We start from the raw sequence: 71388 nt of genomic DNA on the forward strand, positions 1-71388 counted from the left end.
TGCCATGAATTGGGAGTCAAAGAACGCACGCCATTAGTTATGGCTAGAAAATCGCAAACTGTGTTGATGTGATCGTTCCATTTATCAATCACATGGTATAGCTGATCTACCAACAGAAAACATTGTTTCAGGTAGCAGTTTATGCTTTTCTGTTGTCTGAGTGACTGCGTGGACTTTGTCTACATTATAAAAGAACATAATAACCAATAAGTATTCTATGGAGTTCATTTTTATTTTTACTAACCCCTGGTTTCCCGCTAGTTTTGCAGAACTATATCTTCCACTAATGTACTGCCGTCAGATATACGTCCACTGCCGGTTTTACAAGAAACAATGGATTATCTTTTGCATTTACTGGATTCTTCAGAGCATCCATTTGAGACAATACATGATTTCATCTTTGATAGGACAAGATCTATAAGACAAGACTTAAGTATGCAGAATATGGTGAATGATCAAGCAGTTCAAATATATGAGGACGTGGTATATTCCTATCTTGTGAACTCTCTTTATTGCATGAACATGTTTTATGATCCTAGATTGTTCTGTTCTTCTTGAAACTTCAGCTTTGTTGAATCAAACTTTCAATAGAGTTTAGTCTGATGACCCTTGAAGCTAAGTTTGGTCTGATCAGATGGAAGTTTTTCTTGATTCAAAATCCATCTTTTTAAGTTAGATTTTCTGTACTCTACAGAACAGTCTTCATTTTCGTTTTTCTCCTTGAAGCAATGTTGCAGTATTTTTAATAATGTTGGCGGCTGATCACTCTATGCATATGATATCTGGTAGTGTAACTAGATATTCTCAAATCTTTCTTTAGGCTCTCTTTTGTTCCAATTTGGGAGGGAAATTATGTTTCTTTCTGAACTACTGTTTTATTAGTGCTAGTTTCTGTCATGCATTTTAGCCATCAGTTTTTATCCATTAGGTGGTCCTTTATTTGTTTGGCACTGTTACTTTTTATTATGTTGCTGGCATACTTTTTTCCTGCTGCTAAATATCATTGCTTCAAGTGTAAACTTATATTAAAATAATCTTCTTTAAGCTTTATCTAATACCAGCAGCCTACTTCCCAGGTAACATTTCATATCAGGTCCCATCAAAGACTTTCCAGGTCTTGCCAGGATTCAGATGCATCTTCCCTGTGTTACCTAAACATGGAGCAGCTAACAAAATGCCTGCTTTCTCTGTATGATATGTATCATGTACTTCATAAGCGTGATTCACACAGCAAAAAGGAGGCCGAGTATTATTCCTTCTATGTGCTTCTACATTTGGGCTGCAAAATACACAAAATGGTAATTTGTTTTTGCTTTCCCACTGCTTCCATGTTCAAATTTGTTTTATTCCTATTCAAGAGCTTTATACTTTATCTTACAGCTTGTATTCATAGCTAACTTTCTATTTATCTTCAGATAGATTCACTCTCTTTGTGGTATGGTCAATTGGCTAGTCCAGTCAGACGGTCGAAGGAAATGATATTTGCTAGAACTTTGTTAAGGTAATATCTAGACGAATTGCTTGCCAATGTAAACCTTCATTCTTTATGCTTTTTCATTTTCTCTGTGCCTGACCACTTGTATGATTTGGTCATAAGTACTTATTGTTGATTCATAGTTGGCTACTTCCATGCTGCGCCATGTTTTTTTTTAATCTTAGATAATTGTATATATCTTCTGTAGATGCTATCGCCTAGGAAACTTCAAGCGTTTCTTTTGCATGGTAGCAGCTGAAGCAACCGATCTTCAGTTGCACCTTGTAGAACCTTTTCTCAACGAGGTGAGTCCATGATGGCAAGTTCGGCATTTTCAGTTGAAGGCATAACATTTTTCTTCTATATTGGGTTTTTAGCCTATTCTTCTTACAAGCACGATTGCTATTTAAAAGTTAAAACAATCCTTGAAATGAGTTTGAAGCCTAAATGATACTGAACAGATGATCTCTTCCGTGGCAAAAGGAATAAAAGATTTGAAGTTAGTTTCATTCCCAATTATCCCTTTGGTTGTGTTTTGATCCCTGCAGATAAAAAACTACTACCTGAAGTTTCTGGTGCTAATGACATTTGCTCAGTTGTTCTATATCAAAACCTGCACCATTTTGTTAGGGGACAAATAAACAAAATACTGTTCTTGCCTTGTGCACAAGCTAAACTGTCACTGATCATTTGTATTGGCATCAACTTTAACTCCTCCCATTTCTCTGCTGAAGGTCCGAGCTAGGGCCTTAATGTACTTCAACCATAGTGGCTACAAACTCCAACACCACCCTTTGGAACATCTATCAGGAATCCTGATGATCGAGGTAATCTTACTGTAAACTAGAACCATTCGATCCACTACTGATGAGCATTTGGGAAGTTGCTGTTTCTGAATCTCAAGGTTCAAAACTGACTATCTGAAGCTTATTGGCAAACGCTTAGGAATCGGAACTGGAATCTCTGTGTGGAATATGCGGACTTGAAATCAGCAAGAGCGAAGGTATGAAAGCTTTTGTGCCTAAACAAACAAGCTTCACCCTGCCGACATTCATGCCCCAAAGTAATGGCATTTACATCTCAAGGGAGGTTGAAAGATGAAAACAGCACTGTAATTAGGTTTTCAATGGATTGTTGAATGTATCAGAAAAGAGCTTGTCACGCATGTATGTGTAAAACATTTCTCAAAGTGCCATACACGAATACTTATTGTTACAAGAAAAAATCTGAATATCTCGATGTGCTTTTACATACTGCTTTGCATTTCAGTTTGGTTTAACATACTGGAATATCGGCTCTTTGTGCTGCACCGCATTTGCACCTGTACTTTTTCCACGGGCTGGTAAATCATAAAATAGATAGGAACGAGCAGTGTTTTAAGCTTGTCAGGATCCCGATTTGGATCCTAGAATCTTACGTTATAAACATATAATTCTACCAAACTAAAACGATAATGATCTCAACATGAACCTTAGATTCTAAACAAGCATCTCATAATATTGGCAATATCTTACATAGAACCTTTGGTCCTATCATCCTACATAATAATGATAAAATATCATTTAAAGTTAAGGTGGATAAAAATTGTCAATGAATCTACTTAATAATTTAATAAAAGAGTCAATTAAATTAATTAGAAACCAATATTATATGCTTTAATCTTTACAACTTATTACAAACCTTACAAGTATATATTTCGTCCAATCCGAAAGAATTCCACTACTATTCTTAAATTCTATGATCCGATATTGTCATTTTAAAAACGGTCCTACCTAAAATCCCAATTCTAACAATCTTGACGTGATTCTTCAAAAAGATTAGCACCTCTATCAGTCTTGCAATAAACATCCTCTGTCAGTCTTGCAATAAACATTAAGGGTTTCACATAACTATCTTTTCCACGAATGTGGCATCAGAAATACATCCTCTGCCAATCTTGCAATAAACATCGGATCATCTTATTACATTTACTAGATTTATAGGATCATCCGAAACGATCAGATCTGTAACTGTAAGACAGGAGTCAGTATATATGCAGAACATAGTGATTGATTGAGAAATTTAAGAGTTTAATCTGATGCTCCTAGAAGCTAAATTTTGGGTGTTAAGATGAAGCTTGCTTTTGCTCTGAATATAAGTGTGTTTCAATTTAAACTAGAAAGCAGGATTCTCAAGCATGTAACTTACATCTCAGTGGAGACAGAAAGACGATATGAGCTCAGTGCTTTAGGAGTTCAGGTTCAGTGGACTGTAAATATGTATAAAAAACTTGTGTTAGGTGTAGGACATCTTCCTATGCACTCAACACAAAGGCTGTAAATGATATTGTGATGTAGCACTATACTCCGTTTGCCGTTTAGCTTCGTGCGTGTATATATAGAACATTAAAAATGAGTTAATACTTGTTTCTTTTGGCACGGCTCGTCGCTGTTGACTGTGGGATGTGTCTATAACCGTCCCTATTGGGGCTCTTGCTGTTTTTGAGATACATGGATGGTTGAATGCTGGGTCTGATTTCGTTTCAGTTCGTTGCTTGCTACGTATTTCAGTGTGATATATACTCCCTCCATCCCAACGTCTTATAATTTGAAATGGAGAGAGTATAAAATAGTCGTTGGTCATGGATAAGCCATGTTGGAACTTGGAAGGCATCATCTGTTTCACAGTTCAATGCTACCCTACCTACAGCCTATCCCCTAATCATGTATGGTGAGCATGACACAGTGGGAAGATGCCTTCCAATCTCAGTTTTCGCACTCAATAACAATCGAACACCAAACTAGGCTGCTGTTTGGTTATGCTGTTTTGCACTCATACGCAGTCACTAGAGTTCACTAGCCTATCCAACAACCAAAAAAATACAAGCAGGCTAGAGACGATAGGAAAACTTCATAGTTGAGTTGGATTGCATCAAACGCCTCATGAACTAGAAGCTAGTGTTTATCTCTGTTTTCAACAAATACTCTCGGATTCATACGCCATACAACAAATAACTTGGCTACTCGTCATCCTCAGCCTTGGCCTTCTTCTTCTTCTTCTTCTTCTTCCCCTCAGTGGCCGTCTTAGGTTCAGCTTCTTCCGAAACTTCACGGCTCTTCTTTTTCTTCTTGGGAGTCTCCGTCGCTTCAGCATCGCCATTAGCATGTGCTGCACCGTTCTCCTCCTGTGCCTCCTCTAGCTTATGCTTCTTTTTTTTCTTCTTCTTTTCAGTTCCAGGCTCAGCTTCTCCATCAGCAACGTTGGAGGGCTTATCCACATCCATTGCATCACCATCAGCCTCGGCCTTGGTCTTCTTTTTCTTGCTTTTCTTGGCAGATGCATCAGTCTTCTGGTTATCTGCACACGTTGAAGAACAGGGAAATATTACTCAACCATAAATGCATTGAATAATGCATTGTCCTACAGGCAATTAAAATTAAAACAGTTTGCATTTCTAGGAGATGGAATTAGCCTACGCTTACCATCATCATCCATTGAGGTGCCATTGACCATACTGTCAATAGCGGCTTTCATCACATCAAGGTTTTTACGAGGAGCGACACCCTTGTCATAGAATTCCAGTCTCTCCTCGACTTGCTCGCGCAACTTTTGCCCAAAGACAGAGGTACTAGCCTCTGGAGTCAAATATACCGTATAAAACAATCAATATGATGCTTTTGGAATGAGCAAACTTAGCAAACGTAAGAGTCGGTAACAGAGCTTCCTAGAACTAACCTGAGTAGCAGTCAATGCGTGAAGCAATCGAGCATTTGTTTGCCAGGTAACGAGCCATTCTGCCCTTGTTCTTGGTTGAAGCACGGCCAATAAAAGAGGAGTGGAATATAAGCCCATACTTCGGTGTGTTCCCTCGAGTTTTCAGTGCTCTGGTGGACAAAGGAGAAGTGTAAGAGACATCTTCCTAGTAGCAAAATTTACTCAAATACGACCATATTATAACCACAAATTACAGAGTTAACTCAAATTTACTGAAACAGTGGGAAACCATAAGATGTTTTAAGAATTTACCAACCTGAATAGGGCCTTCTCAGCACCAAGAATTTGAAGGGTGGAGGCAGCACACTTAGCAAGGTTTGAAAGACTGCCAGCATGAGAGATTAGGCGAGCTCCAACTACTTCACCAATCAACGATGTCAGGTTGGGTGCAATATCATTCATCTTAGTCACAAGATATTCATAAAGGTTTTTACGATACTCGGACAGATTCATAACCCTTTGGGCAAATTGCTGGACATTGATCAAATCAACTGGTGACAGATCCTGGCCTGAAAACAAACAAGAGAAAACAAAACATAAGAGCATTTACTACAATCAGCATAGTCAAACTAAATTGACTGCATCATATCCCATTACCCATTGAAGCCTTTGCTGCTTCAACAATTTCTTTAGCCTTGTCCTCGTCACCAACTATATCAGCCAAAGCCGGAATATCTTTTTCCGCCAAATCAGATTTGTTCACGATAAACTTAGCAAGCTTGGCATATAGGTAATTGTCATTCACAATCTTGACAAGCTCAGGGAAGTGCCATGAGAACCATTCCCTGCAGTGTTTTATTGAGAAAGCAATAAATAATCATACTAAGGGCATATTGGCATATTCATGTTCTCGGAGTTTCTTACCAGAGCAGACTGTATAAATACGGCCTATTACACCTCTCAGAAAGTTAACAATAAACAGTTATAGGAGAACAAGGAACAGACCTGACTCTCATGGAGAAGGAATTGATGTCCTTGTCAAGTGTATCCAACAGAAAGATTGCCTGGATCACCATGTTGTCAACACGATTCACATTGAACTTCACCTTGGCCCTGCTGTAGCTATGCCCAAGGCCAAGCTGGGCCTTCTCCAAGTCAGAATCCTACAATCACCATCGGAAACACAAATTAAGCAACAGGCATCCAACTTCACAACAAATTTAGATATATGATACACTATGCATAAGCCCAGCAGGCAAAGCTTCGCAAGCATATTCACACAATTTTGAGACAATCAACATCCGAAAACCAAATTACACACCACCCATCCAGCTTTACCAAAAAAGAAGGCCTATGATATGCTAAACACAAATCGAGCAGGCAAAGCTTCACAATCATATTCACGCAACTTTGAGCCACACGGGAAACTAACAATGCAGAATCTGAGCCTCTGAACATAGGATGGGGAAAAGGCGATACCTTGAGCTCGTTGATGAAACGATCGAAGTGGAGGCGGACACCGCGGAGCAGCTCCTGGACGAACTCATTGCTCTGGCAGGGGATGCCGGTGACCTCGGAGATGTGGGAGCCGACCTTGGGCTCGACGACGCCGAGGCTGTATTTGGCCTTCTTCCCCTCCTTAGGCTTCGGCAGGTTCAGCTCCAGGAAGCTCCTCAGTTCATCGGTCATGATCCCTGACCAAAGGAAAGGCCAAAGCCCGGGTCAAAACAAAAGCATCTCGCAGCGAGGCTGCGTGCTTAGGTGGGGAGGAGAGAACCTTCGGAGATAGCGTTGCACTGGTTGAGCGCGTCGACGGCAGAGGAGAAAGGGTTGAAGGCGGTGAGCTTGACGGCCTTGCCGAAGCGGTCGAGGTCCAGCACAGAGGAGCGCACGGCCTCCACGCTCTGCCCGATCTCATCGATGCCGTATGCGTGGAATAGGCCGTAGCCGGAGGCCGACTCGAACAGCAGGTACAGCGCCATCTCGCCGGCGGATGGCGGCGGCAGCTGCTGGTTGGAGGCCGAGGGGCGGCGGAGGGGTTAGGGTTTTAGGAGGACACAAGAGTGATGGTGGGTTGGTGCGGGGCGGAGGGGAGAAGATTTATGGGCTCAGGCTGGGCTCTTGTGGGCCGTCGGATTTACCCTTTTTTTTTCTTCACACCCTCCTTTAATTTCTTATTTGTATATATATCGATTCAGGGATTAGTTTAGTATAAATTGGCGTCTTGGCCAATGAAGTATCTCTCTTTTTGACCTCTACTGTACACATAACACAAACGACTTCATAAACGGCATAATAGGCATCTTCTTATATCGAACAAAAAACTTTTGAAATCCATGTCCTCATGCTGGCTTGTACTGTTGGCCCACAATTCACATCGAGGAGGCAGCAAGAGCAAGATGTTGCCACTCCTCTTCTTCTCAGACCGATGGAGCTCTAGCATCGGATAACAACATATAGATTACTCAAAGGGCGACACGGAGTTGTCTTCAATATTAGCATGACACCCGCTGCTGTTATTATATATGAGAGCTCGAACAACTACAACATACTCAGTTTTTTTGGCTGGAACAATAGCTCTCGCATTGGCATCTTGAGATTCGGAGAAGTAATCCATGGGTGTGGGTTCGGTGCCCAAGCAGCTCTTCCCGGCCATCGATTTTCAATCACCTTGTGGCTGAGATTGCGAACCAAATAAGCCTACATCTCCAACAATGATGTCTTGGTGAAGATGATCACCAACCCGCAACATGCTACTACAGAGAACTGGATTCTTAAACCTCTGTTGATAGATTTTGCTAATAACAACACAAAAGTATGTCATTGAATTTACAAGATCCGTAGAACTCAGAATCTCATGGCACATTCTCTTCGTAGGCCAGATCTTCTAGTTGCAAATTACCTTACGCCTACTATCTTTGTCCCAAAAGGATGTAATTAATTCTCACTTCTAAAAAAAGTCAAATAGTTTTAGATTAACCAAATCTATTAAAAATATTAATATTTATAATATCGAATAAGTATCATTATATTATATTAATCATGTAATATATTTTTATAGTGGATCTATGTCGAGTTATGAATATTAGTAATGTTTTTATACATCTAATCAAACTTCAAAGAATTTTCACCCAATTCAAACCTGGGATTGATTTTTTTTAGGACGGAGGTAGTAATATTAATTAATAATCAAGTAACTTAGTAGTAGCAGCAACAACAACAGTAGCAGCAGTAGTATTATAGTAATAATAAAAAAGGAAAAACTTAGGTATATTAAATGAGATGTTTACCTATATGGCCCTCGAAATAATGTGTCTTCCTTCCATGAATTGCTTTTTTTCGAACTTACCTGCAAGGCCCGAAAATAAAAATGTGTTACCTGTATGGCCCTCCGTCTGTTTCTAGCACTTAACGATGTCAAGTCAAGGGTAAAATGACCATTTTACGCCTGTCGATCAAAATAAATTGTAGAGTTTGGCTTCTCTATTTTAGATTTGGAGTAATATTGTGCAAATAAGGTCACACATAATTGTACATAATAGGACACATAATCAGATACACAAATACATTGCAATATTACTCCACTAAACTCTACAATTTATTTTTTTCGGTAGCGATAAAATGGTTATTTTACCGTTAAGTGCTAGAAACAGACGGAAGGACTTACAGTTAAGTTCGGGAAAAAAAACGGACTGGAAGACGCATTATTTTGATGGCTTAAATATCTCATGTTAAATCTACTTGTCCGTTAAGGACTTATTACGGTAAGACGCCATCGCATGAGTAGTGGGCCAAAAATTTGCGGACCCTTACATTCGGCAAAGCCCAGCCCACAAAAGGCTCACATGCCTGACGCGCACGTGCGAGTCACGCCGCCCGCTCCACCGCTCCCATCCGTCTCCTCTCAAAACCCTAGGTTGCCAACATCGTCGCCTCCTCTCTTCCACCGCCTCCTTCGACTCTTCACCCTCTCCCCTCCTCTCCCTCGCGAACTCACGAGACTACCAAACTCACGAGCGAGAAGGAGATGGCGAAGAAGAAGGAGAAGGCGGTGAACGTGTCGGGCAAGCCGCGGCACTCGAACGACGTCAACCGCCCCAATGACAAGAAGGGCGCGGGTGGCGGCGCCGGCGGCGGGAGCCGGTCCGCGGCCACCGTGCGGCGGCTCAAGATGTACAAGACGCGGCCCAAGAGGGACCGCTCCGGGAAGGTGCTCAGGAACGACTTCCAGTCTAAAGAGCTCCCCAACACCCGCATCGAGCCCGACCGCCGGTGGTTTGGTGAGTCCGATCGCCACCGCCTAGCTTCGTGTCTAATTGTATTGTTCAAACGGCTTTATTCGGATAAGATGCGCTTAGTCGGTGCTTCAATTGTGCGATTGAATGCTTCACTGTGGCTCCAGGATTGATTGCTGCTATGTGGCAATAGTTATCTACTTGGATGGTTCCACCGCTTAAATTTCATCGACGGATGCTGATTGCTTGTACCTTTCTCGTGTTGATCCAGCTCTTGGTATTTGCAGGCAATACTCGCGTTGTGGGCCAGCCACAGCTTGATATGTTTCGGGAGGAACTCCAGAGTCGGCTTTCCGACAACTTCAGTGTCATCCTGAAAGAACGGAAGCTGCCACTATCGCTCCTGCAAGATCATCAAAAGGTTCTACTCTTGTGTCTTGATTATCATCTGCCATTGTGGTCATCACCCTGTTGAAAATATAAGGACGGGGGCAAGTGTAACATTGCGACCTTTTTAGTTTGAAGCAACTACTGTCAATGTTGTTCCCCTGTTTAGCTGGTTAAGTGGTGTGTTGACTGTTGAGTTGGCTGGATATTAATACTTTTTATCCCACCACTGTATGGTATGCAAAAAGTTATTCTTATGTGTATTTGCTTGTTTTGATGCAGCAAGCGAGGGCACATCTTCTTGATGTTGAACCTTTTGAGCATGCTTTTGGGCCAAAGGGCAAGAGGAAACGCCCGAAACTAACTGCTCTTGACTATGAATCTTTGCTGAAGAGAGCTGATGATTCCCAAGGTGAGTCATGGACATTGATAGTTATTACACTTTGATAAACTATCCAAAGTAGTGGATGCCATTTTAGAAGACAGCAATTTGATCGGTTCTATTGATCTTTTAAAGTTAACTCCACAATTGTTGGTTTAAAATGTTTTGAATCATTGATGTTCATGTTCTAGTGAACTTGCAATTTGAAGCCCATTGGATGGTTAAACTTTAAAATGGTCATCTGGCACCTCCTTGTTTGGTGTACTGCTGTTTTATTTTCGTGAACATGTATGTTGTTTTATCTTCTTCAGATGCATTTGAGCAAAAGTATGCTTCATCAAAGTTGCCAAGGGAGGTAGAAGACGACGGCTTGCGGGATCTAGTGAGGCATACAATGTTTGAGAAGGGACAGAGCAAAAGAATCTGGGGTGAACTATACAAAGTTATTGACTCTTCGGACGTTGTTGTGCAGGTTAGCGCCAGTGCGCCACAACTCTTTTGTCCATGTGAAGATTTCTCTGTGAACTCAACCAATGGTATGCTTAATCTTTATAGATTTTATTCTGCAGGTGTTGGATGCTAGGGATCCAATGGGCACTCGATGCTACCATCTAGAGAAACATCTAAAAGAGAATTGCAAACACAAACACTTGGTTTTCTTACTAAATAAGGTATCAACTACTCTGCAGCATATTCCTGTACAAAATCTTAATCACCTTCCTGTTGTTATGTCTAGTGGCGTATTGATTGTTTGTTTCATTTTTCGTTTAGTGTGATCTAATTCCTGCTTGGGCTACAAAAGGATGGTTAAGGACCCTTTCGAAGGACTATCCCACCTTAGCATTCCATGCAAGCATCAACAAGTCTTTTGGCAAAGTAAGTTTGCTTTTGCATCATCTTTTTCGGTGTATCATCTCATATCTCTTCTATCTGATTAAGCCCTAACCTTTTTGAAAATGTACAGGGATCTCTTCTGTCAGTATTGAGGCAGTTTGCTCGTTTGAAGAATGACAAACAAGCTATTTCTGTCGGGTTTGTTGGGTACCCCAATGTTGGAAAGTCATCAGTTATTAACACACTACGGTCAAAGAGTGTAATTCTCTCATCATCATGCTTTAAAGGTAGCACTTTCTAATTGTCTTTCAGGTTATTCTGATGATTAGGTTATGCCTTCAGGTTTGCAAGGTTGCTCCAATTCCTGGAGAGACAAAAGTGTGGCAGTACATCACTCTCACTAAAAAGATATTTTTGATTGATTGTCCTGGTGTTGTATATCAGAATAATGATTCAGAAACTGATATAGTTCTGAAGGGTGTGGTATGTATCTTCTTCAGCTGTGCATTTTGCATATGTTTTTTTTTTACCTGGGATTGGCAAAAATAATTATTTCAAGCATGTAGTGCCCCCTCCCTTCCCCAGTTGCTATTGCCCCTTGAACAAATATCAGGAAGTATTTTAGTTCAACATGAGGTTTATTCCTGGGACACGTGTAAAACAATGTTTAGCTCATACATTTTTCTATGGGGAGTTGATGACGTGTCCTGTTCCATATTAAATATATTTTATGCAACTACTCAACTATCTTAGAAACAATATTTTTCTTAGTCGTTCCTTTATCAATACATGTATGCTTTCTAATTTATGTACTTGTCACAAGGTGCGAGTGACAAATTTGGAGGATGCTGCTGAGCACATTGGTGAAGTTCTTAGGCGTGTTAAAAAGGAGCATCTTCAAAGAGCGTACAAAATTCAAGAATGGTATGTCATTTAGAACAACGTTATTGTTTAGTATTACTATGATTGCACCTTTCATATTGTTAGGAATACATCAATCAATTGTTTATATAAAGTGTGCTCCAAGATGAATAAATATATTTGTTTTCAGCATGCTCCTATGATGGCATGGTCTGATTCTGGATTTATCTTTTCTCTGCAGGTCTGATGATAACGATTTTCTTGTCCAGCTGTGCAGGACTACTGGAAAACTTCTCAAGGTATTGCATGTGTTCTTAATATCTGATGATATCTTTTGCTATATTTCTACCTAGTATTTCTCCCAAGCTAAGAAAAATGGATATTTAACTAGATTATTACAAAATTCTATATTACTCCTGTGTTAGAAAGACACGGTATGATTTATTGTTCATTCACGTGGTAATGGTATTCTTTCCCATAATATAATAATTACACTTTTGGTTCTCAGGGTGGGGAGCCTGATCTGACAACAGCAGCCAAGATGATACTTCATGACTGGCAGAGGGGTAAAATTCCCTTTTTTGTACCCCCTCCGCACCAAAGTGAGGATGGTGCATCTAAAAGTGCTGAACCTGTTGGGAAAACCGAAGAGGACGGAGTAAGCAGCAACAGGACTGCCGCTGCCATGAAAGCCATTGCAGGAATAATTTCATCACAGCAGAACATGAATGTACCCTGCCACAAGGAACACAATGCAGACAACGAAGACACTGAGAGTGCAGATAACGAAGACATTGAGAGTGCAGATAACGAAGACATTGAGAGTGCAGACAACGACGAGCATGCAGAGCAATCTGAGTGATCTTTTGGTACAGATGTGGATTAGAGCTGATATGTCAAGGCTAATGAGTTTGTCAGTCCAGGTATTGTGAAGCTACTTAACCATATCACTGGTGTGCCAGAAAAAAAAGTTTCATGTTGATTTGCGGAGCAACTGGGTTCTTTTTTTGTAACTGTCGTACCTGAATCTTTGTAATAGGGCAAGTAGTGCAGTTTTGCTAGGTACCTGGTTGTATCAGGATGTTTATCTGTACTGTCTACTACAAATACAGTTACAACAATTTTACTTAAATCAAGTCAAGTTGTCCCTAATTTTGGTAACGCTGCACACTGCAATTTTGCGGCTTCATGAATTCCTACATACCTTACATATGTCACTCCTAGCCTATGAATCCTATCTTTTCGATTGTGCCACGTAGTATAAGCTAAAAGTCACCCTAGCGATAGTATAAGCTAAAAGTCACCGTAGAGATTTAGAGGTGTCTTTATTGAACAACAATTGTTTGGCCTAATAAGGGATGAATAATTGTTTCGCGTTCATATTTTATTTGTTACTGAAAAATGACCGTCAATGGAACTAACATGTTTGTCAATAAGATGATTTAGTAAGGGCCTGTTTGGCAGGGCTCTGGCTCCTCTGAAAATGGCTCTGGCTCTGGCTTCTCTGGAGGAGCAGCTCCTCTGGGGGAGCTGAAGCCGTTCTGGAAAACGTTTGGCAAAACGGCTCCTTCGCACTAGACGACGTGAACCACAACAAGGAGCCGCGCGAAGCTCGTTTTTTAGGCTTCTCCTTCGCAGGCAAAAAAAAAATGGCTCCGGCTCTTGACCGGCTCCCCATGCGAAGCCCTTTTCAAAACAGGCGTTTGGCACAGCTCCTGCAGGAGCCGGAGCTGAAGCCCCTGCAGGAGCCCTGCCAAAGAGGCTTAAGTCTTATTATGGATGTAATACAAGAGAAGCTTATAAAGACAAAGATTGGATTGAACTGGAAAAATCACTGAAGAATGTACACAAGATTGGATTGAATTGGAAAAAAATTGGTAGCAAACTAAACACACATGCCATAATTTTGCTTGAGACATGCAATTTTTTTTTATCTATTTTTATCAACTTTTGCTTGACAAATTTTGGCATGGGAAAATTTGGTAGCAAACTAAACACACATGCCATAATTTTCTATTTAGATCATTGATATGTTATTATACTCTATCTTACTCGTCTGATTCACCTGACTTACAAATCTCAACTTAAAACACCAAGCGAATTTGAGTTCATTCATGATGCTACTATGAACATTACAATAACATGATGAAGGCTCTAAAGGAGAACAATCATTCATGGCCCTCAGCTAATGCTAGAGGTATGGTTCTTTCTTTTCCAATTCCCTTCCATCCCTTGATCTGTACTTGTACTATAGAAATAAGAATGTCGTGGTTCTGTATGGCTCTAACTGTTTGCAACATTAAAGAATGCGGAGAAGTTGGTGTGTTGCGCATTTAGGGCATTCTTGAGATGGGGCAACCATGGATTCACGCAGGGGCAGAGATAGCTCTCCAGATAGGGAAGGCAATGGCCCCCTGATCCCTGATTCTCCATGAGGAATTCCCTGGGGACAGGGATGGGGTCAATTTAGACCCCACGAGAATGAAATGGGGGAGAAAAGGCCCCCGTTAGGTTTCACAAAGACGAGGATGAAAAAATGATCCTGGTGATGCTCGGGGGTTAGGGACAGCTCCCCATTGGGATCAAAATCTAACCCTAGCACAATCAAACTATGCCAAACTTAAAAAAGATGCAAGAACTAACTAAAAATTTGTAAGTCAACTTTTCCTATCGACAATTCTCTGGTTGTGCTGGTTTCCTATAAGAATTGACAATAGAAACAAAAAATCCACCGGAGCGAGTGGAAGACAATAAAAAGTAACACTCTAATGTTGACTCTTAGATGACTAATGGACAATCAAGATCAATCAGCTTCAAAATTAGTCAAAATTAGGCTATGATTATATTAACATATCTATAATTTTGGTTTGACCATAGCAATGCACAGACACATATCTATTTTATCAAAAATTATATACTACCTCCCATGGTTTTAAAGGCGTCGCCTAGGCGTCCAGGCGTACCCAGCTCGCCTTGGGAAATAGTGGCAACCATGGATTCGCGCAGGGGCAGAGATAGTTCTCCAGATAGGGATGTCAATGCCCCCCCCCTGATCCCTCCCTGATTCTCCATGAGGAATTCCCTGGGGACAGGGATGGGGTCAATTTAGACCCCACGAGAATGAAATGGGGGAGAAAAAAACCCTGTTAGGTTTCACAAAGACGAGGATGAAAAAATAATCCTGGTGATGCTCGGGGGTTAGGGACAACTCCCCATTGGGATCGAAATCTAACCCCAGCACAATCAAACTATGCCAAACTTAAAAAAGATGCAAGAACTAACTTAAAATTTGTAAGTCAACTTTTCCTATCGACAATTCTCTGGTTGTGCTGGTTTCCTATAAGAATTGACAATAGAAACCAAAAATCCACCGGAGCGAGTGGAAGACAATAAAAAGTAACACTCTAATGTTGACTCTTAGATGACTAATGGACAATCAAGATCAATCAGCTTCAAAATTAGTCAAAATTAGGCTATGATTATATTAACATATCTATAATTTTGGTTTGACCATAGCAATGCACAGACACAGATCTATTTTATCAAAAATTATATACTACCTCTCATGGTTTTAAAGGCGTCGCCTAGGCGTCCAGGCGTACCCAGCTCGCCTTGGAAACAGTGGCGCCTTGTCGCCGAGGCGCCGCCTAGGTGTCCAGGCGTACCAAGCACTCGTCTAGACGCCTAGCCGCCTTTAAAACATGGCTATCTCCGTCCCAAATTATAAGTCGCTCAAACTTTCTTCGAGTCAAAGCATCTCGAGTTTGACCAAAATTATAGAAAAAATTACAAAGATTTATGACATCAAATAGATATATTATAAAAATATAATTAATAAAGAATCTAATAATACTTATTTGGTATTATAAAAGTTAATATTTTATTTTATCTTATTATATAAATTTGGTTAAATTTGAGATGCTTTGACTAAAAAATAAGTAATATAATGACTAAGAACCCTAACTCGTATATAACAAAGAAGAGAAGAAAACAAAGGCCGTGCTCCAAAATAATCTGGAATGGAGGGAGTAATAACAAACTCGTATAGCTTGCATCCGTGTCCTGATAAGTTTGAAAATCACCGATGCAAAGAATTCGTCTTTGCCCAGAAGGGGACAAAAAGAAGAGAAGAAAACAAAGGCCGTGCTCCAAAATCCAAGAGCTGTCTAGTGGGCGCACGTACGTCGAGCGGAGCGGAAAACCCAGTCCCCTTCCGGTTTCGCTTTCTCTGCTCCCCTCTCTTCTCTCTCCCCTCCGCGGCCAAGCCAAAGCCATGCCTCGTTCTACTACTTCCCCCACCCCGTCACAACAGGGCCTCCACACCACCCCCACCGCCTCCCTCCACCTCCGCGTCCTTCCCCATCCCCTTCCGCTTCCGCCCACGAACCCTAACCCTAATCCCGTCGCCGCAGACGCCGCGGCACCGACCCCGCCGACGCCCGCACCGCGCCTTCGGCGCCATATTCGGCCCCTGCGTTCTCCCTCCCCGGCTCCCCACCTCGCGCGGCGAGCCGGGGCGCTAGGGTTTTCTACATGGATCCGCGCCGCGCGCCTCCGCGGGGCGGGGGCGCCAACGGCGGCGGCGGGCTCTCTTACTCCACGCTGTTCAACCTCGAGGTAGCCGCTATTCTTGCTGTTTAGTTCTGCTCTCTCTCGCGTGAAGAGGGTTTCTCTGCGCGCTAGGGGCTGTGTTGGATTGGGCGCTGCGTGGTGGATGCAATTGTTGAGTTACCGAGCTAGTTATTGCTCGGTTTTGGGTTAATTCTTTTCCCCGGGGGTACATACTTTGTGCCCTTCTTTTTTTTTGGGTGCAATCTGGTGGCCATTTTGGGTTGGGGTCCCCTTTTCAGTTCGGTTGTTAGTGGTTGCCTAGTGGTGGTGCTCTATTGTGTATGATGGCCGATACTCGTTACTCAACGCTACTGTTTAATTGGTTTGGACTACCATTTAATTGCTGCATTGTGTTTTGCCAGGCCTAAGTTACTGGGTTCCCTTATTGCTCTATTTTAGTCTAAGTATGATTCTTAGTGTGTTGAAAAGGTGTTCTTATTGTCTTGTTTAACTTATATCAGCTGTGCTGTTTCTGCGTAATCATTTTTTGTCAAAATTTATAGTATTTCATGCATGACCGCGAATTTGTTTTGGCACAATTGCTTGAATACGTTGTTGGTCTTAATGTAGTTATTCAATGTTTTGAGTTACATAGATCGCTTATTAGTTGCTGGGATCTATCTAGGCTCTTATGTTGTGCATTGTGTGGTTGTGGTCTGCTTAGTTTGCAGTGTGTCAATTGTCACTATTGCTATTCTTGTATTCTCTAAACTCACACAGACTAGTTTTGCTTGGTGTTTCATTCTTCTAAGCATGCGCACTCATGCATCGTAAACAGTTCCTTGTCATGCTATATTTTACATAGTTTTCATCAGCAAAATGCATAGTTGTGTTTTGATTTTATGCAGTTTGCTAATCTTATGATTTGTGCCTGCTAAGGGAAATTTCGGTTGATCATGCCAGTGTTGTTTATTTGTTTGCATCTTTGAGCTATTGGTCCATCATTTTATTACTCGTGTTGTTTTGATTGTTGCTTATCTATCAATTTGGACTGTGTAGGATCTTTAAACCTTGTAGTCTCAGGTAGTGTAGAAATGGGTAGAGTAACATTCATGTTCTCTTGTTTTTTGAACTTTGTGAAGAAGATAAGTTTATCTACTCTTATGTCTCTCTGCCTTCTTATTCCTATTGGTATGCCATTCTGATGATGGGGGGTACTGGAAATACTGTTGCAGCCTTTGCTGAACTTCAGGGTTCCTGTACCAGAAGATCTTGCCTGCTATGGTAATAGCAGCTCAAATGGGAGTCCAAGCAGTGAAGGTCGGCCACCTTTATCTCTTTGACCTTTATTCTGACGTTTTCTGTTTAAGAGTTATCTTTTGAACAGTAGTTTGTTTTCAAAACCCATCTTGCAGCTTGAGCAACTCTGTTACCGTTTGTTATGTTTCTATATGAATCATTTGTCTTATTCAGCTTCTCCTTTTTAGGTCAAGGATCCTTGTTGGATCAGTACAATGGTGTAAATGATGCTTCCCATGGCCTGCATCGGAAGCGAAAAAGGCATCTTAATGGTGCCAGCGATGATGATGAGGCAGACGCCTATAGTAACAAAATAACAGAGGAGCACTACCGTGCTATGCTCAGTGAACATGTCCAGAAGTACCGGAGGTCAAAGTTCAAGGAGGGTGCTTTTAGTTCTGATCCTCCTCGTGTGGCAACCCCCCAAATAAAACACAAAAATGGTGGTAAAAAAACTATGAAGCACGCAAGTGATTTCAGGGATGTTGCGACATTAGATGGGGTAGAAGCCTCACATGAGTATAATGGGATAGAATGTGTTAAAACTCATGGTGGTTTTAACAAGCTTGTAGCATCCCTTGATTCAACCTATTTAGATATGGGGGATAATATACGCTACTTAGTTCCAGAGGGTTATGATAAGTTAGCATCATCCCTTAATCTCCCTGTTTCTTCTGATATACGTGTCGAGGAACACTTCTTGAAGGGCATGCTAGATTTACGCACCCTAGCAGCAATGCTTGGTACTGACCAAAAGTTTGAAGCTTCCAATCGTGGTGGATTATCTGAACCCCTGCCACAATTTGAATCTCTCAAGGAAAGGGTAAAGGTGCAGAAATTTTCTCTGCAAGTTACCGAGGACCCCTTTGCAATTCCGGAAGGAGCAGCTGGGAGGATACAAAGGTCTATTATATCAGAAGCTGGCAATTTGCAGGTTCATTATGTCAAAGTCTTGGAAAAAGGAGATACATATGAGGTTGGTATTAGCTGATATAACTGTAGTTGCACTTTTTTATATTCATTGTATTTAGCAACCATGTGATATCATTAATGCAGATTATCGAGCGTAGCTTACCAAAGAAGCAAATAGTAAAGAAGGAACCTTCTGTAATTGTGAAAGAAGAGTCTGAAAAGACTTACAAACTATGGCAGTCTCTTGCTACCAAAAGCATCCCAAAGCATCACAGGAATTTTACTGCTTTGATGAAGAAACAACAAGTAGATGCGAAGCGCTTCTCTGATAGTTGTCAACGAGAGGTATTGTGCCCATTTATATTGTTGGCCTTTACCGTACAATTCTCATGTGCTCTTGTTTACAGTCTTAATGTTTGTCTGAAATATCCAGGTAAAGCTCAAAGTAAGCAGGTCACTGAAACTGATGAGGTGTGCGGCAATACGTACAAGGAAGTTGGCTAGGGATATGCTGATATTTTGGAAACGTGTAGACAAAGAGCAGGTTTTCTTTTTGCCCTTACGCTCTGCTGAGGCTTATTTTAAATTTATACCTTTTTTGATTTCTCAGTCCTTTTATTTATCTGCACTGAGTTCAACATATATTCTCTCTTCCACTCCTCTTGCATATATCTCATTTGTTTGGTTCAGTTTAGCACATGCTTTCCCTTTAGTTGTCTTCAAAACAAGACACATAAGATTATGACACTCAATTCTTTTCCTGTCTGCATCAGTATGAGTTGAGGAAAAAAGAGGAAAGAGAAGCTGCTGAAGCTTTGAAACGTGAGGAGGAGCTACGTGAAGCCAAAAGACAGCAACAGAGGCTAAACTTTCTGCTGTCACAAACAGAGCTTTACAGTCATTTCATGCAGAACAAGGCTGGTGGCTCAGCACCTCCTGATGAGGAAGATGTCCCTGATGAAGATGAGGAAGAAGATCCTGAGGAAGCTCAATTGAAAAGAGAGGCCTTGAGAGCAGCACAGCATGCCGTCTCTCAACAAAAGATGAAGACAAATGCATTTGATAGTGAAATTGTGAGGCTTCGTCAAACTTCTGAATCTGTTCTTCCAACTGATGATTCATCTAGCATGGACCCTAGCAAGATTGATCTATTACACCCGTAAGTTCTGCTTGAAAATTTGTTTATTATTTACAACATTATAAATGAGCTCTCTAGACCTGATTGCTTTGGTACTATCTTATTTTTAGCTCAACAATGCCTGAGAAGTCATCTGTGCAGACACCGGAGTTGTTTAAGGGTGTATTGAAAGAATATCAGTTAAAGGGCTTACAGTGGCTGGTTAATTGTTATGAACAGGTAAATTGTTAATGTTAAAAGCATATACATTTTTACCATTTAGTATGAGCACTACTCTTTGATTCACTTTAAACTTTGGAATTGCAGGGGTTGAATGGCATTCTTGCTGATGAGATGGGTCTTGGCAAAACTGTTCAGGCTATGGCATTCCTGTCTCATTTGGCTGAGGTTGGTTAATTTATCTTTTAACATAATTTTTTTTCCACTAGTCCAGTGCTTGATTATTATTTCGTACCATGATGTGTTTGGGGTTTGTGATCAATCTCCTGTTATTTTTAACTCATTTTTTTATTCTTTCATCCAGTTAACGTATCTATATATATTTTAGAATAAAGTACTCCCTCCATTCCAAATTGTAAGTTATTTTTGGCTTTTCTAGATACATAATTTTTACCAAGTATCTAGACATAGCGGTGCATAGCAAAAGCCAGTATGTACCTAGATTCCTAGAAAAGCCAAAATGACTTGCAATTTGGAACAGGAGTATAAATCTAACACCTAATGGTTGGATGGTAACCATTCGATATATCACACAGGACAAAAACATATGGGGCCCCTTTCTAGTGGTGGCTCCTGCATCTGTTGTGAATAATTGGGCTGAGGAGTTGATTAGGTTCTGCCCTGACCTAAAGATACTTCCTTACTGGGGCCCAGAGAGGATGGTTCTTCGAAAGAATATCAACCCCAAGCGTCTGTATCGCAGGTAAGTTGCTGGCAAGGGCAGAAACTTATGCGAGTGACCCTTTTCTTTAAAAAGCTCATAACTTGTTTGCCTAATCATCTAACCTTTTCTCTCTTAACTCTGCAGAGATGCTAGGTTCCACATTCTTATTACAAACTATCAGATACTTGTGAATGAAGAGAAGCTTTTGAGACGTGTTAAGTGGCAATACATGGTACTGGATGAGGCCCAGGCTATCAAAAGTTCAAGCAGGTGACTTGCATGTTGAAATCTCTCTCTCTCTGTGTGTGTGTGTGTGTGTGTGTGTGTGTTTTCATTGATTTATTAAGGAACTATCCTATATGCCTTCCCTTGCTTGACAAATTATCTCTCTGCTGCAGCCAGCGCTGGAAGACATTACTGAGCTTCAACTGTAGGAACCGTCTACTTCTTACTGGGACACCAATACAAAACAATATGGCTGAGTTATGGGCACTTCTCCATTTCATCATGCCCACTCTATTTGACAGCCATGAACAGTTCAACGAGTGGTTCTCAAAGGGGTACTGTTTTTTTTTGTGTGTTTCTATTTCTAGTTGTACCTTCTTTATTTTGTCCATCCTTAAGTTGCTGATGTTTTGGCAGTATTGAGGGTCATGCTGAGCATGGAGGAGCTTTGAATGTACATCAGCTTAGTAGATTGGTAAGACATGATCATACTGTTTATGTTGTTGTTTATTGAATATTTTGAGTCTTGGTACAATTGCTATCCTCCTAAGATTATAATGACACTTCTCTTTTTTCACAGCATGCTATTTTGAAGCCCTTTATGCTCCGCCGGGTTAAGATTGATGTCATTGCTGAAATGACCAAAAAGAAAGAAGAAATTGTTCCCTGCAAATTGAGTTCTCGTCAACAAGTTTTCTATCAAGCTATAAAAAATAAGATCTCGCTTAACGAGTTGCTTGATGGAAGTCGTGGAAATCTAAATGATAAGAAGTTACTTAGCCTGATGAATATTGTCATGCAGCTACGGAAGGTAGTATATCGTTATAGTATGTTTCTTACTTTTGATCATATATGTAAAATCATTCAGAAGAACCCAACTGCCCAGAAAACAACCATTCCCTATTGCAAATTTTGCTAAATTTGGCTCCTTTTTCTGGTTTGAATTGGATGTTATTTGCCTGCATTGCCTTTTAGGTCTGTAATCACCCAGAGCTGTTTGAGCGCAATGAGGGAAGCTCTTACTTTTACTTTGCTGATATCCCAAACTCACTTCTTTCTCCCCCATTTGGGGAATTACAAGATGTACACTATGCAGGCAAGAGAAACCCTATAATCTTTGAGGTATAATTTCTGTTACCTTAGCCCTTGTCTTTTATTGGCCACACTTGTACAACCGCCTGCATATATTTCTTCCTGATCATGAACATTGTATTAATATCTATCTTACATAATCTCCTCAGATTCCAAAGTTAGTTTATGAGGGAATCATCTGCAACACGGAAAATTCTGGAAACATCTGTGGATTTCAGAATGGATATTTGAACAGGCTGTTTAATATATTTTTGGCCAGCAATATCCATCGCTCAGCCATTCCAGAAGTTAATTCATCAAATGAGTCTGTTCTATCATCTGGTGCATTTGGCTTTACACGTTTGTCAAATCTGTGCCCAGTTGAAGCTTCCTTCCTGGCTACTGCTTCATTATTTGAGAGACTAGTGTTTTCAGTAATGCAATGGAATAGGAACTACACTGATGAAATCATGGATGCATTTCTTGATTCAGAAGATCCTGACATCCAGTCCAGTCAGAATGATTCCACAAAAGTTCGTGCAGTTGCCCGATTGTTGCTTTCGTCTACAAAGGGCAAACCCAGTTTGCTTAGGACAAAGATTGGGACTGGGCCAAGTGACGGCCCATATGAAGCACTGGTGCTTTCTCACCGTGACAGGCTTGCTTCGAACATAAGGCTTCTTCGTTCAGCATATGCTTTTATTCCGCCAGCTAGAGCACCACCTGTGAGTCCATTTGTCTTATTCATGTCGGTTTCTTTTGTATATTGCATTGCATGAGGCCATCTGTGTGTATAGAGTCAACTGAGTACATTTTTTGCTCAAATGTTAAGAGTTTGGAACCTCCAAGTATTGTAGGAGTTGTTCTTTTACATCTATCTGTTTTATCAAATGTATTGTCAGTGTTCATTAACAGCCCTTCCCCCTTTGCCAGATAAATGTTTGGTGTGCTGATCGAAATTTTGCCTATAAGTTCACCGATGAGATGCATGATCCTTGGGCCAAGAAACTGTTCCTGGGATTTGCTCGTACTTCTGAGTTCAATGGTCCTAGACAACCAGTTGCTCTTCATCCTTTGATACAAGAACTCAATACTGATTTCCCCATCCTTGAGCCGATGCTGCAGCTACCCTATAGGATATTTGGGTCTTCTCCACCGATGAGTAATTTTGATCCAGCTAAAATGCTCACCGTAAGTCTTCACCACTTCTGCTGTGTTATGTGGCACAATTGCACATTGTTGTTTATGTTTGCTCTTTCACCGGCTGACCTGCATAATTTCATCACCCTTTTAGTCCTGTTTGGACATTTGGTTCAGTTCCTTAGATTAGATTAAATTTGAACCAAAGGTTGAAAGTTTCTAGAAGAAATCCCTCATCCAAATAGAGGTCCCAAGTTATCATTTATATGTCTTTGGACAGGAAATAACTTGATTATTAGAACGCTTGGAGTGAACTCCTTTACATAAAGGCCAAGCAATTTCTGTTTTTATTGCACCTTACTTTAGCTATTGTGGTACTGTGTTACTATATGGAGTGCTTGATGACAGGATTCTGGGAAGCTCCACACCTTGGATATGCTACTACGGCGCCTTCGAGCTGAAGGTCATCGCGTGCTTCTTTTTGCCCAGATGACTAAAATGTTGGACATTCTTGAGGTATTACTTTATGCTACATGTTTACTATTTAATGTGTGCACTATGCTACATGTTTGTACTTTCTATGCGGTATGCACTTACAATTTGCGAAATCTACTAATGCTATAAGTTTAGTTATATACTTTTGTAGCCATGGGTACCAAATGATGCTCAGAAGACGGGTAGCAATTTCCGTTTCCACTATTTGTAATGCAAACATTGTGATTTTCATGAAGGGACTGAAAATAGATTTCTAAATATTTCAGCACAGTTGAAAACTCTTGTGTCAGGGGTTGGGTTGTGTGAGTTGTGCTGAGTGTGTGGATGTTGTGTGTTTCTGTATTTTTTTTTCTCTTCTCCTTAATGCAATGATACACAGCTCTCCTGCAAATTCAAGGAAAAAAATGAGTTATCTGTCCATTATTCCTGGAGAATGTACTGTTGTGGTGTACTAAAATTAGTATTCTTCCAATTTACGACCAAATATGTTATATTTTCAGGATTACATGAATTTCAGAAAATTCAAGTATTTCAGACTTGATGGGTCTTCTGCAATCTCAGACCGCCGTGACATGGTCCGAGATTTCCAGAATAGGTATGCATATTAATGTATTGGTGGCAGGGTTGACTGCTGCAATATGATGACATAACTCTGTTGAAACATGGCCTTAACCATTTTTTTTCTTCTCTGCAGGAATGATGTATTTGTTTTCTTGTTAAGCACAAGAGCTGGGGGGCTTGGTATTAATTTGACTGCTGCTGATACTGTTATTTTTTATGAAATTGACTGGAATCCAACACAAGACCAGCAGGCAATGGATAGAACGCACAGACTTGGTCAAACAAAGGAGGTAACTGAAACTTCAGTTTATGCTAAGTTTATTTCCTTCATTTCACAGACCATCATTTATGATTTTTAAATGACATCTGAACTTCATGACAAACTTACTATGAAAACATGTCACTTCTGAAGTTTGACTAACTGCTGTATGATAATCTTTATGGTTGGCCTGGTGCAAGCGGTAGAGTCTTACCGCCTGTGACCGGAAGGTCCCGGGTTCGAGTCGCGTTCTCCTCGCATTGCACAGGCGAGGGTAAGGCTTGCCACTAACACCCTTCCCCAGACCCCGCACAGAGTGGGAGCTCTCTGCACTGGGTACGCCTCTTTATTAATGAAAGCTAACAAGCTGTTTAATTTTCTTGTCCACTTTTAATCATCATTCCTTTCATTCAGTTTAGTTTAAAAGTGTCCACCACTCCTTTTTTTTTTCTTTTTTCACCTTGTAGATTGTTGTTCTACAATAAAGTCAGACTTAATTGTCAACCCTGTTAACTCTTCCGCTAGCATTCCGTGTTGCTACTAGTCACAAATATTTGTCTTGGATATCAACGCAATCTCCAAAGCATATTTTTTTACTGCTAATTCCTGTTGTAGTATGTTTATAGAACCTAATAAAGTGATGTGGGTACTTTCTGAGACAAATCTAGACATGTTTTTTTCGAGTTTGCAATGTATTTGCTAAGGGATATTGATAAAATTTTTAAAGTTCAACTGCTTATGTCCAAAGCAAGTAGTATTTGTGACCATTTGTTGTGAATTGGCTTCTTGGCTGTTACTGGAACTAAATATCTTTGTTGTTTTATTTTGTATGAAGAAGTTTTATAATAGGTCAGGTCCTTATATTTTCTTTGAAACACGCAATTTTAGGTAACTGTGTACAGGCTTATATGCAAAGATACTATTGAGGAGAAAATATTACAAAGAGCAAAGCAGAAAAATGCAGTGCAAGAGTTGGTTATGAAGGGGAAACATGTCCAGGATGATCATTTGATGAGACAAGAGGATGTTGTTTCATTACTTATTGATGACACACAGATTGCACATAAGTTGAAAGAAATATCCATGCGGGTAAACATTATATATATAGTGTCATTTCCATCTTTTGGTCACTTATCTGAATATCTGATACTCGTACAATTGGAGCACATATCAAACAGAAATACATTTTGCAATATCAGTATTGGCTTGTAGCAATTGCTATGATATGTCACATGTACACGGAATCGAACCAATGCGTAGGGGATATATATTTGCAAGTATCAGAACAATTTTGATTTTTTTGGATACATCATCTCCAATAGTACAATACTTAATGATACCTGCATGATATAGCAATACATTTCTCAAATTGCATCCTTGGAGGATTGCCCAGTTGCATGAAGAGAGAGGATTAGACTGACAAAGACAACTGGGAGTCTTTGGATCCCTCTGAAAAAGGGGGAAATAGGGGAAGACGAACATGTGTTAAATTTGTAGAAATGAAGGGACAACATAGTTTAGCTTTTACTGGTGGTGGGGGAGGGGGGACACATAATGTGCTCTTTGCTTTTTGGCCATCATAGTGAGGTGTTATTGTTGTTATTACATCATTATGATTATACTTTATTGTGCTCTATATTGTTCAACTGTCCAGAAATTTACTGTTCTTGCTGGTAGGCAGGGCCACTGGTGTCTCAATATTTTATGGTGACATAAATTTTACCTGTCTGTTAGACTTATTTATATGAAAATATTGGTCCACCCGCTTGTAACAATGGCTTCTAGTACCGATTTTGTATAATATCCTTTTCCCCCCTTGTTTTTGGAAACAATACTATATTTAAATTCAATGGGAAAAAGTCTTGCAAAAACAACATTTTTCATCTCCATTTGTCATTTTAGGCGAAGGATCGACAAAAGAAAAGACGAGCTAAGGGCATCAAGGTTGACAAAGAAGGAGATTTGACGCTCGAAGACTTGGATGATGCTACTGCTACTGCTACTGCTACTGCTACTGCAGAAGCTGTAGATCAAGATAAAACAACCAGCAAAAAGGTACATGTGTGAAATATATTTGAGCTATTGAGGTACCTGTTTAATTTATTTTGTAGTACGAGTATCCCACATCCTCCGAACTGTCATTGTTCTTTTCTGATGTATATATACCTGCAGTTTCTTGAGTTTTCTTCAATTGTTCATATGCACTTGGAAGCAAATGAATGACAAAAGAATTCAATATGCAAGCATGAATTTAAAACTTAGTGTAAAAGGAAACATAAATTCAATTTTGCATAGCTTTTTTTTTTAACGCAATGGCAGGATCTCTGCCCTTCAATTAAGAAGAAACAGAATTGACCCAGTTTATAAGGGGAACCAGGCCTAAAACCTCACATCGCACAGTTATTAAAGGTGGCGAAAACCCTAAACACGACAACCCAGATGACTAACCCTAAGCAACCCACCTACACAAAGATAACACAACCGATGGAGCCCACCGCACGTCATCGTTGCTGAGCTCATCACAAGTTATAGCGATAAGCAGCTCTGATTTCCCACAACAAACATCAGCTGAAGCCCTAACACACCACTACTCACAAGAAGCCCCAGCTCTGACTTCGCCACTGATCCAACATAGGAGAGCCAATGATTTGCTGCAAGCAAGTAGCGAACCTGAAAGAGCCCGGCCTCAATGGATTGAACTTAATTTAATAACCCATTTAATCTTTATATGGGGTTTTGTTTTGGGCTATATCAGTTGAACTTGACTTGCATTTTAGTCCATATGATAACTATAATATGACTGCTGTATTTGTGCAATATATCATTGCAAATTGAGAGCACTAAACAGAAATGCTTGGGCTTGAGAATTCTCTGCTACTATAAATTTCTTGTATTTGCCTTCGTGAGCCATTATGCACCTTGACGTCATATTGGGCTGCCTTATCTTGCAATCCAAAACTGCTGTTCTATTTGACACTCTTGAGAGTTGAGACCTTTTGTATCCGTAACTTTCTAGTGTGCAAAGCAATTATGCTCAAAATAATTTTCATATGTTCTTTTGCCACCTTGTCTATCCAACTTGATTTTTTTTTCAGAAGCCTTGCTAATTTAAGTTTTTTTTAAAAAATATTTCCAGAAAAAGAGCTCCCACAAGAAACATACGAATACTCATGATAATGACAATACGGACAAGACTGGAGAGCCCGATGTGGGAGATCATCCGGGGAGTAGTCACACAGAAAATGAACTGCTGAACCAAGGCCTAAAAGATCAAAAAGGCTGATGAAGAGCATTACTGATGACAAGGAATTAGCTGCTGCTGCTGTGGATCATGAGGAACCGGCAAATGAAGCGGAAAATCACAGAGCCCATGACTATGATGGTACAGAAGAGGCTCAAGACGGCACACCAGCCTAATCCACTGACATAGAAGATGAGAACCGGATGCTAAATAGCAAGACGAGTAATTTATTATGCTGAGATTGGGCGTCAGAGGTGCGTAGATCAGGAGCTTCTACAGACTGAAGGCAGGGAAAGCACAAAGAGAATTTAACCGCACGTCTCCCATACAGAAATCAGCGAAATCGGGTGATTAAGCCGTCAGTGTGGTGGGTGGTGGCAATAAGCTGACAGAGGTGTTGCCTTTTAGAGGCGAGGGCTATCCTCCAGAGGTTAGCATGAGTCTGCATCTGCAGTATTCATTGTGCTGGCTGTGACCATATGTACATAAGCATGGTGGATGATCCATGACCAGCACATATAGAAATAATTTTGTGTAAAGAGGGTAGCTATATCTGTATTGATCATAGTTTTGGTGTTGATAATTAAAGCAAAGGAACACGGCTGGAAAATAGCTGCCGTGGAGTTGGAATGTGTTTGATCATGTCTGACCGTAATGAGATCTTTCAGTAGCGCATATATATTTGTATCTTAAATAAGGCATATAGCATGGTTTGTTTTTGTCGAACAGACTTATGCATCTGTCAAATGGCTAAGCAAAATCGCAGTTCATGTTGAGCCCGTTACTAGTAGACTTAGGATATGTTTGGATCACAGCTTCCCATGAAGATGATCCTGTCGCAGGCAGACGAAATCGGACGCGTGACGTTGTCTAGGTCAGGCAAGAATCTTACGTCATCATTCAAATAAGCCCAATAAAAACTCACTATATAGATGGCTAATGCCCAATGGTACTTGCTCAGCTTTGTTACTTTGTTCCAATAAATAAACCAGCGGTGGTGTTAACGTTCGGACGTCTGTGGCTGCACTTCGTTTCTCGTGCGCGCCTGCACTCCACCCCACCAGTGGCTGCGCCAGGGGTATGCCCATGTATGCCAAGGCATGCCCAAGATTTGAGAGAATAAATTAATAAATATATACATCTTTATACATATCTTCATACATTCACGTTTCTGGCTCATAGGCTCAATAAAACATCTGTTTGTGGCAATCTGGCAGCCCACGAAAGCAACAAAGTAGGGTTCGCTTGGAGGAATTTTGGAGGAATCTGAATGAATCTGGAGGAATAAGTGAGAGGAAAACACTGTTCCGGATGAAAAAAAGAAGCAGATCAAGTCGGGTTTAAGGACACGCGAACGGGCCACTATCGCTTGCATTGCTCCTACCCGGCGCCCCTTTCCTTGCTCGCGCTCTGAAAGGTCCTAATGGCTAGAGGGGGATGAATAGCCTATTAAAAAATTATACAACAACACTTAACAAACTGGTTAAACAATTATGAGGCGAAGCAAGTGTTGCGCTAGCCTACTAAAATAGCAAGCCACCTACCACAATTCTAGTTTATATAGTTTCTATCCACATAATAGCTATGTCACTACACTAAGTTAGTGTGCTCTCAAAGGCTAACTAAAGAGCCACACTAACCAAACTAACGAGCTCTCACAACTAGCTACACTAAAAAGCTTGACAACTAGTTTGCGGTAATGTAAAGAGAGTGAGCAATTTGTTTATACCGCCGTGTCGAGGAAGGAGCCAATCAATCACAAGAATGAATATCAATGAAGACCAATCACCTCGAAATCAAATGATGAACACAATGATTTTTTACCGAGGTTCACTTGCTTGTCGGCAAGCTAGTCCTCGTTATAGCGATTCACTCACTTGAAGGTTCACGAGCTAATTGGCATCACACGCCAAACCCTCAATAGGATGCCATACAACCAACACAAGATGAGGATCACATAAGCCACGAGCAATTCGCTAGAGTACCTTTTGGCTCTTCGTCGGGAAAAGGTCAAGAACCCCTCATAATCACTACGATCGGAGCCGGAGACAATCACCACTCTCCGCTCGATGATCCTCGCTGCTCCAAGCCGTCTAGGTGGCGGCAACCACCAAGAGTAACAAGCGAATCCCACAGCGAAACACGAACACCAAGTGCCTCTAAATGCAAACACTCAAACAATGCACTTGGATTCTCTCCCAATCTCATAAAGATGATGAATCAATGATGGAGATGAGTGGAAGGGCTTTGGCTAAGCTCACAAGGTTGCTATGTCAATGCAAATGGCCAAGAAAATGAGCTTGAGTCGGCCATGTGGCTTAAATAGAAGCCCCCACGAAATAGAGCCGTTGTACCCCTTCACTGGGCACAACACGGAGTGATCGGACGCTCCGGTCATATTGACCGAACGCTGGACCTCAACGTCCGGTCACGCGATACGTGACATATGTCCCCTCTCTTCAAATGCTGATTGTCCGATCTCAACGGTCAAGTGACGATCAGACGCGCTGCTGCGAAGTGACCGGACGCTGGACCTCAGCGTCCGGTCATTTCCAGTAAGCATCCAGAGACGATTTTTCACGACCGGACGTGTCCCGTCATGCTCGACCGGACTCACCCAGCGTCCGGTCACTTGGCGTTTCTCTTGTGCATGACCATGTCAGTGTGACCGGACACAACCAGCCAGCGTCCGGTCGACGACCGACGTTGTGCTTTTTCTGCTGCTACTGACCCAACGCGCCGGTCCTTCAGAGACCAGTGTCTGGTCACTTACAGTGACCACGTTCACCTGAGTTTAGGGTGCCGGTGGCACCGTCGGACTGTCCGCACTCTACGGGCGAACACTCCACCGGTGAAGTTTCTAACCCTTTCTCAAATGTGCCAACCACCAAGTGTAACACCTTGTGCACATGTGTTAGCATATTTTCACAAATATTTTCAAGGGTGTTAGCACTCCACTAGATCCTAAATGCATATGCAATGAGTTAGAGCATCTAGTGGCACTTTGATAACCGCATTTCGATACGAGTTTCACCCCTCTTAATAGTACGGCTATCGAACCTAAATGTGATCACACTCTCTAAGTGTCTTGATCACCAAAATAAAATAGCTTCTACCATTTATACCTTTGCCTTGAGCCTTTTGTTTTTCTCTTTCTTCTTTTCAAGTCCAAGCACTTGATTATTACCATGGCATCACCATCATCATGTCATAATCTTCATTTGCTTCACCACTTGGAATGTGCTACCTATCTCATGATCACTTGATAAACTAGGTTAGCACTTAGGGTTTTATCAATTCACCAAAACCAAACTAGCGCTTTCACGCTCGTTGCTCCACACCACAGCACACAGCCACGCACGGCAGCACGACGCCCGCCACGCGCCACCTTCGGACCTCCACCAACCAGTCTCCAGCGACTGGCGCCGGCAGGTGGCACCTCGTGTCCTTCCGTCCTCGCCATCTCCCCCACTTCGGCCGACTCGCCCCTTTCCCCTTCCCCTCCCCCTCGTAGCTCGCCCCCAGAGTCCCAGCATGAAGGAGCCCACCACCAGCGACGCCTAGGCAGCACCTCCCCATCTATAGCACCGAGCACCCTCTGGGCTCCGACGACCGACCCTCCTCCTCTGCAAGGCAGCTTCAAGCAAGGTGAGCATAGCAGATGCAGAGCACCCTAGATTCACTCCTTAGTAAACTATTGAAAATTTGTTTTTCTAATTCTTTTGATTGTATTCTTCATTCTTATAATGTAGATGAAGAAGAAGGGTGTTAGCATATTTGCATTGTGGGAGAAAGCTGCAAAGGCAAAAAAACCCTCCACATCCGCATCAAATGCTCGTTCTATTGAGATTGAGAGTAATATTTCTTAATTATTTATGTTTCAAACTTGTACTTTGGTTATTACTATAGATTTGTTTAAATGTTATGACTATTATAACTTATCGTCAATCATATTGCATATTTGCTTCAAAATTTTGTACATTTGGCATACCTAGCCGTAAATTCCTGGCTCTGCCACTGCACCCCGCGCATGTGTTTCGCTTGCCCACGCGGGCTCGCGGCCCCTCTGCGGCCTGTGGAAGGTGCGTCCTGTTGCACAATGTGTAACATTTGATCGTGTTTTAAACATACGTGACACGTTTGAAGGCAGATGAAACATGCGTATGAAACACTTGCAAAAAACATAAAAAAACACTTGAAAACCATTGAAAACATACACAATATTTAGATAAAACACTTGCAACATATGTGTGAAAGCATACTCCCTCTGTCCCTAAATATCTGTCACCACGGTTTGCGTGCTGATAAGTTTGACTAGATTTATAGAAAATATTAGCGACTTTTGTATCTCCAAATAAATTTATTATAAAATAGATCCAATGATATATCTAATGATATTAATTATGTACTATAAATATTAATAGCTTTTATATATATTTAGTTAAAGTTATTTCTCGGGAAACAAAAATGACAGATAAAAAGGGATGCAGGGAGTGCAACATCCAGATAACCACGCTTGCAACATGCCCGTGAAAAAATAGATGAAACAATGAAAGCAAAAGCTTGCAATATATGTGTACAACCATTGCAATATATGAAACATCCCAATCTACTTATACAACATCCGTATGAAATACTTGCAATATACCTTTCAAACATCTAAAATATTTGAAACATAAGCTTGCAACATGAAACCCTTCTTTCGGACGACGCAGAGCAGAGCGAGCAAGGAGGGAATGCCCTTGACAAATGATTTGAATGTTGTAAACATATCACTTTTATCCACTAGAAAGAATACCCAAGTGTATCTAGTATAATCATCCACTATCACAAAGCCATATTTGTTACCACCAATGCTAGTGTATTGTGTTGGCCCAAACAAATCTATGTGCAATAACTCAAATGCTTTACTAGTGCTCATCATGCTTTTCTTAGGATGGGTGTTTCTAACTTATTTTCCGGCTTGACAAGAGCTACAAAGCTTATCTTTTTCAAACAAAACATCTTTTAAGCCTCTAACCAAGTCATGCTTAACCAATCTATTCAATTGTTTCATTTCAACATGACCAAGCCTTCTATACCATAACCAACCCATGCTAGACTTAGTGAACAAGCATGTAGATAATCTAGCTTCAATAGCATTGAAATCAACCAAGTATAGATTCTCATATCTAAAGCCTTTGAAGATCAAGTTAGAGCCATCTACACTTATGATGTAACACCCTAGGTGTTTGTCACTAGTTAAGCAATGGGTTTAAACTCAACCATGACATGTTAAGTGGTGATGGAGATGTTAGGTCAAACATATGAAAATGAGCCACCACTTAAACTTGGACCATGCACCATTGCTTACATGCTGTCCTTTCTAAAATTAGGTATGCTTGAGTAATGTTGGATGTACTTCTTTCATGTGTCTCACATCAATATCCATCTATATTGATCCATGGAAAAGTTTCATGAAGTTTGGAATCAAGAAGTCACATGAAATGATAAGTTATATCTTTGTTGGAATTGCACTGTTAAGTGAATGGAAATATTGGTCATTAAACGAACCTTGCAACATTGCCTAAATGACTCTAGAGGAACTCTACAACAAAAGTTATGAAAGATTCATGTTGAGCAAGTGGCCAAAAAACGCTCCAATAGATCAAAAATGGTAATTTAAGCTTTATCATGATGCTACTTTGACCTAGTTTGAACTATGGTTTAGATGATTTGCATGGCAGTGGAACCTAAACAAAAGTTGAAGTTTGAGTATAGTAGAACAAACTTTGTTTTTGGACCAAGAGCTAGATCAACTTGGAACTAAGTCAAACTGAGGCTCAAACTTTGAATCTGCTGTTGTTTTCAGAGTCCAAAAATATTCTGAGTCTGAGTTAACTGAAACCTGAATTTTCAGTTTCGTGTACCCCTCTTTAGGTCCTTCTATCTCTCTAACCAGGCCTAATTAGACTTTGAAGCTTTAATAAAAGTTGGAGCTGGTATGTAGATCTACAACTTTTATTAATAGAGTTTTTGCTAACTCGTCGTGGTTTAGGAGTTACGGAGGCACGAAGTATGGATTTTAGTGGTATATTTGAGGTAGAATTGGAAATTTGAAATTGATGAACAGTGCCAACACCGTGCACAGAGCTGCAGGCCACGTGTTGCACTCGCTCGCCTTCGCTGCTTGCATGGCCGCCAGCTCGCCTCCGCCTGCTCAAGTAAAGGACCGGCACCCTGCCCTCTCCACTCTCTCCCTCTCCCTTTCCCCTTCCCTTCTCCTGCTCTCTCCAGCCGGCACCATGCCGCTCGCCATGGCCGGCCACAGCCGAGCTCCACACAACCATGGCCACATAGCAGCGTTTCCTCAACCTCCACCAACTCTGTGACCATCTCCTCTTCCCCCCACGCTGCTCCTCCGCTGCCGTCTATTCTCCGACCAAGCTCGCCGCCGTCGCCGAGGCTGCCGCTGACGGTGGTGACGTCCGGAAGCTACTCAGCACTGCACTGCTGCTGCCTATGGCTTGGCCGGCCAGGGCTAGGCGCGGCCTCGGATTTCCGCGGCCAAGCCCCAGCACTGCCCCTCTGTGGCCGCCAGCGCCCCTCTCCAGCCGGTCGAATCGGTCACCGGTCGGCCCGACGGCCTCCTCTGCTCTGACGCGGTGAAGAAAGAAAAGCGAAGGACCGTGGACAGGAATTAGAAGAAGATGGAGGACCTATGTGCAAAGCCGTGACTCATATGAATAGTGCCATAAAGGATATGTTTGTTTGGATTTAATTTGTATTTCTGCAGGGACCCCGATGCAAGATTTAAATTCCTTTCTTTTGATTTTTATAGATTTCTGTGCTGAACTTTGAAAATTCATAGTAATTAGTAGAAATAGCGTAAAATAGTAAATGAGGACTTTTTGGAATCCTTGTGAAATTTTCTATGCAGTAGATCTATAATATTACATGTTTTAGTTTAAATATTTTTCTGTAAAAATAGATTTAGGAAGTTAGGTTCTTAATACTAGTCATGTCTTGTCTTTTTCATAATTGCAGTTATTTTACTCAAATAAATGTGAAATTTTTATGGAGTGTTACTGATGTGATTAGTGATGTCTGGTAAAAATTTCAGGAGTTTAGTATTGATGGTTTAAGAGTTATAAAAATAACAAATTACCTGTATTGCTTTGATCCTATGCTGAATAGTCCTGCATGTTTGAATTAATTGGCTTAGTTAAGTTATGAATCATGACATTATGATAATACATGAGTTGGATTACTTTTATTAATATTTTGAAAAAGATAAATATCATGATTTTTGGTTAAGTAGATCTTGAGTTATACTTGCTTAAATCTCTATGGTTGTTTCTGCCCAAACCTAGACAGGGTGTCCTTGTTGGTATTGTGGGGCCTTCTTAGTAGTATAATTAGCTTTAGGTGTTTATAACAAAGTTGTTTATAATTTTCTAAGCTTTCTAAAAAGTCCAGAACCATATTTATTGGACATGTATAACTCCATTTATAGTTGTTTAAAGTGGCATATCAGTTTCTGTCCATGTTTTAGACAGAGATGCATTATTTGGTTTAATTGACCTTGTTATATGTAGAATTATCTTAAGATGATAATAAGAAAGTTGTAGGTAACTTAATAATATATCTTGTGTTAAAGTTTCATGACCATAGGCCTGATAATTTAGGAGCTATAGATGTTGTAAGTTCATTGTCAACTTTTGCATGCTCTCTGTACAGATCTGAATGACTGTGTTGTTTAACTTAGCTACGCTTTGAATCATGTCTTGGAGATAATAGAAGAAGTATAGTGCTTTTCATGAGCTTTCTAGATTGTTAAATATCACTCCTTTTGGTGGTCTAAATCTCCAGTTATAAGCTTGTGAAGTTGCATGGCAGAATTTATCCAAGTCTGGACAGAGGTGCCCAATTGTGCTTGGTTGACCTTGTTAATTGTGGAATCACCGTGTGATGATAATAAATATGTTTTAGATAATTTTATAAGCTTTCTATAAAGTTAAGTTTCATGCTTATTTGATGTCTGTAACTCCAGTTATGCTGTTTTGAAACTACTATTGCTTTTCTGTCCTAGTTTTGTGCAGGTCTGAAACATTAGCATGTTTGACCTTGTTAGCATTGGAATAAGATTTTTGTGATAATAACAAAGTTGTAGATAATTCATATATATAGCGTCTGTTAAAATTTGGTGGTATTTGGCCTTGTGGTTTGTGAGTTATGCCTGTTTAAAGTTGGGTTTCAGAAATGACTGCTCTATGTCAGTTGTGGACCAGTTTCTGTAAATGGGTATATTTGACTTAGTTAACTTGAGAATCATGCTAAGATGATTAAAGATGAATTGTAGAAAAATTCATAAGGTTTCGAAAATGTCTTGTTGCATGGCTATTGGATGTTTATAACTCTAGTTATGATCCAATCATGAAGCCATTGTTTTCAGTTTAGAAATAGACATATGCTAGTTGTGGTTGTTTACTCCATGTGTTGAGTGTGGCTTATGCCCTTGTTGATGGTCAAGTTATGATACTTGTGACCTTGTTAAACTTGTGTCATGCTTGATGTGCTTGCTCTCTATAGTTAGTTGTGTGATGTTAGTTAAATAGCTATTGTTGTCTATGTCTTGCATAATCTTGTGTTTGTCTTGAATGCTTATGTGATGCATCTTGTGTTGCCATTCATCACATTCATACACATGCATCTTGCATCTCATTTAGGTACGCTAGATGAACCATGTGAAGGATGTGATGTGGAGCCGAACTCGAAGATTGGGTTTGGTGGATCTATCCCGAAGATGGAAGGACTAAGCAAGTGCTAGGACCGGAGATGTCACCAAGGCGGTGCAAGCTAACTGAACTGACTTGTGTCGGATCCCAGGCAAGCCCCAGAGCATCATAAGTCTCCCATGTTTTTTTACAAATATCTTGAGTATGTTTTATTGTTAATGGTGCATTAAGTATAGGAATTGGTTGGAACCAGTTGTTACATTATATCCTTACCTTGTCCAGATAAAATCCTATGAATCCTAATTAAGTGTAGGATCGAATGATGCTTAGCTATGCATAGACCGGTAGAAGTCGGGTGATTTCCTGTCACCTGCGAGATGTAGGATGAGCTCTGGTCACAGTTGGCTATATTTGCTATCATGGGAAAAGAACCATGTGTTAATAATGAATGGAGATCGGACGGGATAACGGTAGTGCAGCAACAAGGCATGGAGGTCTTAAGTGTGAATCTATCCCCATCTGTGTCGTTTAAGGACCGATTCGTTGTACATCCTCATGTCATGTTGAACGTAGCCTAACACTTAGCGGGTTGGATAACTCATTCCGACCGCAAAGCCGAGTAGCTCAACTCAGGCCGGGAACCATGGGGGTTGGATGCATTCTGGAGGTAGTAAGGATGTGCGAAGAGCCATTGGAGTAAGCCCAAGGGGAGTTAGGTGCTTAAAATCCTGCACTTCCTGGCAGAGTGGTTCTCTGAGAATGCAGGGCGGCCCAGACCCGCGTCTTTTATTTTATTTTTCTCCTGAGTTATACCAAAGGTGACTTGTTTGTGACCCTGACGGGGAAGTAGGGTTTGTGTTAGGAATACTCCTCCAGCTGGATATGAATCAATTCGAATCGCCGTCTCTCCCGGATAGTGAGAACTTGTCTTGAGCAGCGGCAACGTAGATTCACTAAATATAAAGATATGGTTAAATGATGATGATAATGATGATGAGAATGATGATGAGCCATGAAATACCTGATATGGTTATTATTGTTTGCAACTAAATCAAATGATTGATTAGTACATGTGCTAATATAGATGGTAGGAAATGGCTAAAAGTCACTGCTAGTACAGGTGAATAATGCTAATGGTTACTCAAGCTTTTATGCAAAAAGGTTGTCCAGCAAGATCCACTGATAAAGCCTTGCATACTCCTTGGTGTCATTTATTTCTGGTTTATGACGGGTAAGTCTAGCTGAGTATATTCTCGTACTCAGGGTTTATTCCCCCTTGTTGCAGATGATGTGCTCTATAACGGCTACTACAAGTATTGTCTCCACCCTGTGGGGAATGAAGACTAGATCATGGGCATGATCTTCTATGTTATCTTATCTTGTTGCTTTTGCTGGATATGACTATGGAACTGGCTCGTATTTGAACTAAGTGTATGTGAGTGTCTCAAACTACTTTGTTTCCGCTATTTGTGAACTCATTTTGTAATAACTATGTGAACTCTGATGTATAAGGTACTCGTGAACTACTTGTGAAATGGATGTAACATGTGGCTTGTTATGTTGAATTACTATGATCTTGGTTGTATGCAAGTTGGTTTGAAATCCCTCGTGGTTTCAGTTGACTATCGGGTTTATATGGGTTCAAGTATGACGGTTTGATCACTCTGGTGGTTGCTTTCGTACTTGTGCTCTTATAAATTAGTTGGTTCTGTTACATATGATCTCTACATCATCTACCCCAAATATGCATTTGAATCTAAGATCACACAATTGAGCCACGGATAGCAAATTAAAGTTCAAGCTCTCTACTAGCAACATATTGGGAATGCTCATGTCATTGGATATGGCAATCTTACCAAGCCCTTTGACCTTGCCTTTGCCATTATCTCCAAATGTGATACTATCATAACCATTATTGCCATTGGTGTTGATTGAGTTGAACATTCTTGCATCACCGGTCATGTATTGAGTGCACCCACTATCAAGAACCCAATGCCTTCCTCCAGCTTTGTAATTGACCTACAAAAGAAGATTAATTCTTTTTAGGTACCCAAACTTGCTTGGGTCCTTGAAGGTTAGTTACTAAGCTCTTTGGTACCCAAATGACTTTCTTCTTTGAGCCCATCCATGGTTTATCAATGAACTTAGCCTTTACACCATTTGCACCCTTGGTAAGAATATAGAAAGAATCAAGCTTAATAGAGGATATATTAGCATTTTTGCTCTTGTTTTTGCATTCATGCTCTTTATGACCAACTTGCTTGTAACTAATGCAAAACCGACCATTGTTCTTTATAAAACTAGTCTTGTGAGGAGCAAAGACCATCTTGCCTTTCTTGGGGGTATAGCCCAATCCCTCTTTGTAGAGAGAATCTCTTTGGCTATCCAAGCACATAAGCAAACGATCCTCACCACCATAGGCCTTAGCTAAGGTGTGAGTGAGCTTATTGACCTCCTTCTTGAGGTTCTCATTCTCAACCACTAGTGAGGCATCACAAGTGAGACCATCACTACTAGATAAGGTGGAAGTAGAAGTACTACAAGAAGGGTTAGTGGGAGGAACAATGATAGGCATAGATAATGATTCATCAATTATATCACAAGTTGAGCCTACATTGCAAGTTTTAACATGCTTCTTTTTATTTTGCTCATCAAGCAAAAAGGAATGAGCCTTTTCAAGCTTTTTGTGAGCCTTGCCAAGCTTCTCATGGGCTTCCTCTAGCCTCTCATGAGTTGCTTTGAGCTCATCAAGGGCTTGCTTGAGGGCTTTTACCTCCTTATTCAAGCTCTTGCATTCCCTTCTCTTAATGTCAAAGTGTTCTTTAGCATCTTCTAGCATGTCATATAATTCATCTTTAGTAGGTTCATCATCATCACTATCACTATCATTTTCATTATCATGTTCATCATCACTTCCATCATCACAAGTTTGTACCTTAGTGGTCTTAGCTATGAAGCATGATGGAGTGTCGAAGAGAGAAGCCTTCTCATTGATTGCAATGCTCGCAAGTGCCTTCTTCTTGGTGGTCTTGTCATCATCACTATCATCATCATCATCACTTGAGGAAGCATCACTATCCCAAGTGACCATATATGAACCACCCTTCTTCTTCTTGAAGGTCATCTTGTCCTTCTTCTCTTTCTTTTCCTTCTTGTCCTTCTTTTTGTTCTTCTTGTTGTCATCATCATTGTCGCTATTGTATGGACATTGAGCAACAAGATGATCTTTGCTTCCACATTTGAAGCACCTTCTTGACTCTTCCTTGTTCTTGGATGAAGATTTCTTTCTTCTAGCACGGTACCCTTTCTTCATCATGAACTTGCCAAATTTCTTGACAAAGAGAGCCATCTTTTCATCATCATCATCATCCCATGAGCCATCATCTTCACTTGATGTATCTTGCTTTGCCTTGCCCTTGGATGATGTGGCCTTGAATGCCACGCTCTTCTTCTTCTTCTCATCTTTCTTCTTCTTTTCTTTCTTCTCATCATCATCTCTATATATATCATCAGTCATTATATCTCCCAACACTTGATTTGGTGTCATGGTGTCCAAATCGCTCCTCACTAGAATAGTGACCAATATGCCAAATCTTGAAGGCAAACATCTCAAGAACTTATGGGAGAAGTCCTTGTCCTTCACCTCTTCTCTAAGTGCTTTGAGATCATTGACAAGCACTTGAAGCCTATGGAACATCTCCGGCACACTCTCATCCTCCTTCATCTTGAAGCTTGCAAACTTCTCTTTGAGAATGTATGCCTTTGCACCCTTCATGGCTTGAGTGCCCTCAAATGATTCTTCCAACTTCTTCCAAGCCTCATGAGCCATCTTAATATTTTTTATTTGCTCAAATGTTCTCTCATCAATTGCATCATGAATGACACTTAGAGCAATGCCATTGTTTTGGAGAAGCACTTCTTCGGTCGTGGTGGGATTCTGCGAATCTTTTATCTCAATTTTGGTTTCTATCACCTTCCACACCTTTCTATTGATTGACATGTGTGGTCATCTTTGACTTCCAATAAGGATAATTTGTGCCATTAAATTGGGGTGACTTCTTGGTGTTGTTGATTTTGAGCCATTTTTACACCAATGGTTGTTAAGCCTCAAATCATGGTGACCTCGGCTCTGATACCACTTGAAAGGTCCTAATGGCTAGAGGGGGGTGAATAGCCTATTAAAAAATTCTACAACAACACTTAACAAACTGGTTAGACAAATATGAGGCGAAGCAAGTGTTGCGCTAGCCTACTAAAATAGCAAGGCACCTACCACAATTCTAGTTTATATAGTTTCTATCCACACAATAGCTATGTCACTACACTAAGTTAGTGTGCTTTCAAAGGCTAACTAAAGAGCCATACTAACCAAACTAACAAGCTCTCACAATTAGCTACACTAAAGAGCTTGACAACTAGTTTACGGTAATATAAAGAGAGTGAGCAATTTGTTTATACCGCCGTGTCGAGGAAGTAGCCAATCAATCACAAGAATGAATACTAATGAAGACCAATCACCTTGGAATCAAATGATGAACACAATGATTTTTTACCGAGGTCCACTTGCTTGCCGGCAAGCTCGTCCTCATTGTGGCGATTCACTCACTTGGAGGTTCATGAGCTAATTAACATCACACGCCAAACCCTCAATAGGGTGCCACACAACCAACACAAGATGAGGATCACACAAGCCACGAGCAATCCACTAGAGTACCTTTTGGCTCTCCGCCAGGGAAAATTCAAGAACCCCTCACAATCACCATGATCGGAGCCGGAAACAGTCACCACTCTCCGCTCAACGATCCTCGCTGCTCCAAGCCGTCTAGGTGGCGGCAACCACCAAGAGTAACCAGCGAATCCCATAGCGAAACACAAACACCAAGTGCCTCTAGATGCAAACACTCAAGCAGTGCACTTGAATTCTCTTCCAATCTCACAAAGATAATGAATCAATGATGGAGATGAGTGGGAGGGCTTTGGCTAAGCTCACAAGATTGCTATGTCAATGCAAATGGTCAAGAAAATGAGCTTGAGCCGGCCATGTGGCTTAAATAGAAGCCCCCACGAAATAGAGCCGTTGTACCCCTTCACTGGGCACAACACGGGGTGACCGGACGCTCCGGTCATATTGACCGGACGCTGGACCTCAGCTTCCGGTCACGCGATGCGTGCCACGTGCCCCCTCTTTTCAAATGTTGATCACCTGATCTCAACAGTCAAGTGATGACCGGATGTGCTGCTGCGAAGTGACCGGACGCTGAACCTCAGCGTCCGGTCATTTCCAGTAAGCATCCAGAGACGATTTTTTCATGATGCTCGACTGGACTCACCCAGCGTCCGGTCACTTGGTGTTTCCCTGGTGCATGACCATGTCAGTGTGATCGAACGCAGCCAGCCAGCGTCTGGTCATTTCAGTGTTAGCGTCCGGTCGACTACCGACGCTGCGCTTTTTCTGCTGCTACTGACCGGCTGCGCTTTATGTCAGCAAAGTAATAGAGTGACAAATTAAAAGCATGGCGATTACATGTCTCATATATAAATATAGTCGGCCGTAAATACAAACACGCTTTGCACACGCATAGATTAAAACATGTATAGTATGGTGGTGTATATATACTACCTAGCGTGTAGCGCTACGTTTGCCGGCCAGGAGATAAACCTCCCCATTTTCCTTAATTAAATTAATTACTTTAATCTAAAGATAAAGTGGCCCACAAGCCATGGAGAGGGAGCAGCAGGTCTCGATGCATTCCAAGTTTTGACCGCATCAGGCGACCAAGTCCAAGTCCAAACCAGGATTCAAACCTCCACGAACTCAAGAGCCATTCAAATCACAGCGCGCCAGGGTCATTAGCAAATACAAAATTAAACTCAAGAGCGCCAAATAGTCCTGGCAACCACTCCCGCCGCTTTAGACCTTGACGTGACTTCAAATCAGAAGAACCGTTGGTTGCTCTGCTCTATAAATAGCAGGCTACTGCAAGCAAGGATGAAAACGGTCGAAAACGATATTACAATATAGAAAACGGAAGCGGTCGGTTCGGGATATTTCTACACTTTAGCAATTAAAGAGTAAAAAAATGGTTGAAAATGGTTGTGAAACCAATTGAAAATGACAAATTTTTATGTTTGGCGAAATTCAAAAATGGTATCATAAAATAAAAAACGGTATTATAGAAAATGAAAGGGGTTACGATAACGGTTGGTTCAGAATATTTTCGTACCATTTCATCCTTAACTGCAAGCATTCAGGACCCCCCCCCCCCCCCGCTCACGTACCATATTGCCATCAGGCTGCCTCGCTACAGATATACGCTACTAGGCCACCGCGCTCGTCTTCCAAACAACCGCCAGGCTCGTGGTGAACACCGTAGCTGCACATCAGAGTCCCTGAGAAGGTGAGAAAATACCTGGTTGCATTGAGTTGATCCCTGCCTTCTTCACCAACGCTCAGCGGCAACCACACCTTTCATCATTGGCCCCGATCAAGGCCTCATGTGTGGGTTTGTTCTCTTGAGCAAGTCCCCATGAAATGTATCAAGACCTCATGGTGGGTCTAGTTAGTTGATACAGATCACTGTAACGTCCCAGGCCCGGCACAGGGCACAGGCCCATTTTACCGAGGGGTGGGCCCCACCTACGTAGCAACCCGCTTACGCTTTCATTCTCGCTTCGCGCAAAATGGTTAACCGAACATTACTACGCGTCCTTGGCCTGGCTATTTAAGCTGGTTCGACGAACTACTAAACTGCCGGCGGTATAGTGTTTTCCACAGCTACAGTAATTCGGTGCTACAGTACCAAAAATCGGTCTGGCCCAACTTTCGGTCTGGCCCAACTTGGCCCAATGGGCTGGGTCTCACATCCACCCACCCTTAAAGGACTTGACGTCTTCGTCGAGCTATCGAACCAGCTTACCCATACGGGACAAATGTCTAGGATCGACTCTCTTGGCCACGTCCATATTCCCAGCTCCTCGGCCCAAGTGCCATGCTCTTGCAGAGCCATGCACAACCTGTCGAGCTCCCGAGCCATATGTTCGTGAAACCACGAGAGTTGGCTCTAATACCATTTGTAACGCCCCAGGCCCGACACACGGTATAGGCCCACTCTACCGAGGGGTGGACCCCACCTATGTAGCAACCTGCTTGCACTTTTATCCTCGCTTCGCGCAAAACGATTAACCAAAGATTACTACACATCCTTGGCCTGGCTATTTAAGCTGGTTCGGCGAACTTAAAACTACCCATTCGGCACTAAACTTCCGGCAGGTACAATGGTTTCTGTAGCTACAGTAACTCGGTGCTACAGTACCGAAAATTGGTCTAGCCTTGGCCCAATGGGCTCGGTCTCACAATCACCATGGGAAGAGCCTTGTTCTTGGACTCGGTCTGTTGATACGAGATCAGGAACAAGTGCTAAATCCATCTGCCTCCATGTTCAAGACCCTATGCGTGGTTTGTTCTCTTGAGCAAGTCACCATAGGACATATCAAGACCTCATGGTCGATCTGGTCGGTTGATACAGATCACTATGGGAAGATCCTTATTCTTCGACTCAGTCCGTTGATACGAGATCAGGAACAAGCGCTAAAGCCTACCATCATGCTAAAAATTACTCCTCGCTGCACTCCATGCATGTGTTTAAATCAACAAGAACACCTGCCTGGGATGTATGGGAGAAGACCAAATTCAATACCAAGTGCTGTCACGATAAAAATGGTTGCGTTCTGCATATATATTTGGTCTCTAGCTAGTTAGCATCTTGTCGGTGTAGAAAGTGACCAACACGTAAATATTTATAGTTTTGTCATACGTTGTGATCGGATGTGGCCTAGCACTCAATGACACAAGGTTTATACTGGTTTAGGCAACATGCCCTATGTCCAGTTTGAGTCGATCGGTGATTTTATTCCTGAGCCCAGGTGCTCGAAGTTTGCTGTGGGGTTACAAACGGAAGGAAGAAAGATGGGGGTGCAAGAGGTTCGGTCGGACTTTGGACCAAAGGGCCGAGAGAGAGGGGAGCTCCTACGTGCGCTAAGTATTTGAGCGTGTGCTCTGTTGAAATCGTTCGAATAGTAGGTTGTTCGACCCTCGTGGTCGAATCGTCCATTCTTGGGAGAGAGCGCATCCCCTTTTATAGATGAAGGAGACGGCCTTACAAGCGAGAGAGGAAGAGTGTATATATACTACTAAGTCTTGTTGCCCACGCCGTCAGGTATAAGATGATTGTAGGCGTCCACAACGCTGTTTATGTCAGACGTATATGCGAGGTTTTACCGTATTCACCATGTATGGCAAACGTTGGTGCCCACAACACTGCTTGGGTTCTGACATGCCTAGAAAGTGGCAGGACACCCTTCTAACATGCCCTATTGGTACTATGCTGCAGGCATACATGGTACGGTCCTTGGTATTTGCGGTTTGACTGGAGCGCCCTGCCTTACTTGCTCTATTTGTTTCCTAGGTCTTGACCGAGCGGGCAGCCCCAGTCGGTCATTCCCTAGTCGGCTCTAGCCTTCTGGTCGAAGAAGAGCTATAAGTAGAGGTTTAGTGTACTCCCGATCAGTGAAGCGAGTTGGAGTCGAAAGCGACAAAAACAAGCATCGTTCCTCCTTGGCCAGGCCTTTCGGTTGGAGAGGTGGGCTGGAGTCAGAAGTGAGCGCCGGAGTCAGAGGCGTGCATCGGTCCTCCTTGGCCAGGCCTTTCGGTCGGAGAGGTGGGCTGGAGTCAGATGCGAGCACCATTCTTCTTTGGAGAGGCCTTCCGGTTGGGGACTGGATCGTCCTTCTGGCTCATTGTTAGGTTTTTGGGTCGGCCTAGGGGTTGCGTGTCATTTGCAACATCGTCTGCTAGATAGAGCTTTTGCTAGGAAGCAGGTCCATGAGGGACCCCGGGTTTATGAACCCGATAGGAGCCCCCGAGCCCCCAGGAAATTCGGGTAGAATCGTCTGGGGGTTCTTTGTCTTGACGGCGGGTGCGCGCGAGCGCACCTACGGGTGTAGCACCGAGCCCCCAGACGATTTAGATAGAATTGTCTTGGGGGGTTTTCATCTTGGCAGTAGGGGATTTTTGTTTTGACGGTGGGTGCGCGCGAGCGCACCCTTGGGTGTAGCCCCCGAGCCTACGTCTGACTGGTGAGTCAGTTGAAGGCTGAGCATCTTGGTACTCTTTCTTAGGGCCACAGTCTGTCGTTCTGGGCGTTCGCCCGTGTCTGTCCCACCCATGACCTGCGCGGTTGGTTGATTTTCCGAGTCGGTGTCGGACAACCTAAACCCTTGAGCCCCATTGGGATTTGGCAGGGGTTGGTCTAGTTCCGTGTGTTACCCCGTCCATAGTTTCCGCAACTGGAGGGGTTGAGCTAACATTGTTTGCCTCGATGGCTCGAGCGACGCGCTCAGTGAGCTCGCTAATAGGCATGTTCGAGTAGAATCTGGGTCCGTCATTCGTGATGGGGTCGACATAGCCCTTATGTAGCATTCCACTTCTTAACCCACGTCTCGGTAGATGCCCGGGTCATTCTAGAGACTGACCCAGGTGGCTCGCTGGCCTCCCCTTGATGGAGATTCTATGGGCATGGCTCAAGGTTAGAATCGAACGAGAAGGTTGAGATGACCCTATCTGTTTTGGAGCAGAGTGGGCGAGGGCCACTGGGGCTCATCTGTGTTTTCTCCCCTAGCTCTGTTTGACGTGAGGTGGCCTCGAGCCCTTTGTGGACTAGCCTTCGAACCCCGATCGGTCGTTGCTCATGTTGAATGAGGCAACTTCCGCTTCGTGATGCAACACAGAGCGTTGTGATGCATTTAACTGCATATGCGATGCTTCGGATGTATGGGTTGAATGAATGTGTTAATGCATGTATGAGAATGGATGAATGAATGATCATGCATTAGGAAAAATAAAGTGAGAGGGATCAATAGAGTTACCTTGCCGACCCGAGTGATAGGCTTGAGGAGTTTTTTATCGGATATGTCCGAATGGGGTCTATGCTCGTTGTTCATGACAGAGTCAGTCGTGGCCCACATGGGGCGTCCCTCTGCTCCTTACCTGTCCCTCAGCATTCACCTGAGCTGTCCGATCGACTCAGGAAGCCCGTTGGTCTCTCTTTGATGGAGATTCCATTGTTGGGCCCTTCCAAGTCTTGCCTGGGAAGGCAGAGAGCCGCCTACATGCAGTTGCGCCTTGTTTCCCACATCTGGCGTGCGGTAGTGGTGGGCCATTCCTAGGCCACATCCTGTCTAACCAGGTGCTGTCTCGTCGGGTAGGGTGCATCCCATCAGTTAGGACGTGTCCCGCCGCATCCCATCCGCATTGAATGGGGGAAGGGAGAGGGTTTTTTGCCCCAATCCTTCACCTTTCCCCAACTGTTGCACCTCTTCTTTAAATTGGGGAAGGGAGAGGGCTTCCATCCTATTCCTTCACCTATTCCTCATCTACCGCCTCTCCTCCTTCTTCCTTCTTGCCAAAAGTGTTCGTGTGCCATGACGGTTCCTAGGAGAAAAAGGGGAGAGCGAGGGAGAGGAGAAACTCACAGATCTATTTGTCAATCTGAAGCGCAATGTCGAGCTAGAGGTCATCTTGTGTGAGTGAGTCGGTGCTGGCCGCCTTCACCAAGAAGGGGTGCTGCCACCGAAGGAGGTGGTGCACTAGAGGGCTCCTATGGGGGTGGATTTCCCATGACCTCAGGACACCGAGGTTGTCTCCTTCCTTGCCTTCCATGAGTGTGGGTTAGGATACCTCACACAGTGGTTCCTACGTGGGCTCCTCAATGAGTGGGGCCTGGAGCTATAGCACCTCAATTCGACTAGGGTGTTGCATATCGCCGGCTTCGTCACCATGTGTGAGGCCTTCCTCGGGATGGAGCCGCACATGGACTTCTTCCATTGGATCTTCTCTGGGCGAGCTTTGTCAGAGGGGAAGTCATTTAGGATCGCATCGGTGGGGGGCTTCATGCTGTAGAAGAAACCGAGCGCGCTGGGCTCGTACCCCGCGTACACCCCCTGCGATTCCAATCGGGGGTGGCACGGGGAATGGGTCTACATTAGGAACTCGACGGAGGTGCCATTCCTACCTTTTACTGGTAGGAGGCCGGAGAGGTAGGAGAGCTAGTCATGGTGCCCCGCCAGCCAGCAGAACAAGAAGCTAGAGATTATTAGGGCGGAGCTCTAGAAGCTGATGCGGCACGGCCTTGATGGGGTATAGGCATTTCACACCTTCTTCCATCGTCAGGTCGCCCCATTGGTGGAGAGGGTGCGACCGATGTGGATGTGCACTGGCCTGATGGACCCCGACCGTGCGTTGCTAGAGGAGCTAGCAAATGACGAGGTATGGAGTCATCTTGACCGGGTGCTGTAGCTGAGGGCCAAAGAGACCCTTGATGGAAAGCCCGGACCTCTTCATGCTATGAAGCTGTCCAATCTAGTATGCTCCCCTCTCCTTACTCCATGTTTTTCCCCATTGCTCTCATGTATCTTTGACATCTAGTCATTCATTTCATATGGACTCAAAGTTTACAAGTGCCGGCCGCATCTTCCGAAGGGGCCAAAGGGTGTGGCTTGGCAAGCTGCCGTAAAGGAGGTGGCGGTCAAGAAGAAGAAGAAGAGAGCTGAGAAGGTTCGATGGAAGCATGGGAAGGAGATGGAGATTGGCTGATGTGTGTGGGCTGGGGAAAATAGGAGCGACGTCGAGGTGGAGCTCGAGTCGGAGGATCCCATGGAAATGGTGACGACATGATCTGCTCCGAGGATGAGGGAGGCCAGGAGGTCATCGCGACCTTGGTGGAACACCGTGAGCCTATGGCTACATCCGTCGGTGGTGGGCAAGAGGCAGAGAGACGCAGCGATGTCCCTATGCCGAGGAAGCGCGCCACGAGCTCAGACACCGTCGGTGAGCGAGAGGCGAAGCGGACACGGTCATCGCGCTCTTTGGAGGCATTACCGGCCTTGTCCCCACTTGCTCCTTACGTGGTGGGGCAAGCCAGGTGGTCGGAGGAGTGGGCTCATACTCGCACATCTTTGGGGCTAGTGTCGGCGATCACGATGACTTGGGGGCCGATCAGGAGCCAGTTGGGTCGACTACCCCCCCATCGAGGTGAGGGGCATGGTTCATGACCTATGAGCGGACCTCGTCTGGTGGGCCCATTGCTAGCAGATCAGGGCTTCAGATCCCTACTACTGACATCTCGGTATGCATTCTTCATTTCTTTTCAATCTCGTAGTTGAGTTTTTTGGAGTGCGATTGACCTGTACTTTTTCAATAGTGGCCTAATATTGCCAGGGTTGAGCATCGCCCCACCTCCTGTGCGGGAGGAGTGGAGGCCCACCTTGCATTGCATCGTAATGAGTGGTGGGGAGAGCAGGGTGGTGGCAGTGCGACATTCCCTTCCAAGGGCAGCGCCCCCGGGTCGGTTGTGAGAATGATGGCAGCGGCGGCGATAATGTTGGTGGTGATCCTGGTGGCGACGGCGGAGGCCATGTTGGAGGTGACCCTTTTGACCCCTCCTGCACTGGCTATAGCAGAAGAGGGGAGGGAGACAGGGCTCCCTGCCTCACCGGTTGGAGGGCCACACGGCTGAAAGGTCCTTGTGTGGTTTTAGTAATTGAGTGACAACCCTAGGTGGACTAATTGTGTTTATGTGAGATACACAGGTGATTAGTCCACAAGTATATGTGTGTGAGCAACATATGCCGTGAAGGTGAAAATAGTTTGGAGATGTTGCAAAGCTCACACATGTGATGATGAAGGAGCTTATTGCACATGAGACATGACATTGAGTCATGTGATCAAGGTGGAGAAGATCAAGATAAGACTTGGCTTGATGGATTGGTTGCAAGCGTGAAGGGCAAGTCGGAGGCTTTGGAGCAATGGACCGCGTGGCGGTGAAGCTTGAGCAAGACTCAGCACCGATGGACAAAGGCAATGGTGAAAAGCAAGTGAAGTCAAGATCGATGAACCAATATGATCACATGATGATATGAAGTGGATCATATTATTGTTGATTGTGTTGGTGTATGTGTTGCATTAACATTGGAGGAGATGGAATGGAATGCGCAAGGCAAAGGTATAACCTAGGGCATTTTATTTCACCGGTCATAGGTGTGTAGAGAAGTTTATGACCGGGTTTAGGATAGATGGCCGTACTATCAAGAGGGGAAACTTGTTTGCATATCGGTCATCTAGTGCCACTTGAGTGATCTAACTTTGCATCGTCGCTAGGATTGAGTGGCGTGGCAAGTTGAGTGGCTAATCCTTTGGAAAATGATTGTGAAAATGCTAACACACATACACATGGTGGTGTACACTTGGTGATGTTGGCACATTTATAAAAGGAGATGAAGTTGGAGTTGATGTGGATCAACTCGGTGAAGGAACAGAGGCAAGGGTTCATAACTCCACTGGTGGAGTGTCCGCCCATAGAGTGCGGACAGTCCAATGGTGCCACCGATGCCCTATAAAGAAAAGACAGGGTCTCACAGAGTGGACCGGACGCTGGTCACGTGGTGACCAGATGCTGGGGTCCTACGTCTGGTCAGTGGCAGCAAAGTGCGTGTAGGCATCGGTCTTCGATCGGACGCTGGCGCTAAAAGTGACCGAACGCTAGCAGGGTGCGTCTAGTTAGGCTGATGTACGGTGACATAGACGACAAAGAAAAGTAGGAGAAGGACCAGATGCTAATGTTGTGTCCGATCGTGATTGATCGGACGCGTTCGGTCGCTACTGGAACCTTACTGGAAATGACCGGACGCTGGGGTCCTGTGTCCGGTCACTTTGAGTAGCTGCGTTCGGTCATCACTTGACTGTTGCGATCAAGTGACTGGGGGTTGAACGGAGGCGACACATGGCGAGCATCCGTTGATCGGATGCTAAGGTCCAGCGTCCGGTCGATATGACCGACACGTCCGGTCAACTTGAAAAACGCCCAGTGAAGGGGTAACGGCTAGTTTAGCCTGTGGGGCTATAAATAGAAGGGGGTCTTGGCCATGGCTAGTGCTGAGCACCTCGGGGGACTTTGTGTCTATGCTTGAGAGTGCTTGGGAGCCCTCCATCTCAAATATGCTTGATAGTGATCATCCGATTGTGTGAGAAAGCGATTCTAGTGCGATTGCATCAAGTGGCACTAGGTGATCGAGTTGCATACTGGTGGTGCTTGTTACTCTTGGAGGTTGCCACCTCCTAGATGGCTAGGTGGTGGTCTCCGTCGAAGCCTGCAAGAAGCTTGTGCGGTGCTCCAGAGAAGAGCTTTGTGAGGGGCATTGTGCTCGCCCCCGTGGGAGCCACGAAGAGCAACTCTAGTTGAGCGTGTCATTGAGCTACCATCACTTTTAGGGTAGGTTCTTGTGGTGCCCGACATGCGGGCTTGGCAGGTGATGCCAATTAGCCACCGAACCACCAAGTGAGCGGTCGACACAATGGGGACTAGCATGTTGGCAAGCACGTGAACCTCGGGAGAAAAATCACCATGTTAACCTTGTTCTTCCTGTTGGTTTGCATCCTCGTTACACAAGCTTGTAATTACTTTTATATACATTGTGCTTGTGTAGTTGCTCTTGTAATTAGTTAGCTTGTGTAGCTTACTAGTTACATTCTTGCTTGTGTAGCATAGAAGTTGCTCCTTTGCGTGGCTAATTTGGTTTGTGTAACCTTGTTAGTCACATTGCTTAGTTTATATAGCTAAGTAATTACGCTCTTTAATTTGGCATTGGTTGCCTTGTTATTGAGCATTGCTAGTAAGCTTAGGTAGCTTTGTGCTTTTGCTTACTAGTTTATGTAGGAGCTCTCTTGTTACTTAAAGTACTAGTGGCATAGGTTTGTGTGACCTAGCTTCTAAAATTGGTTAGGTGAGCTCTAGCTAGCCCGACACCTTTGTTACTTAATTAGTATCTTTAGAAGGTGCTAGAGAACATAGATAGAGGGGTGTAGTCTTGGCTAGACCGATAGTTTTAATTCCACACTTGTTTTGGTTAGCCAACGCGATTAATTTTTAGAAAGGACTATTCACCCCCCTCTAGTCCGCCATCTCGACCTCACAAGTGGTATCAGAGCAAGGTCTCTCATTTGTGGTCTTCACCGACCTGAGAGGATGGCGTCTAGTGGGCTAGATGTTTGTGAGACACACATTTTTGATGGCACAAACTTTGCACTTTAGAAAAATCACATGCTTGATCATTTTCGTGCAAAAGGACCTAAGTTTTGGTGGATTGTCACTAGTGGTCTCACTCATGTCTTGGACCATAGAAATCTCACCAAAGCTCAAAGAGTTCTCTATAAACTTGATGCACATGCTTGTTATTTTCTAATGGATGCATTGAGTTTTGATTTGATGAAACAAGTAAACTACACGGGAACCGCTCGTGAGATATGGGAGTCCATCAAGGACACCTTTGGTGATTCCTCCACATGGGATGATGGCAAATTCAAGAAGGAGGATGAGCCTAAGAAGGAGGCGCATGAGTGTGTCGAGCATGATCACAATTTGGTGATTGTGAAAGATTGCTCCACCTCATGGTCAAGTGATGATGATGATGATCGATTCACTACTAGTTCACTTGACAAGGGTGATGATGATGCCACAAGTGTTGCAAATGATGATGCTACCCCATGCACACTTGATGGTGATGTTGGTTCATGCTCAAGCCATGATGATGATGCTACTACAAGCTCTCCAACTACACCACATTGTCTCATGTCACAAGGTGACACTAAGGTATTAAATGATAATGTGGTTGATCATGTTGATTCATATGATGAGCTTGTTAGTAGACTTGCTAGCATGACCATGTCTTTAGAAAATGAGAAAGCTAAAACATTGAAATTGGAAAACAAAAACTCATTTCTAAAAAACTCTTGTGAAGAACATAAGAAATTACTTGATGCTTTCAAATCTTCACATGATGAGCTAAAATTGAATCATGAGACACTACTTGCATCTCATGATAAATTATTAGAACAACATGCTTCTCTCATTAAAGTGTTAACAAAGAAACTTAAAAATAGTGAGAGCTCATCACATGGGTCAATTGATCAATCACATATTGTTGCTAACCCTTGTGATGTAGGCAAGAAGCATGTATCCACCTCTTGTGATGATTTATTAGCTATGCCATATTCTTCGCATATAGATACTTGTTCTACTTCTATGTCTTGTGAGACTAACCTTTTGAAGGAGAACATTGAGCTCAATGAACAAGTGAAGAAATTGAGCAACAAGTTAGAGAGGTGCTACAACTCTCAAGTCACCTTTGAGCATATGTTGAAGACTCAAAGAAACTTTGGTGATAAGAGTGGAGTCGGCTTCAAGACTAGCAAAGTCAATAATCAAGAAAGCCGCAATGACATAAGTGGCATTAGCTTCAATAAGAGCAAGATCAAGGGCAAAAGATGGGGCAAGAGAAGATATGAAAGAAAGATGAAGAAGCAAGAACAAGAGAAGCTCTCTTATTTCATGTGCTTCAAATTCCATGAAGTGGGACATCTTGCAAATGGTTGCCCAAATGATGAAAAGCTCAAGTTGAAGAAAGAAGAAGAGAGACTAAGGCATGTGAAGTGCTTCAAGTGCCGCACTTGGGGTCATCTTACCTCAATGTGCCCAACCAAGCAATTGGTGAAGCAACAAGTGAAGCCTCAACCAAAGCCACAAGTTGAGCAAGAGAAGACACCCCAAGAGCAAATCAAGATCAACCATGAAGATGGTGGTGATTTGATGATAAAGAAGAAGAAAACAAGAAGGGGTGGAAAGGCAAGGCATCCAATGCAAACTCAAGATGCCAAGACGATGAGCAAGAATGAAGATGAGAAGAAAGATTATGCTCACATCAAGTGCTTCAAGTGTGGAAGTATGGGACACTTTGCCTCTAAGTGTCCTACCAAGCTTGAGAAGAAGGCTCAAGCAATCCATGAGAGGCAAGGCAATGAGAAGCACTATATGAGCAAGGAAGAGAAGGCTCAATCAAAGAGAAAGTGCTACTCATGTCGGGAAAGGGGACACATGGCGTATTCATGTCCCCTAAGTAAAACTTCTAAGCCTATTTCAATTGATGATGATTATATGCTTAGGAAGGATGGTAATGGTACCTCTATGGTTGCTATTGCAAAACATCCCGCTATTCATACTAAGGTTGTGCCTAAGTATGTTGCTCCTAACTTGAGAGGACCCAAACTTGTTTGGGTACCACCAAAAAGTGGATGATTGATTGTAGGTACCATCTGCATTGGAGACTTGATTCAATTGATTTCATATTGATCATCATATGTTGAGTCAAGATATGAAGCCTAGTGCACATCCAAACCCAATGCCAAGTGAAAATTGAGTGAAGTCCAAGTGCTATCAACATACAAGTGCTATAATTCAAGTTGTTGGTGATTCATTGGATATATTTGATGACTTGCAAATAATTGAGTTGAAGCTTGCTAGTTGGATGATCATGAGCTAACCAAGGTATATCTCTTGTTGATCATTTCATTTGGGTGCATATGAGTTGATTGAATTGGATAAATATGCAATGTTGCTTGCTATGAGATGATTGAATGGATAATTGATTAGTAGTCAAGTTTGGATTAATTTGTGTTGGATAAGTTCATAAGATGACATATAGTAAGTGGATTGAATGGATTTATATCTTGTGAAAGTATTCAAACGAGTTAGTTTCAAGTTTGATTCATATTTGATGAAGTATAGCTTAAGTGACTGAAATCTGTACTATATTGAAAATCTGAGTGAGCTGTGATCTTAGTCATGTTTGAGTAATCAAAACTTATTGGATTGGCATGAAAATTAGTGTACATGCTCTAGACTTATGGTATGAGATGCTATAGAAATTTCATGAAAATTGGATAGGAAATGCTTCGGTTTTGGAGTGGTTCTTGTCAGCTATAGTGCAGCAATTTTCAGCATGTAGCAGTGGTGGAAGAATTAAAATCTGGTAGCAATCTAGAAGTCAAATAAAGCTAAAATTTTTATAGCTGCTAGATAACTTAGTGAAGCACACCTCCACAAAATTTCGTGGTATTTAGATTTGTACTTTGGGAAATATGCTTATTCCTTTGAAGGGTACAAAATCTGTCAGAAAAGTGACAAATGTTGGATTGATCTAGAGTCACTTTGATTGAAAGGTCCTCAAGTTGGAAACATGTTTATAAGTAACTAAGGCACCTAAGTTTGGTTTTAAGATGATCTATAAGCATGACAAGAAAAGAGTACAAGGCCATTTGATTGTGGAGTGTACTTTGCACACATTCGGTACTAAAATTGGAAGATCAAGATCAAACTTAAGATAAAGATGAAATTTAAGTTCTAGTGACTATTGGAAATAATTTGGTAGAAATAAAAGGACTTAAACAAGTAGAAAGAAAAGGACTTAAAGAAGGAATCAAGGTTACTCATTAAGTTAAGTCCATCACCTGGATCAATCAATCAAGTCATTTCAAGTGAGTGTCAAGGATGGTTCTTGGAGAGAGGTCACTTCTCCCTAGTGTAGGGGCTAGCTGCCTATGAGTAGGTAAACCAAGTGTGGTACTTGGAAGGCTAATATGGAAGTGGTGATTCGAGGAACATTTGAGATGCTTAGTTGAAGCAATCAAAAGGGTTGATCAAGAAAAGCAAGTAACACCCAAAAGAGGGCTAATCATATTATTTCAAGTGGCATTCCAAATAGTTCTCTCATGCAAGCATTGATCAAAAGATGAAGCAAGCCAACCACAACAAGAAAGTGCACTTGAACATAAGTGGTATTCATTTCATATGGGTGAAGAATGGAATTCAAAATGGTATCTATTGGTCTTCACCAAGCTTATAATTGGACTTCACATTTCTATTTGAGTAATGAATTGGAATCAATGTGACTATCATCTACTCCAACATAGCAAAGGTATCATTGTAATGTGCATGATCATTTCATTCCTTACTAGTATGCGGTTAGTGCATATAGTTCATACTTCATAGGATCATGCATAACAAATGAAACGTTTAATTTCATAGCCTACCACTACTGCTTGAATGATTAAATGATCTAGTGGTTAGTATATGAATTTGTTCATGAGCTAAGTAAACCCAAGTACTTGATTTAATTTGGATTGCCAACAAGTGACAAGTACAACATTGGCAAGATAACCCTTGCAAGAGGTGTGAAGAAGCTTGTCATTGGTTCAAACCAGACTTGGAAGCTTAGGCAAATCAATTTAGTTTAAGTCAACCATAGAAGCTCATGATAGTGATAAGAGTACAAGCACAAGACAACAATGCAAATGGATATCTAGTTTGTTTGTTTCAAATGGTATCTAGACTCAAGTATTTCATCAAGAATTCACAAGTGATGTCTAGATCAACTCACAAGTGATATCCTATAAGTGGTACTCGTAAAGATAGCAAAGGTTCAAGAAATGGTTATTATCGATAAATCCAACAAGTGGTTCCATACTAGAAGATTCTTTCAAGTGATATAACATCTACACATAATATCAATCATGCAAGACGGCGGTTCCAAAAGTGATCCTCAACTTTAAGTGATCATCAAATGAAGAATGCATCCCTCACCTACAAGAGCTCAAATGTATCAAATGGATGACCCATGCTATCACATAGGGAGAGGTGTCACACAAATTGATATCAAGATCAAAGATCTTATGAGTGGTATCTCAAGAAGCCCTACACAAGTTACAAGTGGTATCTACAGGTGGTATCATTCCAACAATCATGAAGATAGCCAACAATCATGAAGATGTCCATAAAAAATGCAAGATTCAAGCCTCAACCATTTACCCCAAATGCAAACCTTTGCATCAATGAGAAGCACACCTTTTATGGAAATTGATGACAAAGGGGGAGAGATTGTACAAAGATATGAAAGCTTTGAGATTAAGATTGTACAATGGGAAGAGATAAGATATGAAAGCTTTGGGAGAGATTGAAACAAAGAAGTAGAGGTTGGACATGGACATGGACAAAGAGGGAGCAACATTGAAGAAAAGAGATGGATCAAAATTCTTGGACAAGAGAAGCACACAAATATGGGGAGCAAGCTCATGAACTTTGATTGATTGCATTTGATATGTGCATATTCATATGCTTGCTTGCATTGCATAAGTTCTTAAATTCAATATGCATGCTTGTGTGAAGTATGCTAATTGTAGAATTTGATTGATGAAATGAAAACTAGCATGCATAGGATGATAGGTAGACACTTGGTATGATTTTCAAGTAATGCTAGTACCTTGGTTTTAATGTTGATCTCACAAGGTATCTAGTGATTTTATTTCCAAGTGATATCTAGCTAACCATGGTGCTAAGGATGAACTTAAAGGTGCAACTTCGATTGGTATCATACTTCAAAGGTTTACTCTATACACCTTAGCATCATTTAGTAGTAATTACTCTCCCACAATTTCAATCTATGCATATGTGCGAGCTTCAAAACAAACACTCTAGCACATATGTAGGGGGAGCTAATACTACCATTTCTGGTTTGTGGTACTTTTCCAAAATCATTTACACATGGTAAAATTGCTTGGGCAAGCAACATGAATCCAAAAGAGCTTAATTTCCATATCTTTGTAGAGTTGTCATCAATTATCAAAAAGGAGGAGATTGAAAGGTCCTTGTGTGGTTTTGGTAATTGAATGACAACCCTAGGTGGACTAATTATGTTTATGTGAGATACACAGGTGATTAGTCCACAAGTACATGTGTGTGAGCAACATATGCCATGAAGGTGAAAATGGTTTGGAGATGTTGCAAAGCTCACACATGTGATGATGAAGGAGCTTATTGCACATGAGACATGACATTGAGTCATGTGATCAAGGTGGAGAAGATCAAGACAAGACTTGGCTTGATGGACTGGTTACAAGCGTGAAGGGCAAGTCAGAGGCTTTGGAGCGATGGACCGCATGGCGGTGAAGCTTGAGCAAGACTTGGCGCCGATGGATGAAGGCAATGGTGAAAAGCAAGTGAAGTCAAGATCGATGAACCAATATGATCACGTGATGATATGAAGTGGATCATATTATTATTGATTGTGTTGGTGCATGTGTTGCATCGACATTGGAGAAGATGGAATGGAATGCGCAAGGCAAAGGTATAACCTAGGGCATTTTATTTCACTGGTCATAGGTGTGTAGAGAAGTTTATGACTAGGTTTAGGATAGATGGTCGTACTATCAAGAGGGGCAAACTTGTTTGCATATCAGTCATCTAGTGCCACTTGAGTGATCTAACTTTGCATCGTTGCTAGGATTGAGTGGCGTGGCAAGTTGAGTGGCTAATCCTTTGGAAAATAATTGTGAAAATGCTAACACACATACACATGATGGTGTTGGCACATTATAAAAGGACATTGGGGTCCTGTGTCCGATCAGTGGCAGCAGAGTGCGCATAGGCATCGATCTTCGACCAGATGCTAGAGCTAAAAGTGACCAGACACTAGTAGGGTGTGTTTGGTCAGGCTGGTGTACGGTGACATAGACAACAAAGGAAAGTAGGAGAAGGACCGGACGCATTCGGTCGCAACTGGAACCTTACTGGAAACGACCGGACACTGGGGTCCTGCATCCGGTCACTTTGAGTAGCTACATCCGGACATCACTTGACCATTGAGATCAAGCGACTGAGGTTGAACGGAGGTGACGCGTGGCGAGCATCCATTGATCGAATGCTGAGGTCCAGCGTCTGGTCGATATGACCAACGCATCCGGTCAACCCAAAAAACGCCCAGTGAAGGGGTAACGGCTAGTTTAGCCTGTGGGGCTATAAATAGAAGGGGGTCTTGGCCATGGCTGGTGTTGAGCACCTCGGGGGACTTTGTGTCCATGCTTGAGAGTGCTTGGGAGCCCTCTGTCGATGAAATATGGTCGGCAGTCTATCTAGGGGTATGCCCAAGGTAGTAGATTGTCGGCAGACAGATGCGCAAGCCACAAACAAGATGGTGACGCTGGACAGACATGAGGTTTTATCCAGGTTCGGCCACCAAAAAGGCGTAATACCTACATCCGGCGTCTGATTGTATTGTTGTATGTCAATGAGAGATGCTTTTTAGAGGGGTCCCCTGCCCGCCTTATATAGTCCAGGGGCAGGGTTACAGATCTGGAAACTAATCCTAGTCAGTTACAATTGCCATAGGTGACCGGATAAGGATTCCTATTCTAACCGACCAAGATCTTGCTTGATCGCCAAATCTGTCTTGACTCCTTGCGTGGGACTCCGAACAGGTTGGCTGAGCCACGCGTCATCTTTTGGTGGACCGGACCCACTGATCCGGGCCAGCCCAATCTTAGCCGTAAGGGTATAGGGGTTAATACCCCCACAGCTAGTCCCTGAGCACCATGTATTATGCTGCGACACGCCACTTTAACCTTCTCCAAATAGTAAAGCTTGAGTCCTTGACATTTCTGACCACTGTTATCACCAGAGAAGTAGGTTGTCCGAAGAATGTATGGTGCTCTTAAGAAAAAAGAAAAAGATTTCCATCCTGTGAAGTGTGCCCACTTGTATTTCTGAAAAGAAATGTAAGTGAATCTTGAAGCGTAGCATCCTTGATCATCAGAGGCGTAGGGGTCGAAAAACAAACACATTCACCGCAAGGTGAAGTGTGCCCACTTAGTCCCCAAGCCTAGTAGTAGGTGACGTAGGCACGTGGTGCTAGGGTCTAAAAAGAATTCCTAGTTAAGTTGAGAACCCAATCGTCGTACAGGCGATACGAGATGCACCGGCAGGTGCATCGTACCGATGTAGTCCCCGGGCTTGCTGGAAGGCGGAGTATGAGCCTTGTAGCAAGGTCTAAATAAATATCTCTCAACTATATGTGAGTACAAATCACATGTAGCCGAGGAGAACGATCTCTGAGCAGTGGTCGGGACAGTTCCCGAGCACGATAGTAATCCGTTTAATCAATCAAAGCATCAGGCTTGATTAAATAAACACATTCACCGCAAGGTGAAGTGTGCCCACTTAGTCCCCGAGCCTGGTGGTAGGTGACGTAGGCACGTGGTGCCAGGGTCTAAAAAGAATTTCCACTGCAGTTAAGAATCCAATCGTCGTACAGGCGATACGAGATGCACCGGCAGGTGCATCGTACCGATGTAGTCCCCGGGCTTACTGGAAGGTGAAGTATGAGCCTTGTAGCAAGGTCTAAATAAATGTCTCTCAACTGTATATGAGTACAAATCACATGTAGCCGAGGAGAACGATCTCCGAGCAGTGGTCGGGACAGTTCCCGAGCACATTAGTGGTCGAAGCAGTCCCCAAGCACGGTAGTGGTCGTAGCAGTCCCCGAGCACGTCAGTGGTATGGGCAGTCCCCGAGCACGGCAGTGGTCTGGGCAGTCCCCGTGCACGGTAGTGGTCTAGGCAGTCCCCGAGAACGGCAATGGTCTGAGCAGTCCCCGAGCACGGTAGTGGTCTGGACCATCCTTGAGCACAAGACATGCAGCGAAAAAACGAACGCCGCTTGTACTATTATTTGGTGTATTTATTTATCTTCTTACTCTGTCAAGTCCAATCGTGCACATCTGGTCAAAAAAGCAGACAGATATAGCACGTCATACTATCTTCTTGCCCTTTCTAGCAAACAGTCGTTTGGCACCTGTAAAGAGGTGCGTCAGTGTGGGCCCTCTCACACTAGCAACGAAGAGGCGCGTACACTGGTAACGAAGGGGCGCGTTTATTGGCGTAGATCTCGAGGTTGTGAAAACAACCATCTGCAGCGCATGCGCACATCTCCCAAGAATTTCAAACGGACGAAACGACGGAACTCTTGGTTATTTATAATATAGAACTAGTAAGTTATTTTTTTACCAATCCCCATTATCATTCGCCGCCATAGCCTTCTTCTTCCTCTTGCCAAACCCTATTCCTCCAAAATCATCGCCCATCACCACTCCACCGTATCCACCCCTTTAGCAAGGATAGATTAATGGCGAAGAAAGACGCCTAGAAGAAAGCCGGTGTCATGGCGAAGGAGTGGTGGAAGTCAAGGAGCAATGAGCAGACCATCGAAGACCTCATCACCATGGGAGTGCTCCATAACAAGGCACTCGCGGGATGGCGCGCGTCGGAAGGAGAAAGCTACCCTGATCCACAACCAGGTGAGATTGTGGTTTTCGAGGATTTCTTCAAGCGGGGTTTTGGGGTTCCAGTGCACCCTTTCCTCCAGGGGCTCTATTTGTACTATGAGATTGGGATTTGCAATCTGCATCCCAACTTGATTCTTCTTGTCTCCACCTTCATCCATCTTTGCGAAGCATATGGTGGCTTCTAGCCCCGTTTCGACCTCTTTCGCCATCTGTTCTATCTATGGAAGAAAGGGAGCGGTGGCTCGAAGATAGCCGGAGGCGTATACCTGAATCTGCATGACAGGATGAAGGCCCAGTACTTGCACTGCCCTTGGAACACATCACTGGACGAATGGTACAAGAAGTGGTTCTACATCCGCGAAGAGTCGAACACGATCACCCTGTGCGACATGGGGTTCATTTCAGAGAAGAAGAACAGCTGGTCAGAGAAGCCTGAGCACTTGGAACAGATTGTAGAACTGCTCGGGATGATCCCATGGGGGAAGCTGGATGGTCCAAGCATGGTTGGAAACTTCATCAGCCGAAGGATCCAGCCCTGCCAGAGGAGGGTACATCCTGGCTACGAATACCAGGGGAGCGCAGATCTAATGAGGACTAGAAAAGAGGTGCTTGACAAGATCGAAGTCAAGGCCAAGATTAAGGAGCTATTCAACTTAGCGGATCCCAATTATGTCAGGTTAAACGACATCGAGCACGCCTTCAAGCTGGCCCGACCTCCCCCAAAGGTAAATTATGCTTCCTTGTACCTGTAGAGTTATGTTGTAACAAAAATTGACTGTGTTGTCGCCTTATGTCTCCCAGAGTAATGGTCGTGACAGGGCAGCAGTGTTCGTGTCTCCACCCCCTGGTGTGGATTGGCGCAAGTTGCTGGCCCAACCACCCAGACCAGCGCTAGGGCCAAAGACATCGACTGGGCCATACTCGGGGTTGGGGAGGAGGCAACGGCCAGGGCTACTGGCAAGCGTCTAGCGGCCAACAAACATTGTCAAGCCATCTTCCCACTGTCAGATGATGAAACAGAGGATGCAGACATCTTCCGACTCGTCCCTCGAAAGAGGAGGAGACAACTGGAGTCAACGGAGCAGGGTGGCTCCTCTGTGCCAGCAAGGATCGCATCACCGACCACTGCAACACAAAGGACAAGCGGCAAAGGGGTCGAGCAGCAATCCCCGACGCCGATACTGGTCATGGAAAAAGACCTGGTGGAACCCGCCGAGCACATGGAGCAAGCATAGTCGAAGAGACGCTCCTTCGCCACGTCGTTCCATGCTTCCAAGCTATAAGTATTTGTAACCTTGATGTAAGCTTACAATTTGTATTGAATACTATTGTCTTCTGAACTTATCTCTGATATATTAGGTCGGCGTCCACCGAAAATCTTGACCAGCTAGCCGGGTGCAGCATGGCTTCGCTAGTAATGATGGAAAGAACTGCCCAACAACCGGCTGTGGAGGAAACTGTAGAAGAAAATCCACTGGAACCTCAGCAGTCGAGCGGCCAGACGACAGTCCCCAAGCAGTTGGTCGAGAAGAGAGCCGATCCAAGTACAAGTGCTCCGAGCACTAATCCTACTGAGGGGGATACTTCGACACCAAGGGAACAAGACCAAGCCGAGGAGCAGCAGCCGGAGGTGGCACAGAGCACGCTTGCCGATGCTACGGCTCGTGGGAAAGCCATAGTGGTCGTAGAGACTACAAACTCCAGACCAGCGCCGCCTCCTGAACAGGAGGCCAAAGAGGACGAAGTAGAAGAGGTCCTGGGCCATCCCCAAGACAAACGACAACATGTATATGTGTCGCGCTGGCGGAATGACGAGTGGGTTATGCATGAGGAAATCCCAGAGGTCGAAGAGACCCTAAAAGTTGAACGAGCGACAAAACATCTGGTGACAGAAGTTCAGGTATGTTTGGCTTGACCACTTGATCCTGCTATTTAGTAGAACTGTCTGACTTAGCCTGTTTATATGCAGGACTTGATGAAGACCGCAAGGTACCAAAAGAGGTGCTTCGACCAGATTGAGGGAATCACGGCAAACAATAGAGAACTAGCGGCCGAGGTGGAACGCTTGCACCGCCAACTTGAAGCTGCCGACCAAGAGAGGACGGAACAAGATGCAAAAAACCAGAACCTGGTTGTCTAGCTCAGTAACAAAGAGCAGGAAAAAACAAGTAAGTTGTTATTTTATCACAGCAAGTGCATGACATGCGTTGTTGCATTGTTGGTAGTGACAGCTGTAGTGCAGGCTTAGAAGCCGAAGTAACTGGCCTCCAAGAGGAGAATAGCCGTGTGACCGTAGAGTGTGGTCGCCTAAAGGAGGACAACGAGAAACCGGCGCACGACCAGTCTCAACTCCGGGACCACACAACTAAGATGAAGGAGGAACTGAAAAGTGAGTGTTCCAGACCACCTTGCTCATTTTGTTGCCCGCCTTATCTTGTCATGTTGTTACATTCTGATGTCTTGTACGGTTTGCAGTTTTAAAAGTCAATGCCAAGAAACATCTAGAAGATGTGATTAAAGATCGTGATGGCTGGAAGGCGCGATGCCTAGAGACCACCGAGGATCGGGACACATGGAAGAACCGGTGCCAGGAAGTGGCAACTGGCATTTTGCCTGTCCTCGACCTTATCGACTCGGCGCTCACAGAGGAAGTGCCAGGGACGCCACAGCTCGGACTGGTCGAGAGATGCCGAAAGGCATGGGGATGGTTCCAAGAGTTCGTGAAGGAGGCGGGTGAGTACACTGGTGCACATGTACTAAGCATGGTTCGTGCCCACTACCCCCTGATCGATCTCAAGTGCCTAGAGGCTGGGTACCCGAAGGAGGTAGACCCAGACAAGGCTAAAGAGCTTCGGATGGCCCAGCTAGACCTGTCGTCAAAGATAATTGGCGACATTAACCTATGTGGAGGTGGCACAACACCTGTATAGGGTACGCCATCGACAAGTCAGCTAGAAACGCCATCAGTTGCAAGCCAACCGACAAAGCCTGTGGTCTCGACCAGCCAGGCATCGGTGGGGCCATCCTCTTCAGCTCGACCAGCACAAGAGTCCCTGAGACTCGAGTAGGATATCAGAAGCAACGGACAGTAGGTGCCGCGTGCCCCGACCAGCCAATGGAATAGGCTTAGAGCTGTAGAAGAAGGACATAGTTGTGTTATTGTAAACTTGGTCCTCTTCAGGCAAGCTTGTAATAACATAACTGTATATCATCATAAGCTTGTTTGCTTTGTATAAAACGTATTTAATCTTGAAACTCATGTCGGTGTAACTAAGTGAGAACATGATAACGTTCTATTTAGTTGTACCATTTTGCTCGACACGTCATCCCAAAAAGTTTGTGCGGCCCTAGTTTGCCATGTGGTCGGAGTGTGAGGTGCGTGACCTGCACACACGTAGACGCAGACAAGTCAAACCAAGGGAGACCTACCGATCACCCGTAATGTAGAGAGCGGATCCCATGCACACGTTGGGAGGAACCGGAGACAGGGCCTGCTTCGGAAACCGTAGAAGGAATGGTGGTCGGCTTTTACTGGCTAAGTTAGAATAACTATAAAATTCGAAGTTACACATTAGAGTGGTCGGAGAAATCATAATAGCTTTATTGAAGTTAATCGAAAGTACAAAAGGAGTACATATCTCAGTGGTTAAGCATAGAAACGCCTAAGCTTGTCGATGTGCCACGAGTTTGGTATGTCCGTACCGTCCAGGTGAGCTAACCTATAAGACGTTGGTCGTGTGACTTCCTTGATCATGAAGGGCCCCTCCCATGGGGTTGCGAGTTTATGGACACCAGCCTGGTTCGTCTTCCATTTCAGGACCAGGTCCCCGACCACGAAGAACTGCTCCTTAACGATCTTGTTGTAGTACCTGCGCAAAACATCATGGTATTTGGCCGTACGTATACAAGAATCGAGCCACTTCTCTTCTGCGCTATTCACTTCTAGCTCCTGTACTTCATTGACCTTGCCTTCGTCGAAATTCTCTACCCGTGCTGATCTGAAAGCTATATCTATGGGGAGGACTGCCTCGGCGCCGTAAACCATAAAGTACGGTGAGACGCCGGTGTTACGACTGGGCTGAGTTCTGAGGCCCCAGACCGCGGCTAGTAACTCTTTGAGCCATCTTTTGGGAGCTTTGTCATTTTCTCTATACATCCTCTTCTTCAATGCATCCAAGATCATGCCATTTGCCCGCTCGACTTGTCCATTAGCTCTAGGGTGCGCCACCGAGACATATTTTACTACTATGCTCCTTTCATCGCAGAAGTCCCAAAAAGCGTTCCCAGTGAACTGAGTACCCAGATCAGTGATGATGCTGTTGGGTATGCCAAAACGGTGGATGACCTGATCGAGGAACGTGACAGCCTTTTCTGAGGATGCCTATACTAGAGGCATGTATTCTATCCACTTAGAAAATTTGTCGATCAGCACAAAGACGCATGTAAATTTCCTAGGAGCCGGTTTGAAGGGCCCGATCATATCCAGTCCCTAGCATGCGAAGGGCCAAGAGGCTAGTATTGTCTGGATCTCATGTGCTGGTACGTGGATTCTCTCGGCGAAGAACTGACAACCCTCACAGTGGCGGACTAGCTTCTCTGCGTCGGCTACTACTGACGGCCAATAGAACCCTGCTCAGAAAGCCTTACCGACCAGCGTTCTTGAGGCCACATGGTTGCCGCAGGAGCCAGAGTGGATTTGGTCCAGGAGTTGTTCGCCATCCTCCTAGGTTATACACTTCATCAAGATTTCCTCCTTTGCGTTCTTGCGCCATAACTTGCCATTAACGAGTAGGTACTGCTTACTGCGACGCATCAGGTGCTCGTTTTCTGTCTGATCAGTGTAACCACTGCCATCTGTTAGGTACTTGATGAAAGGTATTCTCCAGTCGGGCTCATGAGTGGTCGGAGGCGTTTTGGTGGTGCTCGACGCCGGAACCGTAGCCACCAATTGCTGGTCTGGAGGCTTGTCTGCCGTGGAATCTTCCTCTTTGATGGAAGGTGTGAGCAGGTCTTGGACAAATACGCCATGTGGGATTTTGGCTCGGGATGATCCTAACTTTGACAGCACATCCGCTGCTTGATTTTTGTCCCGGACCACATGTATGTACTCGATGCCATAGAACCTGCCTTCCAGCTTTCTGATCGATTTGCAGTATGCATCCATCTTTTCGCTGGTCATGTCCTAGTCCTTGTTGAGTTGGTTGATGACCAGAGCCAAGTCTCCGTAGACATAGAGACGTTTAACGCCAAATTCAACCGCAATGCACAAACCATGTAGGCATGCTTCGTACTCAGCGGCATTATTAGATGCTGGGAAATAAATCCTGAGGGCGTACCGGAGCTGCTCCTAGGATGGTGACACGAAAAGGACTCCTGCTCCCACACCATCAATGTTGAGAGAGCCGTCGAAGTACATCGTCCAATACTCGTTGGATCCCGAAGAAGCAGGCGTGCTTAAGTCTGTCCACTCGACGATGAAATCAATGAGTGCCTAAGACTTGATTGTAGTATGGCTTGCAAATTCCAAGGAGAAGGGGCATAGCTCCATTGCCCATTTGACAATGCGCCCGTTTGCATCCTTGTTGCTAATGATGTCTCGCAGAGGGTACTCAGTCATGACCACCACACGATATCCGTCGAAGTAGTGTTTCAACTTTCGGGATGTTATCAGTATGGCGTAGATCAACTTCTGAATCTATGGGTACCTAGTCTTGGACTCATTGAGTACCTCACTAATGAAATAGATTGGTCATTGTACCTTGTAGATGTGACCGGGCTCATCGCGCTCGACCACCATGGCCGTGGAGACCACTCGATTAGTAGCCACAATGTAAAGCAGGACTGTTTCGTCTTCTCTGGGAGCAGTGAGGACCGAAGGTGATGTAAGGTATTGTTTCAGCTATGTGAAGGCAGTGTCTGCTTCCTCCAACCACTCAAACTTTTCGGATGCTTTGAGCAGTTTAAAGAACGGTAATCCTTTTTCGCCCAATCTTGATATGAAATGGCTGAGGGCGGCCATGCATCCGGTAAGCTTCTGAACATCCTTTACCTTTTTGGGCGGCTTCATGTCCAAGACAGCTTTGACTTTCTCCGGGTTAGGGCGTATGCCGTCGTGACTGACGACGTTGCCAAGTAGTATGCCAGAAGGAACACCAAAGATGCACTTTTTTAGGTTTAATTTCCACTGGAATGCGTTAAGGGCTGCAAAGGTGCGTTCCAGGTTGTCAACAAGGGTATGTGCTTCCTTGGTTTTGATAACTATATCATCAACATAAGCCTCGACGAGGTCGTCTTTTATCTCTTCTTTGAGGCAGGCCTGTATAGCGCGTTGGTAGGTAGCCCCGGCGTTCTTGAGCCCAAACGACATGGTCGTGTAGCAGTAGGCGCCGAAAGGCGTAATAAAAGATGTCTTGATCTGGTTGTCCTTTTTGAGAGTGATCTGGTGATAACCAGAGTAGCAATCAAGAAAGGAAAGTAGCTCACAACCGGCGGTTGAATCTACGACCTCGTCTATGCGAGGTAGACCGAAGGGGTCCTTAGGGCAGTGTTTGTTGAGATTAGTGTAATCAACGCACATTCTCCATTCATTATTCTTTTTGCGTACAAGAACCGGGTTGGCTAACCACTCCGGGTGATACACTTCTTTGATAAATCCGGCTGCCAAAAGCCGTGTAACTTCTACCCTAATCGCCTCCTTTTTGTCGCGAGAGCGAACCGTCGTAGCTTCTGCTTGATAGGTTTGGCCTTGCCGTTGACATTCAAGGAGTGCTCGATCAGGTTCCAAGGTACACCGGGCATGTCGGCAGGTTTCCATGCGAACACATCCACGTTGCTCCTCAAGAACCTGACGAGCGCACCTTCCTATTTGGGATCCAGGTTGGCCCCAATAAGGGCCATTTTGCTAAGATCGCCGTCGACCAGCTGGATCACCTTGTGCTCCTTTGACTTGATGTTCTTGCGTGGAGCCTCGAGCTCTGGGATCTCTAGGTGGTCGGCGGAGGTCTTCTTGGCGTCGAGCATGGTCTTGGCCATGCGAATAGAGAGGTTGTGAGCCTCTGCTATTTTGAAGCTATCATCCTCACAAGTATAAGCTGCGTATACGTTGCCCCTGAGGGTTAGAACTCCTTTTTCGGTAGGCATCTTGAGCACCAGATACCTATAATGAGGTATGGCCATGAACTTGGTGAGTGACAGTTGACCAAGAATAGCATGGTAGGTGCTGTCGAAGTCAGCGACCACGAAGTTGACGTAGTCAGTGCGGAAGTGGTCTGAGGTCTCGAATTGCACAGGTAGCGTGATCTGCCCGAGAGGTGTAGATCTCTATCCGGGGAGAACACCCTAGAACTGTGCCTCGTATGGCTTGAGATCTGCCTGGGTTATCTTCAGGGCGGGCAGACTGTTCCTAAACAGTATATCAATGGAGCCGCCACCATCGATCAGCACTCTGTCGAACTGAACCTTGTTGATGCAAGGATCGAGGACCAGGGGAAAATGTCCTGGCTCAGGTATTGTGGCCCATTGGTCCTTTTTGCTGAAGGAGATCTTGCGGTGAGACCATGGAGGGAGCCACGGATCGGCAAGGAGGTTATCGGTGTTGGCCACATTCAAGCAAGTGCGGGCGAGCAACTTGCGTTCTTGTTTGGTCTCGATGGACACTTTGCCTCCGATGATGGTGTGCACGCGATTGGTTGGCTTGACGTACTTGTGACAGGGATCTGTGTCTTCATCGTCGTTGTCCTCGTTGTGCTATTCCCCTGCGTCGTTAGGCTTGTCGGATGTGTCCGGAGCCTGTTGACACGTGTAGATAGACTTGAGAACGCGACAATTCTCCATAGTATGGTTTGACTTGGGATGGAGCTGGTAGGGCCCTTTCAATGCTTTGGCGTAGTCGTCTTCGTAGTTACGACGTCCGCCCCCTTTTTTAACGGTATTGACCTCACCGTCATCTTCCCGAGCACGCTTGCCCCTGTAATCGTCATGGTGGTTACGCCGCTGATTACGTTGGTCGTGGTGGTCGCGGGAGTCGTTGCGCTGGTTGCGGCGGTCAAAATTGTCGTTCCGACCACAGTTGCTACGGTAGTTGTCGTGGTGTGGGGGGTGGTCGGAGCGTGGAACCCTTGCTGCTTCTTCAATAATTATGTTTTTAGCGTCATCGGCATCCGCATATTTCTTAGCGGTGGCCTGGAGCGCTGTGACCGATTCAGGTCTCTTATGGAGGAGCTTGTCCCTTAGGGCGTCGTGGAAGCGGAGGCCAGTAATGAAAGCCTCGATTGCCTCGTTGTCGGAGATTGATGGGACCTTGATGCGCATCTCCGAGAAATGCCGAACGTACTCATGCAGTGGCTCATCTTTTCAATCTTGAATCCGTTGCAGATCATATTTGTTGCCGGGTTGTTCGCAAGTAGCAATGAAGTTGTCGATGAAGGCTTGCTTGAGCTCTTACCAAGAATCAAAGTAGTTCGCCGGCAAGCTGACCAGCCATTGGTGACCTGCATGGCCAACAGTGACTGGGAAGTAGTTAGACATGACATGCTCGTTAGCCATGGCTGATCTGCACGCAGTTTCGTAGAGCATGACCCATAATTCGGGGTTTTCCTTGCCGTCGTATTTCTGAAGTTTCTCGAGCTTGAAGTTTTTGGGCCATATGACTTGGCGAAGGTGCGGAGTAAACTGCTTCAGACCCGGTGGACCGTGGGCAGTGTCATATTCCATACGGTGATAACTTTCATGGGATGCTCGATCGTTGGCTCTCTGGTTGATGCGATCGCGCAGATCGCATTCCCCAAGGTAGCGGCAAAGATCGTTATTGCCATCACGGCGATCCCGGTTGCCATCCTGATTAACCCTGCGACCGCGGCAATTGTCGCGGTTATCTCGGCGGTTGTCATCCCAAACGTCGCGGCGGTTGTCCCCCCGACGGCGATTGTCGTCCTGACCACCATCATGACCACCGTTTCCGCCTTGACGGTTGTCTGATGGGTCGTTGTTGCGCGAGCCACGTTGGTTGAGTGGCTGTGAGCGACTTGAGTATTGGCGGCTGTGGCTTGATTCGACTGAAACGGATGGAGCTCGGGCTTGATTCACCATCTCTGCGGTCTGAGCCATAGCTGCCATCAGATAAGCTTGTATATCATCGCGAACTGCCTGGGTTTCGGGGGTGTTGGGTAGCCATTGCATTGTCGCCATGGCAACGGCTACGTTGGCGCTTGGAGTCCTGAAGACCTGTTTGTCCGCCACCCTGTCGAAAGCATTGTTGAGGTCGCGTGGCTGGACCCTTATGCATCGTGCCTCCTCTTCTGCTTCAGCTTCAATTTGCCGGTGATTAAACCGGTCAATATTGCGTGCCCCGCGTGCAATCCTTTCTTGTTCTGTTTCACCAACTGCTGGCGGTTCGTCATTGCTGACAACATTGATCAAACCCCCTCGCCTTGGCGGGAAAGACGGGAATTGTGGGAACCCCGGGGTGTGGTCTGGGATATCCAGATCGTATTCGACGCCTTCATCGTCGTGATGCTAGAGCTTGGTGTGGATGGAGGCGTTAGATGCGATGCCAGACGAGGAGCTAGAGTCACCCTCTCGGACCATGTGGATGGATCCTTCTTGATAATACTCAATCCGGATCATGTTGATGAAGTTGCTTGGCCTCGGCCAAGGCTGATGTACAGAACACAGATCCGAGCAGCGTTGTATGTTATACGCGTAGTTGGAGGCAGCATTTCACAGGCCGTAGGGCTGGGCCTAGTAGTTCTCCATCGAATCTTCGTACTCCGTTAGCCGGAGACCTGTCGAGGAGGCTGGCCGGCGACGAGCGGAGCGCCCTTCAGGAGTAGATATGACCACGAGATCTGTACCAAGTCATGCAGGATGACTGGCCCGAGCTGGTCGGGTAGATCTGTTGTGGGGAGCGGTTACCTGCTCATTAGGTTGACTTTGAATTATACTTACCAGAGCTAGGGTTTCAGCGAGTTTGGTGCCGACCCGATCGATGGAGTCGAGCAGGTCGGTGTTGTCGATCTGCTTCCCTTTGTAGTGGGGAAGTGGACGACGAGTTGTCGGCGTGGCCGAAGATGATGTAGGCATGGTCGGAGCCAGATGTACCATGGTCGGAGCCAGATCCATTATGGTCGGAGCTGTATCCACCGTGGTTGGAGCCGTGTCCACCGTGGTCGGAGCCGTAGCCGATGCAGGTGAAGCAGTGGTCAACGCAGATTGAATCTGCGCTTCCTCCATGGTCATGGCAATGAAGTCATCGGAGCCGATGGTCTAGGTGATCTGGCCGATGGTGAACGTGAGGCCGTTCGGTGTAGCCACGGAGCCGGAGATGATGACCATCTTGTTTGCTTGGAGAGCAGTACGCACACCCCCTACCTGGCGCGCCACTATCGATGAAATATGGTCGGCAGTCTACCTAGGGGTATACCCAAGGTAGTAGATTGTCGGCAGACAGATGCGCAAGACACAAACAAGACGGTGACGCAAGACAGACATGAGGTTTTATCCAGGTTCGGTCGCCAAAAAGGCGTAATACCTACGTCCTGCGTCTGATTGTATTGCTGTATGTCAATGAGAGATGCTTTTTAGAGGGGTCCCCTGCCCGCCTTATATAGTCCGGGGGGCAGGGTTACAGATCTGGAAACTAATCCTAGTCAGTTACAATTGCCATAGGTGACCGGATAAGGATTCCTATTCTAACCGACCAAGATCTTGCTTGATCGCCAAATCTGTCTTGACTCCTTGCGCGGGACTCCGAACAGGTTGGACGGGCCGTGCGTCGTCTTTTGGTGGACCGGACCCACTGATCCAGGCCGGCCCAATCTTAGCCGTAAGGGTATAGGGGTTAATACCCCCACACCCTCCATCTCACATATGCTTGATAGTGATCATCCGATTGTGTGAGAAAGCGATTCTAGTGCGATTGCATTAAGTGGCACTAGGTGATTGAGTTGCATACTGGTGGTGCTTGTTACTCTTGG

The 71388-nt window shown here is 43.9% G+C and overlaps 4 protein-coding genes across 4 annotated transcripts in view; 3 read left to right on the plus strand and 1 right to left on the minus strand.

The window, feature by feature from the left end:
• Positions 1 to 2719, plus strand: part of LOC136497130 (SAC3 family protein C-like) — a 4074-nt gene extending 1355 nt beyond the window's left edge. Inside the window, exons 3-8 of the mRNA XM_066492917.1 lie at positions 262 to 483; positions 1077 to 1298; positions 1416 to 1501; positions 1683 to 1779; positions 2209 to 2301; positions 2420 to 2719. Coding sequence (XP_066349014.1) covers positions 262 to 483; positions 1077 to 1298; positions 1416 to 1501; positions 1683 to 1779; positions 2209 to 2301; positions 2420 to 2575 — 876 coding nt within the window. The 3' untranslated portion in view covers positions 2576 to 2719. The remainder of the gene's footprint in view (positions 1 to 261; positions 484 to 1076; positions 1299 to 1415; positions 1502 to 1682; positions 1780 to 2208; positions 2302 to 2419) is intronic.
• Positions 2720 to 4298: 1579 nt separating this feature from the next.
• On the minus strand, positions 4299 to 7234 carry LOC136497138 (nucleolar protein 56-like). Its single transcript, XM_066492926.1, has 8 exons — positions 6945 to 7234; positions 6647 to 6861; positions 6173 to 6330; positions 5825 to 6012; positions 5484 to 5736; positions 5189 to 5337; positions 4936 to 5088; positions 4299 to 4810 (listed from the first exon to the last, which is right to left on the minus strand). The coding sequence occupies exons 1-8, from the start codon at positions 7147 to 7149 to the stop codon at positions 4473 to 4475; spliced, it is 1659 nt and encodes a 552-aa protein (XP_066349023.1). The 5' UTR covers positions 7150 to 7234; the 3' UTR covers positions 4299 to 4472.
• Positions 7235 to 9064: 1830 nt separating this feature from the next.
• Positions 9065 to 13018, plus strand: LOC136497142 (nuclear/nucleolar GTPase 2-like). The gene is made up of 11 exons (XM_066492939.1): positions 9065 to 9447; positions 9690 to 9823; positions 10072 to 10201; positions 10483 to 10643; positions 10741 to 10842; positions 10943 to 11047; positions 11136 to 11264; positions 11348 to 11488; positions 11829 to 11929; positions 12108 to 12165; positions 12375 to 13018. Exons 1-11 carry the CDS (start codon positions 9195 to 9197, stop codon positions 12726 to 12728), a joined length of 1668 nt encoding a protein of 555 aa, XP_066349036.1. The 5' UTR covers positions 9065 to 9194; the 3' UTR covers positions 12729 to 13018.
• A 3127-nt stretch (positions 13019 to 16145) lies between these two features.
• LOC136543281 (chromatin-remodeling ATPase INO80-like) lies at positions 16146 to 28360 on the plus strand. Its single transcript, XM_066535771.1, is given in 23 exon segments — positions 16146 to 16483; positions 17653 to 17737; positions 17905 to 18692; positions 18773 to 18973; positions 19062 to 19172; positions 19402 to 19787; positions 19877 to 19985; positions 20073 to 20153; positions 20522 to 20688; positions 20794 to 20919; positions 21048 to 21209; positions 21292 to 21349; positions 21455 to 21685; positions 21850 to 21996; positions 22116 to 22670; positions 22879 to 23136; positions 23494 to 23601; positions 24081 to 24175; positions 24275 to 24431; positions 25289 to 25489; positions 26303 to 26455; positions 27537 to 27645; positions 27648 to 28360. Coding segments are annotated over 23 exon segments (4542 nt in total). The 5' UTR covers positions 16146 to 16399; the 3' UTR covers positions 27818 to 28360.
• Positions 28361 to 71388: the final 43028 nt, after the last annotated feature.

This window comes from Miscanthus floridulus, chromosome 1, assembly GCF_019320115.1.
Source record: "Miscanthus floridulus cultivar M001 chromosome 1, ASM1932011v1, whole genome shotgun sequence".
Taxonomy (NCBI): Eukaryota; Viridiplantae; Streptophyta; class Magnoliopsida; order Poales; family Poaceae; genus Miscanthus; species Miscanthus floridulus.

What these genes read in the sequence shown, in the direction of transcription:
- LOC136497138 (XM_066492926.1), bottom strand. Translation starts at nt 7,149, where the DNA reads ATGGCGCTGTACCTGCTGTTCGAGTCGGCCTCCGGCTACGGCCTATTC. An exon ending in GTGCAACGCTATCTCCGAAG is followed by an intron (nt 6,862 to 6,944) that starts GTTCTCTCCTCC and finishes TCCTTTGGTCAG; the next exon opens with GGATCATGACCGATGAACTG. An exon ending in CACCTCAATGGATGATGATG is followed by an intron (nt 4,811 to 4,935) that starts GTAAGCGTAGGC and finishes CAACGTGTGCAG; the next exon opens with ATAACCAGAAGACTGATGCA.
- LOC136497142 (XM_066492939.1), top strand. Translation starts at nt 9,195, where the DNA reads ATGGCGAAGAAGAAGGAGAAGGCGGTGAACGTGTCGGGCAAGCCGCGG. An exon ending in GAGAGCTGATGATTCCCAAG is followed by an intron (nt 10,202 to 10,482) that starts GTGAGTCATGGA and finishes TATCTTCTTCAG; the next exon opens with ATGCATTTGAGCAAAAGTAT. An exon ending in GCGTACAAAATTCAAGAATG is followed by an intron (nt 11,930 to 12,107) that starts GTATGTCATTTA and finishes TTTTCTCTGCAG; the next exon opens with GTCTGATGATAACGATTTTC.